Source organism: Triticum aestivum, chromosome 7A (assembly GCF_018294505.1).
Source record: "Triticum aestivum cultivar Chinese Spring chromosome 7A, IWGSC CS RefSeq v2.1, whole genome shotgun sequence".
NCBI classification, from domain to species: Eukaryota; Viridiplantae; Streptophyta; class Magnoliopsida; order Poales; family Poaceae; genus Triticum; species Triticum aestivum.
The window spans coordinates 373115168-373187256 of NC_057812.1; positions in this window are offsets into that span (position 1 = coordinate 373115168).

The window sequence follows — 72089 nt, forward strand, 5'->3', positions numbered from 1 at the left end:
GGCGTCAGCTCCACCTGCGCCTGAATCTGAAGATGGCGACATTGTCTTCAATTGTCATTCCTATTGATGCAATTCCAAATTCATCAGCACCCCCGTCATGTAATTTGGATGATCTTTAAATGGTTCCATATGGGGTGGATTATCAAATCCCTTAGGCTGATGAAGATGATGAAGAAATACCCATTCTGCTGCTACCACAGAGCAAATGGATGAAGAGATTGAGGTTGATGCTAATGTATCAATGCCTCATGAAACTGTACAGACTCCTCAGCGAGCTCGGCTGAGTGAAGAAATGGAAGAGGATGTGGCCATTGACAATGCAAAAACGCCCGTTCTTCATGATGAATTTTGGGAAGCAGCTCACCCTAATTCACCCGTCACCACTCCCCTCACTCGAGAGCCTCAGCCGCCTGCGCGCACTGAAGAAATACACACTTGCTCTGAAGAACAAAAACCATCGCTCCAAAGTATTCCTGAAGAAATTCTAGCTGCAGCAACTAATGATATTGCTCATGATGACCCTGATGTTGATGTCATCAATACCTCTCCTCCGTGTGCAGATTCAATTCCCTCGGCACACACAGATATAGTTCCAACTACCACAGCTGAGGAAGTTGCCCGAGCTCTTGTTGTGGTGGATCCAAATGATTCAACTGGGTTTCCACGACCAGTGCTTGATTTCAGAACAAAATGGCAAAATCTTCTTGAACCCATTCCCGTGATGCCCAATATTGGCAAGGGCCTCAAGCGGTCAAAGTTTGATAGTGCCAAATTCTCCGAAGAGAAGAATTTCTTCATTGGCGAGTGCTGGGGAACATAGCATGCAATTTCATAAAATTTCCTACAATCACGCAAGATCTATATAGGAGATGCATAGCAACGAGAGGGGGAGAGTGTGTCCACGTACCCTCATAGACCGAAAGCGGAAGTGTTAGGTTAACGCGGTTGATGTAGTCGAACGTCTTCACGATCCAACCGCTCCAAGTACCGAACGTACGGCACCTCCATGTTCAGCTAACGTTCAGCTCGATGATGTCCCTTGAATTCTTGATCTAGCAGAGGGTCAAGGGAGAGTTCCGACATCACAATGGCGTGGTGACGGTGATGGTGATGTGATCCGCGCAGGATTTCGCCTAAGCAATACGATGCTATGACCGGAGGAGTAAACTGTGGAGGGGGGTACCGCACACGGCTAAGAGATATCTTGGTGTGTCTTTGGGGTGTCCCCTACCCCGTTATATAGAGGAGGGGGAGGAGGAGGCTGGCCATAGGGGTGGCGCGCCATGGGGGGAGTCCTACTAGGACTCCACTCCTAGTAGGATTTGCCCCCTTCCTTCCAACGGAGAGGGGAAAAGGGAAAGGGGAAGAGGGAGAAGGAAACAGGGGGTCGCGCCCCCTCCCCTTGTCCAATTCGGATTGGGCATCCTCCCTCTTTCCACTATGGCCCATTAGGCCCATTAACTTTCCAGGGGGTTCCGGTAGCCTCCCGGTACTCCGAAAAATCCCCGATCCTTATCAGAATCATTCCGGTGTCCGTATATAACCTTCCAATATATCAATCTTTACCTCTCGACTATTTCAAGACTCCTCGTCATATCCGTGATCTCATCCGGGACTCTAAACAAACTTCGGTCACCAAAACACATAACTCATAATACAAATCGTCATCGGATGTTAAGCGTGCGGACCCTACGGGTTCGAGAACTATGTAGACATGACTGATGTCTACTACGCAACTTTATTCTTGTCGACACGTGTTGGGCCTCCAAGCGCAGAGTTTTGTAGGACAGTAGCAATTTTCCCTCAAGTGGATGACCTAAGGTTTATCAATCCGTGGGAGGTGTAGGACTAAGATGGTCTCTCTCAAAACGACCCTGCAATCAAATACAAGAAATCTCTTGTGTCCCCAACACATCAAATACAACGGTAATTTGTATAGGTGCATTAGTTCGGCGAAGAGATGGTGATACAACTGTAATATGGATGGTAGAAATGTATTTTTATAATCTGAATAATTAAAAACAACAAGGTAGCAAATAGTAAACAAGCACAAAAACGGTATTGCAATTCTTGAAAATGAGGCCTAGGGTTCATACTTTCGCTAGTGCAATATCTCAACAGTGCTAATATAATTGGATCATATAACCATCCCTCAATGTGCAATGAAGAATCACTCCAAAGTTTCTATCTAGAGGATAACATAAGACGGAATTGTTTGTAGGGTACGAAACCACCTCAAAGCTATTCTTTCCGATCAATCTATCCTAGAGGTCGTACTAAAATAACACGAAGCTATTCTTTCCGATCGATCTAACCAAGAGTTCATACTAAAATAACACAAAAGCAAATTCAGATTCCTAATATTCAATCCAACACAAAGAACTTCAAAGAGTGCCCCAAGATTTCTACTGGAGAAACAAAGACAAGAACGTGCATCAACCCCCATGCATAGATTACCACAATGTCACCTCGGTAATCCGCTAGTTGAGTGCCAAAATATATATCAAGTGAATCAATACGATACCCATTGTCACCATGCGTATTCAATCGCAAGACATATATCAAGTGTTCTCAAATCCATAAAAGTATTCAATCCGATAACAACGCAATCTCAAAAGGAAAAACTCAATTCATCACAACAAGATAGAGATGGGAAAACACCATATGATCCAACTATATTAACAAAGCCCGCGATACATCAAGATCGTGCAATCTCAAGAACACGAGAGAGAGAGAGAGAGATTAAACACATAGCTACTGGTACAAACCCTCAGCCCCGAGGGTGGACTACTTCCTCCTCATTGTAGTGGCCACCGGGATGACGAAAATGGCCATCGGAGATGATTCCCCCCTCCGGCAGGGTGCCGGAATGGGGTCTAGATTGGTTTCCGATGGCTATAGAGCCTTGCGGCGGCGGAACTTTTGATCTAGGTTTTCGGAATTTTTGGGAATTTATAGGGTAAAGAGGGGATGCGGGAGGCCACCGAGGTGGGCACAACCCATCTGGGCGCACCTGGGCCCCCAGGCGCGCCCTGATGGGCTGTGCCCCCCTCGGGGCACCCCCAGTGCTGCTCTAGCCCATCCTGGGTGTTCTGGTCCATAAAAAATCTCCAAAAAGTTTCGCGGTGTTTAGACTCCGTTTGATATTGATTTCCCGCGATGTAAAAAACAAGCAAGAAACAAAAACTGGCACTGGCACTGGGTGAATAGGTTAGTCCCAAAAAATGATATAAAGTTGCTATAAAATGATTGTAAAACACCCAACAATGATAATATAACAGCATGAATACTTCATAAATTATAGATACGTTGGAGACATATCAACATCCCCAAGCTTAATTCCTACTCGTCCTCGAGTAGGTAAATGTTAAAAGAAATAATTTATGAAGTGTGAATGCTAGCAAAGTGCACAAGTTTGATCAATGGCAATTTCACTCACTTTTCCTAGCATCATGACATCAATTCTTTTCTCATAAAATTTTCTCATGTTAAAGTAGCAACCAATTCACATGTTAAGGTTCAAACAATGAATTCTCTTGAAACTCAACAACCTATGTTCTCAGTCATGAAGCAATTGTAATTCAACTTATTCAACATAGTCTAAGTAAGAGCTCCACATACTCAACCATCATATAGTCTTCTATGATTGCTAACACTCACCGCATACACATGAGCAAAACGTTTCAACCGGACACATAGAAAGATAGGGGCTTATTGTTTTGCCTCCAAACATATTCACCTCAAGGGTGATGTCAACAATAATAACTCATGCTATCCATATTCAACTGGACATATGTGCCTAGATCTTTCCTCACCACATGATGCTTGCCAAAAGATAAAAATAAAAAGGAATAGAGAGAAAAAACTTTGACTCTTTGCATACAAGTAAATACTGAAAAGTCAAAGATAGGCCCTTCGCAGAGGAAAGCACAGGTTTCCATGCGCTTATTTGTTTGTATGCTCAACCCCTTAGTGGAAAAGAACATCACGTTATATTGCCCCTTATGATAGCAACCTTTACTATGCAGTCCGTCGCTTTCATTACTTTGCCATCACAAGTTCGTACAACGCTCAATTTTCTCTTACACTTCTAGAAGCAATTTTTATCGCCTTAATGCACCGATGACAACTTACTTGAAGGATCTTATTCAATCCTTAGGTAGGTATGGTGGACTCTTGAAAATAAGATTTGGGTTTAAGGTTTTTTGGATGCACAAGTAGTATCTCTACTTGGTGCGGAATTTTTGGCTAGCAAAGATAGGGGGCAAGCACCACATGTTGAAGGATCTATGACAATATAACTTCTATGTGAATATGAACAAACATAAACCATTACATTGTCTTCCTTGTCCAACGTCAACAATTTTGGCATATAATATTGTGATGGGGGCTCACAATCACAAAAGATTTCCAAGATAGTGTACTTACATGTGAAAGTTCTCTTCCTTATACTAATTATTCGTGAATTGCTTGTATGACCAATATTGTGATTGTCAAGCCTCAAAAGATTTCACTCTCTAAACCCAATGTGAAGCTACCACTATGCATGATATGATTTCAACTTCATGACATTCAATTTATTCAACAATTTACTCATAGGATATAAGTGAAGCACAAGAGTAAATGACAAGCTACTCCAAAAAGATATAAATGAAGATCATGAGCATAATATGTCTTTCTCTCAAATTAACTTGAGTGAATCAAGAGATAATTTCTTCAAAAATACTAGAGCACATCATGCTCAAAAAGATATAAGTGAAGCACTAGAGCAATTCCATAGAAAAGAGCTTCCTTGACGTGATGTGAATGTCGCTTGCCTAGCCTCCCTGGCAACTATTTGAGGACTCTATTTTATTTAAAAACTTTAAGATTTAAGTATTTTATTAAAATAGCAAGCAAAATGAAAATAAAATGACATTCTAAGACTAGCACAACTCATGTGAAGAAGCAAAAACTTAGGCTCAACCGATACTAACTGATAGTTGTTGAAGAGGAAAGGTGGGATGCCTATCGGGGCATCCCCAAGCTTAGATGCTTGAGACTTCTTGAAATATTATCTTGGGGAGCCTTGGGAATCCCCAAGCTTGAGCTTTTGTGTCTTCTTAATTCTTCTCATATCACGGTTTTCCTAAATCTCAAAAGCTTCATCCACACAAAACTCAATAAGGACTCATGAGATAAGTTAGTATAAACCAATGCAAAAACATTATCATTCTCTATTGTCGCAAATCACTAAAATTATTATTCAAATTGCACACTACATGCCTCTACATATTTAATACTCCTATCCTCAAATAGAATCATTAAACAAGCAAACATATGCAAACAATGCAAACATAACAGCAATCTGCCAAAACAGTATAGTCTGTAAAGAATGCAAATGTATCAATACTTCCCTAACTCCAAAAGTTATGAAACTTTACCACACTGTAGAAAATTTATCAAAGCTTATTTTGCAAAAAGTTTCAAAATTTTATCACATTCTGACTTTTCTAGGGAATTTTTGCAACAGCGGTAAACTTTCTGTTTTGAAACAGCAACATGTAGGCTTTCAAAATAAGCATGGCAAAGGCTACCATTGCCACTTTTATTGAAATAAAAGATGCAAAACACTATTTTAAATAACAGAAAGAAAATCCTAACAAAATAAATTGACGCTCCAAGCAAAACTCATATCATGTGATGACTAAAAACATAGCCTCAAGTAAGGTTACTGGTAATGTTGGAGACGAAAGAGGGGATGCCTTCTGGGGCATCCCCAAGCTTAGTTGATTGGATCTTCCTTGAATATTACCTTGGGGTGCCTTGGGCATCCCCAAGAATAGGGTCTTCTCACTCCTAATTCCCCATATCGATATCTCACCGAAAACTTGAAAACTTCGATCACACAAAACTTAATGGAACTTCGTGAGATTGGTTAGTATGATAAAGAGCAAACCATTTCACTTTGGTACTGTCAAATACAAGATTCATAATTGTTCTCACTCAATTACTACTGTAGCATATCATTTCGACAATTTATATTGAGCAATATAAGCCATGGAAATTAGAAAACAAGCAAAATATGCATTGGAAACAGAATCTGTCAAAAACAGAACAGTCTGTAGTAATCTGTACTCCAACCATACTTCTGTTACTCCAAAACTTCTGAAAAATTACAAAAACCTGGGAAACTTGTCTATTAATCTTCTGAAAAACGAATCAGCATTTTATCACGCTTCTGTTAAAATGATAATTGTTTTCCTGAGCGCTAAAGTTTCTGTTTTTCAGCAAGATCAAATCAACAATTACCGTAAGCCATCTCAAAGGTCTTACTTGCCACTTTATTGAAACAAAATCAATAAATCATGATTACTACAGTAGCATAATCATGTGAACACACAAAAATAGTAGGTAAAAGTGTTGGGTTGTCTCCCAACAAACACTTTTCTTTAATGCCTTTTAGTTAGGCATGATGATTTCAATGATGCTCGCAAAAAAGATAGGGATTGAAACATAAAAAGAGCATCATGAATCATAAGTTCCTCTCTCATAATAATTTGCAGTAGCATCATGAATAGATTCATCAATATAACCATCACATAAAGCATTCTTTCCATGATCCACAAGCATAAAGTTTTTATTACTCTTCACATAAGCAAAATTATTCTCATCAATAGTAGTGGGAGCAAACTCAACAAAATAATTATCATGAGAGTGAAAATTAAAATCATGATGAAAAGTTTCATGGTTATCATAATTCTTTATAGCATACATGTCATCACCATAATCATCATAGATAGCAACTTTGTTATCATAATCAATTGAAACCTCTTCCAACATAGTGGATTCATCATTAAATAAATTCATGACCTCTCCAAATTCACTTTCATCAATATAATCATCATAAATAGGAGGCATGCTTTCATCACAATAAATATTCTCATCAAAACTAGGGGGACTAAAAATACCATCTTCATCAAACATAGCATCCCCAAGCTTATGGCTTTGCATATCGTTAGCATCATGGATATTCAAAGAATTCATACTAACAACATTGCAATCATGCTCATCATTCAAATATTTTGTGCCAAACATTTTATTGAGTTCTTCTTCTAACAATAAGCACAATTTTCCGATCCATCATTTTCAAGAAAGATATTATAAAGATGATCAATAATATGATGCAACCTCAATTCCATTTTTATGTAGTTTTGTTTTTATAAACCAAACTAGTGATCATAGAAAAAAAATACAAGATTCAATTGCAATATCTAAAGATATACCTTCATGCACTTACCTCCCCGACAACGGCGCCAGAAAAGAGCTTGATGTCTACTACGGAACTTTATTCTTGTAGACAAGTGTTGGGCCTCCAAGTGCAAAGTTTTGTAGGACAGTAGCAATTTTCCCTGAAGTGGATGACCTAAGGTTTATCAATCCGTGGGAGGTGTAGGATGAAGATGGTCTCTCTCAAACGACCCTGCAATCAAATACAAGAAATCTCTTGTGTCCCCAACACATTAAATACAATGGTAATTTGTATACGTGCACTAGTTCGGCGAAGAGATGGTGATACAAGTGTAATATGGATGGTAGAAATGTATTTTTATAATCCGAATAATTAAAAACAGCAAGGTAGCAAATAGTAAATGGGCACAAAAACGGTATTGCAATGCTTGAAAATGAGGCCTAGGGTCCGTACTTTCGCTAGTGCAATCTCTCAACAGTGCTAATATAGTTGGATCATATAACCTTCCCTCAACGTGCAACGCAGAATCACTCCAAAGTTCCTATCTAGCGGAGAACATAAGACGAAATTGTTTGTAGGGTACGAAACCACCTCAAAGCTATTCTTTCCGATCAATCTATCCTAGAGTTCGTACTAAAATAACATGAAGCAATTCTTTTCGATCGATCTAACCAAGAGTTCATACTAAAATAACACCAAAACAAATTCAGATTCATAGTATTCAATCCAACACAAAGAACTTCAAAGAGTGCCCCAAGATTTCTACCAGAGAAACAAAGACAAGAACGTGCATCAACCCCTGTGCATAGATTACCCCAATGTCACCTCGGGAATCTGTGAGTTGAGTGCCAAAATAAATATCAAGTGAATCAATACGATACCCCATTGTCACCACGAGTATTCAATTGCAAGACATATATCAAGTGTTCTCAAATCCATAAAAGTATTCAATCCGATAACAACGAAATCTCAAAAGGAAAAACTCAATTCATCACAACAAGACAGAGAGGGGAAAAGACCATACGATCTGACTATATTAACAAAGCCCGCAATACATCATGATCGTGCAATCTCAAGAATAGTAGAGAGAGAGAGAGAGAGTAAACACATAGCTACTGGTACAAACCCTCAGCCCCGAGGGTGGACTACTCCCTCCTCATCGTGGTGGCTGCCGGGATGATGGAGATGGCCACTGGAGATGATTCCCCCCTCCGGCAGGGTGCTGGAACGGGGTCTAGATTGGTTTTCGATTTATATAGAGCCTTGTGGCGGCGGAACTTCTAATCTAGGTTAACCCTGAGGGTTTTTGGAATTTTTGGGAATTTATAGGGTAAAGAGGGGGTGCGAGAGGACACCGAGCTGGGCACAACCCACCTGTGCCCGCCACGGCCCCCAGGCGCACCCTGGTGGGTTGTGCCCCCTCGGGGCACCCCCAGGTGCTGCTCTATCCCATCCTGGGTGTTTTGGTCCATAAAAAATCTCCAAAAAGTTTCGCGGTGTTTGGACTCCGTTTGATATTGATTTCCCGCGATGTAAAAAACATGCAAGAAACAACAACTGGCACTGGGTGCTAGGTCAATAGGTTAATCCCAAAAAATGATATAAAGTTGCTATAAAATGATTGTAAAACACCCAAGAATGATAATATAACAACATGAATACTTCATAAATTATAGATATGTTGGAGACGTATCAATGACCGAGACACATCTCCGGTCAATAACAGATAGCGGAACCTAGATGCTGATATTGGTTTCTACATATTCTACGAAGATCTTTATCGGTCAAACCGCATAACAACATACGTCATTCCCTTTGTCATCGGTATGTTACTTGCCCAAGATTCGATCGTCGGTATCGTCATACCTAGTTCAATCTCGTTACTGGCAAGTCTCTTGACTCGTTCTGTAATGCATCATCCCGTAACTAACTCATTAGTCACATTGCTTGCAAGGCTTATAGTGATGTGCATTATCGAGAGGGCCGAGAGATACCTCTCCGATACACGGAGTGACAAATCCTAATCTTGATCTATGCCAACTCAAGAAACACCTTTAGAGACACCTTTAGAGCATCTTTATAGTCACCTAGTTACGTTGTGACGTTTGATAGCACACAAGGTGTTCCTCGGGTATTCGGGAGTTGCATAATCTCATAGTCAGAGGAATATGTATAAGTCATGAAGAAAGCAATAGAAATAAAACTAAACGATCATTATACTAAGCTAACAGATGGGTCTTGTCCATCACATCATTCTCTAATGATGTGATCCCGTTCATCAAATGACAACACATGTCTATGGTTAGGAAACTTAACCATCCTTGATTAACGAGCTAGTCAAATAGAGGCATACGAGGGACACTCTGTTTGTCTATGTATTCACACATGTACTAAGTTTCCGGTTAATACAATTCTAGCATGAATAATAAACATTTATCATGATATAAGGAAATATAAATAACAATTTTATTATTGCCTCTAGGGCACCTTCAGTCTCCCACTTCCACTATAGTCAATAATCTAGATTACATAGTAATGATTCTAACACTACTACCTCTTGAGCATTTGTTGGTTTTTCCCTTGAAGAGGAAAGGGTGATGCAGGAAAGTAGCTTAAGTATTTCCCTCAGTTTTTGATAACCAAGGTATCATTACAGTAGGAGGCCACACGCAAGTCCCTCGTACCTACACAAATAAATAAGAACCTTGCAACCAACGCGATAAAGGGGTTGTCAATCCCTTCATGGCCACTTGTAAAAGTAAGATCTGATAGAGATGATAAGATAATATTTTTGGTATTTTTATGATAAAGATTAAAAGTAAAGATTGCAAAATAAACGGTGCCAGAAATAACTTGTTGACGGGAGATTAATATTATGGAGAATAGACCCGGGGGCCATAGGTTTCCCTAGTGGTTTCTCTCAAGATAGCATAAGTATTACGGTGGGTGAACAAATTACTGTCGAGCAATTGATAGAAAAGCGAATAATTATGAGAATATCTAGGCATGATCATGTATGTAGGCATCACGTCCGTGACAAGTAGACCGACTCCTGCCTGCATCTACTACTATTACTCCACACATCGACCGATATATAGAGTATTAAGTTCATAAGAGCAGAGTAACGTATTAGGTAAGATGACATGATGTAGAGGGATAAACTCAAGAAATATGAAATAAACCCCATGTTTTTATCCTCGATGGAAACAATACAATATGTGTCGTTTCCCTTTCTGTCACTGGGATCGAGCAACGCAAGATTGAACCCAAAGCTAAGCACTTCTCCCATTGCAATAAAGATCAATCCAGTAGGCCAAACCAAACTGATAATTCGAAGAGACTTGCAAAGATAAAAAATCATACATAAAAGAATTCAGAGGAGATTAAAATATTGTTCATAGATAATCTTGATCATAAACCCACAATTCATCGGATCTCGACAAACACACCGCAAAAAGAGTTACATCGAATAGATCTCCAAGAAGATCGGAGAGAACTTTGTATTGAGATCCAAAGAGAGAGAAGAAGCCATCTAGCTAATAACTATGGACTCGAAGGTCTGAGGTAAACTACTCACACATCATCGGAAAGGCTATGGTGTTGATGTAGAAGCCCTCCGTGATCGATGCCCCCTCCGGCGAAGCGTTGGAAAAGGCCCCAAGATGGGATCTCACGGGTACAGAAGGTTGCGATGGTAGAAATAGGGTTTCGTGGTGCTCCTGGATGTTTTCAGGTTATATGAGTCTATATAGGCGAAGGAAGTCGGTCAGGAGAGCCACGGGGGGCCCACGAGGGTGGGGGCGCGCCCAAGGGGGGAAGGCACGCCTCCCTGCCTCGTGGCCTCATCAGTTGTTTCTTGACGTCCACTCCAAGTCCTCTAGATCACGTTTGTTCCAGAAATCATGCTCCCGAAGGTTTCATTCCGTTTGGACCCCGTTTGATATTCCTTTTCTGCAAAACACTGAAATAGGCAAAAAAACAACAATTTGCACTGGGCCTCGGGTTAATAGGTTAGTCCCAAAAATAATATAAAAGTGTATAATAAAGCCCATTAAACATCCAAAACAGAATATATAATAGCCTGGAACAATAAAAAATTATAGATACATTGGAGACGTATCAAACACCCATGGAGTCTTGGTGCTGATCATGTTTTGCTTGTGAAAGAGGCTTAGTCAACGGGTCTGCAACATTCAGATCCGTATGTATCTTGCAAATCTCTATATCTCCCTCCTTGACTTGATCGCGGATGGAATTGAAGCGTCTCTTGATGTGTTTGGTTCTCTTGTGAAATCTGGATTCCTTCGCCAAGGCAATTGCTCCAGTATTGTTAGAAAAGATTTTCATTGGGCCCGATGCACTAGGTATTACACCTAGATCGGGTATGAACTCCTTCATCCAGACTCCTTCATTTGCTGCTTCCGAAGCAGCTATGTACTCCACTTCACACGAGATCCCGCCATGACGCTCTGCTTGGAATTGCACCAACTTATAACTCCACCATTCAAAATAAATATGTATCCGGTTTGTGATTTAGAGTCACCCGGATCAGTGTCAAAGCTTGCATCGACGTAACCATTTACGTCAAGCTCTTTGTCACCTCATAAACAAGAAATATATCCCTAGTCCTTTTCAGGTATTTCAGGATGTTCTTGACCGCTGTCCAGTGATCCACTTGTGGATTACTTTGGTACCTCCCTGCTAAACTTATAGCAAGGCACACATGAGGTTTGGTACACAAACATTGCATACAAGATAGAACCTATGGCTGAGGCATAGGGAATGACTTTCATTTTCTCTCTATCTTCTGTAGTGGTCGGGCATTGAGTCTGACTCAACTTCACATATTGTAACACAGGCAAGAACCCTTTCTTTGACGGATCCATTTTGAACTTCTTCAAAACTTTATCAATGTATGTGCTTTGTGAAAGTCCAGTTAAGCGTCTTGATCTATCTCTATAGATCTTGATGCCCAATATATAAGCATCTTCACCGAGGTATTTCATTGAAAAATTCTTATTCAAGTATCCTTTTATGTTATCCTGAAATTATGTATTATTTCCAATCAACAATATGTCATCCACATATAATATTAGAAATGCTACAGAGCTCCCACTCACTTTCTTGTAAATACAGGCTTCTCCAAAAGTCTGTATATAACCATATGCTTTGATCACACTATCAAAGCGTATATTCCAACTCCAAGAGGCTTGCACCAGTCCATAAATGGATCGTTGGAGCTTGCACACTTTGTTAGCACCTTTAGGATTGACAAAACCTTCTGGTTGCATCATATACAACTCTTCTTTAAGAAATCCATTAAGGAATGCAGTTTTGACATCTATTTGCCAAATTTCATAATCATAAAATGCGGCAATTGCTAACATGATTTGGACAGACTTAAGCATCACTACTGGTGAGGTCTCATCATAGTCAACAACTTGAACTTGTCAAAAACCTTTTGCAACAAGTCGAGCTTTGTAGACAATAACATTACCGTCAGCGTCAGTCTTCTTCTTGAAGATCCATTTATTCTCTATGGCTTGCCGATCATCGGGCAAGTCAACCAAAGTCCACACTTTGTTCTCACACATGGATCCCATCTCAGATTTCATGGCCTCAAGTCATTTTCCGGAATCTGGGCTCATCATCGCTTCCTCATAGTTCATAGGTTCGTCATGGTCTAGTAACATGACCTCCTGAACAGGATTACCGTACCACTCTGGTGCGGATCATACTCTGGTTGACCTACGAGGTTCGGTAGTAACTTGATCTGAAGTTTCGTGATCATCATTTGCTTCCTCACTAATTGGTGTAGGAATCACTAGAACTGATTTCTGTGATGAACTACTTTCCAATTCAGGAGAAGGTACAATTACCTCATCAAGTTCTACTTTCCTCCCACTCACTTCTTACACGAGAAACTCCTTCTCTAGAAAGGATCCATTCTTAGCAACGAATATCTTGCCTTTGGAGGTGTGATAGAAGGTGTACCCAACAATTTCTTTTGGGGATCCTATGAAGACACATTTCTCTAATTTGGGTTCGAGCTTATCAGGTTGAAGCTTTTTCACATAAGCATCGCAGCCCCAACCTTTAAGAAACGACAGCTTAGGTTTCTTGCCAAACCACAATTCATATGGTGTCGTCTCAGTGGAGTTAGATGGTGCCCTATTTAACGTGAATGCAGCTGTCTCTAAGGTAACCCCAAAACGATAGCAGTAAATCAGTAAGAGACATCATAGATCACACCATATCTAATAAGGTATGGTTACGGCGTTCGTACACACCATTACATTGTGGTGTTCCAAGTGGCGTGAGTTGTGAAACTATTCCACATTGTTTCAAATGAAGACCAAACTCGTAACTCAAATATTCTCCTCCACGATCAGATCGTAGAAATTTTATTTTCTTGTTACGATGATTTTCTACTTCACTCTGAAATTCTTTGAACTTTTGAAATGTTTCGGACTTATGTTTCATTAAGTGGATATACCCATATCTGTTCAAATCATCTGTGAAGGTCGGAAAATAACGATACCCGATGTGAGCCTCAACACTCATCGGACCGCATACATCAGTATGTATTATTTCCAATAAGTCAGTGGCTCGCTCCATTGTTCCGGAGAACAGAGTCTTAGTCATCTTGCCCATGAGGCACGGTTCGCAAGCATCAAGTGATTCATAATCAAGTGATTCCAAAAGCCCATCAGCATGGAGTTTCTTCACGCGCTTTACACCAATATGACCTAAACGGTAGTGCCACAAATAAGTTGCACTGTCATTCTTAACTTTGCATCTTTTGGCTTCAATATTATGAATATGTATATCACTACAATTGAGATTCAACAAAAATAGACCACTCATCAAGGGTGCATGACCATAAAAGATATTACTCATATAAATAGAACAACCATTATTCTCTGATTTAAATGAATAACCGTCTCGCATCAAACAAGATCCAGATATAATGTTCATGCTCAACGCTGGCACCAAATAACAATTATTCAGGTCTAAAACTAATCCCAATGGTAGATGTAGAGGTAGCGTGCCGACGACGATCACATCAACCTTGGAACCATTTCCGACGTGCATTGTCACCTCGTCCTTAGCCAATCTTCGTTTAATCCGTAGCGCCTGTTTCGACATGCAAATATGAGCAACAGAACCAGTATCAAATACCTAGGCGCTACAACGAGCATTAGTAAGGTACACATCAATAACATGTATATCAAATATACCTTTCACTTTGCCATCCTTCTTATCCGCCAAATACTTGGGGCAGTTCCGCTTCCAGTGACCAGTCCCTTTGCAGTAGAAGCACTCAATTTTAGGCTTAGGTCCAGACTTGGGCTTCTTCCCTTGAGCAGCAACTTGTTTGCTATTCTTCTTGAAGTTACCCTTCTTCCCTTTGCCCTTTTTCTTGAAACTAGTGGTCTTGTTAACCATCAACACTCGATGCTCCTTCTTGATTTCTACCTCCGCAGCCTTTAGCATTGCAAAGAACTCGGCAATTTGTCTTTTCCATCCCTTGCATATTATAGTTCATCATGAATCCTTTATAGCTTGGTGGCACTGATTGAAGAACTCTGTCAATGACACAAGCATCAAGAAGATTAACTCCCAACTGAGTCAAGTGCTTATGGTACCCAGACATTCTGAGTATGTGTTCACTGACAGAACTATTCTCCTCCATTTTGCAGCCAACTTGTCAGAGACTTCATATCTCTCAACTTGGGCATTTTCTAGAAATATTAACGTCAACTCCTAGAACATTTCATATGCTCCATGACATTCAAAATGTCTTTGAAGCCCTGATTCTAAGCCGTAAAGCATGGCACACTGAACTATCGAGCAGTCATCAGCTTGGCTCTGCCAGACGTTCATAACGTCCGGAGTTGCTCCTGCAGCGGGTCTTGCACCTAGCGGTGCTTCCAGGATGTAATTCTTCTGTGCAGCAATGAGAATAATCCTCAAGTTACGGACCCAGTCCATGTAGTTGCTACCATCATCTTTCAACTTAGCTTTCTCTAGGAACGCATTTAAATTCAAGGGAACGGTAGCACAGGCCATTGATCTACAACAACACAGATATGCAAAAACTATTAGGACTAAGTTCATGATAAATTAAAGTTCAATTAATCATATTACTTAAGAACTCCCACTTAGTTACACATCCCTCTAGTCATCTAAATGATCCCGTGATCCATATCAACTAAACCATGTCTAATCATCACGTGAGATGGAGTAGTTTTCTATGGTGAACATCACTATGTTGATCATATCTACTATACGATTCACGCTCGACCTTTCGGTCTCAGTGTTCTGAGGCCATATCTGCATTTGCTAGGTTTGTCATGTTTAACCCGAGTATTCTGCACGTGCAAAACTGGCTGGCACGCATTGTATGTGAATGTAGAGCTTATCATACCCGATCATCACGTGGTGTGTCGGCACGACGAACTGTAGCAACGGTGCATACTCAGGGAGAACACTTATACCTTGAAATTTAGTGAGGGATCATCTTATAATGCTACCGCCGTACTAAGCAAAATCAGATGCATAAAATATAAACATCACATGCAATCGAAATATGTGACAAGATATGGCCATTATCATCTTGTGCCTTTGATCTCCATCTCCAAAGCACCGTCATGATCTCCATCATCACCGCTTGACACCTTGATCTTCATCGTAGCGTCGTTGTTGTCTCGCCAACTATTGCTTCTACGACTATTGCTACCGCTTAGTGGTAAAGTAAAGCAATTACATTGCAGTTGCATTTCAAACAATAAAGTGACAACCATAAGGCTCCTGCCGGTTGCCGATAACTTTTAAAAAACATGATCATCTCATACAACAATTTATATCTCATCACGTCTTGACCATATCACATCACAACAAGCCCTGCAAAAACAAGTTAGACGTCCTCTACTTTGTTGTTGCAAGTTTCACGTGGCTGCTACGGGCTTCTAGCAAGAACCGTTCTTACCTACGCATCAAAACCACAACAATTTTTCGTCAAGTGTGTTGTTTTAACCTTCAACAAGGACCGGTCGTAGTCGAACTCAATTTAAGTAAAGTTGGAGAAACAGACACCCGCCAGCCACCTGTGTGCGAAGCACGTTGGTAGAACCGGTCTCTTGAACGTGGTCATGTAATGTTGGTTCAGGCCGCTTCATCCAACAATACCGCCGAATCAAAATAAGACGTTGGTGGTAAGCAGTATGACTATTATCGCCCACAACTCATTGTGTTCTACTCGTGCATATCATCTACGCATAGACCTGGCTCAGATGCCACTGTTGGGGAACGTAGCATGCAATTTAAAAAAAAATCCTACAATCACGCAAGATCTATCTAGGAGATGCATAGCAACGAGAGGGGGAGAGTGTGTCCATGTACCCTCGTAGACAGAAAACAGTAGCGTTAGGTTAACGCGGTTGATGTAGTCAACTGCCTTCACGATCCAACCGATCCAAGTACCGAATGTATTGCACCTCCATCGTCGGTGTCCTGGGAACGGGGGTACCCAGACTTGCCTACCTACAACCCAGGGCATGGCTCCACCAGTGGCCTGGTACGGCCCATCTTCATCAGCCAATGCTCAAGACCCTCGCGAAGGGGCCAAGCCTCGTGAGGCGGATGACAGAAGACCTCCTCACGGGCACCCTCACTAGGCTGGCTCACGAGGAGCAGAGAGATCAAGGCAAGGGGCACCTCGTGAGGTTTTCGTGATGTGAGCCATGACGACCAAGGCCAGGCGGGCGCCAGTGGGCGCAGGGTGCCAGTTTCCTCTTTGGTGCTAAAGAGGCAGGCGTGGGCGAGTAGTCCCGAGGCGTCAGGCAAAGGTTTCCATATTGGTGCAATGAGACCAAGACCAGCAACATGGCAACACGGAGGTCATCACGGAGCCCACAATGGCGTCACCACCAGAGCCTTTGGCGGGCGAAGACCACCTTTTGTCAGGATAACTTGTACTCATTGTCCCCCTTCGAACTGGCCGTTGTGGGATCCCTTCCCACCTAATATTTAGGGAGAAGACTGATGTCTACTACACAACCTTCTTCTTGTAGACGTTGTTCGGCCTCCAAGAGCAGAGGTTTGTAGGACAGTAGCAAATTTCCCTCAAGTGGATAACCTAAGGTTTATCAATTCGTGGGAGGCGTAGGATGAAGATGGTCTCTCTCAAGCAACCCTGCAACCAAATAACAATGAGTCTCTTGTGTCCCCAACAAACCCAATACAATGGTAAATTGTATAGGTGCACTAGTTCGGCGAAGAGATGGTGATACAAGTGCAATATGGATAGTAGATATAGGTTTTTGTAATCTGAAAATATAAAAACAGCAAGGTAACTAATGATAAAAGTGAGCACAAACGGTATTGCAATGCGTTGAAACAAGGCCTAGGGTTCATACTTTCACTAGTGCAAGTCCTCTCAACAATATTAACATAATTGGATCATCTAACTATCCCTCAACATGCAACAAAGAGTCACTCCAAAGTCACTAATAGCAGAGAACAAATGAAGAGATCATGGTAGGGTACAAAACCACCTCAAAGTTATCCTTTCTAATCGATCTATTCAAGAGTCCGTAGTAAAATAACACGAAGCTATTCTTTCTGTTCAATCTATCATAGAGTTCGTACTAGAATAACACCTTAAGACACAAATCAACCAAAACCCTAATGTCACCTAGATACTCCAATGTCACCTCATGTATCCGTGGGTATGATTATACGATATGCATCACACAATCTCAGATTCATCTATTCAACCAACACAAAGAACATCAATGAGTGCCCCAAAGTTTCTACCAGAGATTCAAGGCGAAAACGTGTGCCAACCCCTATGCATAAGTTCACGAGGTCAAGGAACTCGCAAGTTGATCACCAAAACATACATCAAGTGGATCACGTGATATCCCATTGTCACCACAGATAAGCACGTGCAAGACATACATCAAGTGTTCTCAAATCCTTAAAGACTCAATCCAATAAGATAACTTCAAAGGGAAAACTCAATCCATTACAAGAGAGTAGAGGGGGAGAAACATCATAAGATCCAACTATAGGAGAAAAGCTCGCGATACATCAAGATCGTACCACCTCAAGAACACGAGAGAGAGAGAGATCAAACACAAAGCAACTGGTACATACCCTCAGCCCCGAGGGTGAACTACTCCCTCCTCGTCATGCAGAGCACCGGGATGATGAAGATGGCCACCGGAGAGGGATTCCCCCCTCCGGCAGGGTGCCAGAATGGGTTTAGATTGGTTTTCGGTGGCTACGAAGGCTTCTGGCGGCAGAACTCCCGATCTATTCTGCTCTCTGATGTTTTTAGGGTATATGGCCATATATAGGCGAAATAACTCAGTCAGGGGAGCCACGAGGGGCCCAGGTGGGCAGGCGCGCCTCCCTGCCTCGTGGCCACCTCGAAGCTTCCTTGACTTCAACTCCAAGTCTCCTGGATCACGTTCGTTCCAAAAAATCACGCTCCTGAAGGTTTCATTCCGTTTGGACTCCGTTTGATATTCCTTTTCTGCGAAACACTGAAGCAAGGGAAAAAACAGAAACTGGCACTGGGCTCTAGGTTAATAGGTTAGTCCCAAAAATAATATAAAAGTGCATAATAAAGACCATAAACATCCAAAACAGATAATGTAATAGCATGGAACAATCAAAAATTATAGATACATTGGAGACGTATCATCATCCCCAAGCTTAATTCCTACTCGTCCTCGAGTAGGTAAATGATAATAACAGAATTTTTGATGTGGAATGCTACCTAACATATTTCTCTAAGTAATTCTCTTTATTGTGGCATGAATGTTCAAATCCATAAGATTCAAGACAAAAGTTTAATATTGACATAAAAATAATAATACTTCAAGCATACTAACAAAGTAATCATGTCTTCTCAAAATAACATGGCCAAAGGAAGTTATCCCTACAAAATCATATAGTCTGGCTATGCTCTATCTTCACCACACAAAATATTTAAATCATGCACAACCCCAATGACTAGCCAAGCAATTGTTTCATACTTTTGATGTTCTCAAACTTTTTCAATCATCACGCAATACATAAGCGTGAGCCATGGACATAACACTATAGGTGGAATAGAATCGTGGTTGTGGAGAAGACAAAAAGGAGAAGATAGTCTCACATCAACTAAGCATATCAACGGGAAATGGAGATGCCCATCAATAGATATCAATGTGAGTGAGTAGGGATTGCCATGCAACAGATGCACTAGAGCTATATGTATATGAAAGCTCAATAAAAGAAACTAAGTGGGTGTGCATCCAACTCACTTGCTCACGAAGACTAGGGAATTTTGAGGAAGCCCATCATTGGAATATACAAGCCACGTTCTATAACATAAAATTCCCACTAGTATATGAAAGTGAAAACATAGGAGACTCTCTATCATGAAGATCATGGTGCTACTTTGAAGCACAAGTGTGGTAAAAGGATAGTAGCATTGCCCCTTCTCTCTTTTTCTCTCATTTTTCTCTCTCTTTTTTATTTTTTTTATTTTTCGTCCGGAGTCTCATCCCGACTTGTGGGGGAATCATAGTCTCCATCATCCTTTCCTCACTGTGACAATGCTCTAATAATGATGATCATCACACTTCTTTTTACTTACAATTCAAGAATTACAAGTCAATACTTAGAACAAAATATGACTCTATATGAATGCCTCCGGTGGTGTACCGGGATGTGCAATGAATCAAGAGTAACATGTATGAAAGAATTATGAACAGTGGCTTTGCAACAAATATGATGTCAACTACATGATCATGCAAACACTACTAGAAAAACCCCTACTAATGGCGCACCTAATTTGGACATTAATGGCGCATCAGTGGTGCGCCATTACTAGCACGCCATTAGTAATTTTTACTAATGGCGCACCACTGGTGTGCCATTAGTATAGGCCGGGGTGCGCCATTAGTATGCCTCCCAGGGGCCATGTATACCCAGGTGCTTTGGCATACTAATGGCGCACCACAACGGGATGCGCCAGTAGTAACTTCGGCATACTAATGGCGCACTATTTAGTGATGCGCCATTAGTGATGCGCCATTTTGAATCTAGATCTGGATCGTGATTTTTTGCCCATTTTTTGCTCGTTTTTTTTGCTTGTTTTTTGGCACGACATTATTTCAAATTTTGTTCCTGTTTTTGGATCTTGTACGTTCTTTTGCCGTGGTCTTTTGTCGGAGAGGAGTTCGCCGGAGAGGAGGAGGAGGAGGTCACCGGAGAGGCGCTCGCCTACATCGCCGGAGAGGAGGAGGAGGAGGTCGCCGGAGAGGAGTTCACCGGAGCATCGGAGAGGAGGAAGGAGAAACCATGAGGGGATGGGAGGAGAGGAGGGAGGAGGAGCTCACCGGAGAGGAGGGAGGAGGAGCTCACCGGAGAGGAGGGAGGAGGAGCTCACCGGAGAGGAGGGAGGAGGAGCTCACCGGAGAGGAGGGAGGAGGAGCTCACCGGAGAGGAGGGAGAAGAAACCGTGAGGGGAGGGGAGGGGAGGGGAGGAGGGAGGAGGAGGTCGCCGGAGAGGAGGAGGAGGTTACCGGAGAGGAGAAGTATCATGGAGGAGAGAAGGGAAGATGGAGTGGAGGAGAGGAGGAGATGGAGTGTAGGAGAGGTGGAATGAAGAGATAAGGAGGAGAGGACCACGACCAGCCATATATACGGCATACTAATGGCGCACCGCGGGCAGGTGCGCCATTAGTAATTTTTTTATTTTTTTTATTTATTTTGAATTTTGAAGGCGGGAAGATACTAATGGCGCACCATGGGCAGGTGCGCCATTAGTAATTTTTTTTTAATTTTTTTGACTTATTTTGAATTTTGAAGGAGGGAAGATACTAATGGCGCACCATGGGCAGGTGCGCCGTTAGTAAGTTTGAATTTTTTTGAATTTTTTTGCCTCTCCAGATCTTAAAAGCCCCGTATCTTTTTTCTGTTAGGTTTTTGAGGATTTTGAAAATGTTTAACGAGGTTCCCCTTGTTAAATTTGGATGTAACTTTTCGAGTAGATGATTTTTCATATAAAAAACTTTTTCATCCGAGTTAGCATGCAAAAGTTATGCCATTTTTACAAATTCTCGCGAGATTTTGCAAATGAAGTCAAAATTCATATTTGCAAATTTTCCCAATAACTAGGCAACATATCACATGGGAAACTTAGTTTCTTTTATTTTTTTGACATTTTCATCATTTTCTTTTATTTTTTTTAAAACTGAAAAGGCGATCCACGGGGGGGAGGGGGGTGCATTCGGTGGAAGTGGTGGCCAAGTTACTAATGGCGCACCGTGGCATGGTGCGCCATTACTAGTTCAACTAGTAATGGCGCACCACTCCCACGGTGCGCCATTAGTACTTTCGAAAAAAATTCAAAAAAAAGTTTTTTTTTTACTAATGGCGCACCGTGGGAGTGGTGCGCCATTACTAGTTGAACTAGTAATGGCGCACCACTCCCACGGTGCGCCATTAGTAGTTTTGAACAAAATTTTAAAAAAAAATTTTTACTAATGGCGCACCGTGGATGTGGTGCGCCATTAGTATTTGGACACTAATGGCGTACCAACACATGGTGCGCCATTAGTATATAGTAATGGCGCACCACATGTCTGGTGCGCCATTAGTGTCAATCCATCTATAGCCCTTTTCCTAGTAGTGAAAGCAATATGACAATGATGGAGCGTGTCATAATAAACAGAACGGTGGAAAGTTGCATGGCAATATATCTCGGAATGGCTATGGAAATGCCATAATAGGTAGGTATGGTGGCTGTTTTGAGGAAGGTATATGGTGGGTTTATGGTACCGGCGAAAGTTGCACGGTACTAGAGAGGCTGGCAATGGTGGAAGGGTGAGAGTGTGTATAATCCATGGACTCAACATTAGTCATAAAGAACTCACATGCTTACTGCAAAAATCTATTAGTTATCGAAACAAAGTACTACGGGCATGCTCCTAGGGGGTAGATTGGTAGGAAAAGACCATCGCGCATCCCCGACCGTCACTCATAAGGAAGACAATCAATAAATAAATCATGCTCCGACTTCATCACATAATGGTTGACCATATGTGCATGCTATGGGAATCACAAACTTTAACACAAGTATTTCTCAAATTCACAACTACTAACTAGCATGACTCTAATATTACCATCCTCATATCTCAAAACAATCATCAAGTATCAAACTTCTCATAGTATTCAATGCACTTTATATGAAAGTTTTTATTATATCCCTCTTGGATGCCCATCATATTAGGACTAAATTCATAACCAAAGAAAACTACCATGTTGTTTAGAGACTCTCAAAATGATATAAGTGAAGCAAGAGAGTTCATCTATTTCTTCAAAATAAAAACCCCCGTCGTGCTCTAAAAGGATATAAGTAAAGTACTAGAGCAAATGACAAACTACTCTGAAAGATATAAGTGAAGATCAACGAGTAGTCGAATAATTATGCAACTATGTGAAGACTCTCTAACATTTAAGAATTTCAGATCTTGGTATTTTATTCAAACAGCCAGCAAAGCAAAAGAAAATAAAATGACGCTCCAAGCAAAACACATATCATGTGGTGAATAAAAATATAGCTCCAAGTAAAGTTACTGATGAACAAAGACGAAAGAGGGGATGCCTTCCGGGGCATCCCCAAGCTTAGGCGTTTTGGTGTCCTTGGATTTTACCTTCGGGTGCCTTGGGCATCCCCAAGCTTAGGCTTTTTGGTGTCCTTGGATTTTACCTTGGGGTGCCTTAGGCATCTCCAAGCTTAGGCTTTTGCCACTCCTTATTCCTTAGTCCATCGAATCTTCACCCAAAACATGAAAACTTCACAACACAAAACTTAACAGGAAACTCGTATGCTCCGTTAGTATAAGAAAATAAATCATCACTTAAGTACTGTTGTGAACTCATTCCAAATTCATATTGGTGTAATATCTAATGTATTCCAACTTCTTTATGGTTCATACCCTCCAATACTACTCATAGATTCATCAAAATAAGCAAACAACACATAGAGAATAGAATCTGTCAAAAACAGAACAGTCTGTAGTAATCTGTAGGTTTCAAATACTTTTGTAACTCAAAAAATCCTGAGAAATTAGGAAGTCCTAGTAAATTTGTTTATTAATCTACTGCAGGTGGAATTGGTATTTTATCGCTCTCTGGTAAAACATGAAAATTATTCTCGTGAGCGCATACTTTCTGTTTTTTTACAGCAAGATCAAATAACAATCACCCAAGAAGATCCTAAAGGCTTTACTTGCCACAAACACTAATTAAAACATAAAAAACACAATCATAAAAGAGGATAGATGATTAATTTAATACTAAACAGGAACAAAAAGCAAGGAGCTAAAATAAAATTGGGTTGCCTTCCAACAAGCTCTATCATTTAACGCCCCTAGCTAGCATGATGCTTTCAACGATGCTCACACAAAAGATAAGAATTGTATCATAGAGAGAGCATCATGAAGAATATGACTAGCACATTTAAGTCTAACCCACTTCCTATGCATAGGGATCTTGTGAGCAAACAACTTGTGGGAACAAGAATCAACTTGCATAGGAAAGCAAAACAAGCATAACTTCAAGATTTTAAGCACATAGAGAGGAAACTTGATATTATTGCAATTCCTACGAGCATATATTCCTCCCACATAATAATTTCCAGTAGCATCATGAATGAATTCAATAATATAAACATCACATAAAGCATTCTTTTCATGATCTACAAGCATAGAATTTTAATTACGCTCCACATAAGTAAAATTCTTCTCATGAATAGTAGTGAGCAAACTCAACAAAATAACTATCATGAGATTGAAAAATAAAATCATGATGAAAATTTTCAAGGTTATCATTATTCTTTATAGCATACATGTCGTCACAATAATCTTCATAGATAGGAGGCATGCTTTCATCATAATAAATTTGCACATCAAAACTTGGGGGAGAGAAAATATCATCTTCATCAAACATAGCATCCCCAAGCTTGTGGCTTTACATATCATTAGCATCATGGGTATTCAAAGAATTCATACTAACAACATTTCAATCATTCTCATCATTCAAAGATTTAGTACCAAACATTTTAATACATTCTTCTTCTAACACTTTGGCACAATTATCGGAATCCTAATTTTCACGAAAGGCATTAAAAAGATGAAGCATATGAGGCAACCTTAATTCCATTTTTTTCTGTAGTTTTCTTTTATAGACTAAACTAGTGATAAAACAAGAAACTAAAAGATTCGATTGCAAGATCTAAAGATATACCTTCAAGCGCTAGCCTCCCCGGCAACGGTGCCAGAAAAGAGCTTGATGTCTACTACACAACCTTCTTCTTGTAGACGTTGTTGGGCCTCCAAGTGCAGAGGTTTGTAGGACAGTAGCAAATTTCCATCAAGTGGATGACCTAAGGTTTATCAATCCATGGGAGGCGTAGGATGAAGATGGTCTCTCTCAAGCAACCCTGCAACCAAATAACAAAGAGTCTCTTGTGTCCCCAACACACCCAATACAATGGTAAATTGTATAGGTGCACTAGTTTGGCGAAGAGATGGTGATACAAGTGCAATATGAATAGTAGATATAGGTTTTTGCAATCTGAAAATATAAAAACAGCAAGGTAACTAATGATAAAAGTGAGCACAAACGGTATTGCAATGCGTTGAAACAAGGCCTAGGGTTCATACTTTCACTAGTGCAAGTCCTGTCAACAATAATAACATAATTGGATCATCTAACTACCCCTCAACATGCAACAAAGGATCACTCCAAAGTCACTAATAGCGGAGAACAAACGAATAGATTATGGTACGGTACGAAACCACCTCATAGTTATCCTTTCTGCTCGATCTATTCAAGAGTCCGTAGTAAAATAACACGAAGCTATTCTTTCCGTTCAATCTATCCTAGAGTTCGTACTAAAATAACACCTTAAGACACAAATCAACCAAAACCCTAATTTCACCTAGATACTCCAATGTCACCTCAAGTATCCGTGGGTATGATTATATGATATGCATCACACAATCTCAGATTCATCTATTCAACCAACACAAAGAACCTCAAAGAGTGCCCCAAAGTTTCTACTGGAGAGTCAAGACAAAAATTTGTGCCAACCCCCATGCATAAGTTCACGAGGTCATGGAACTTGCAAGTTGATCACCAAAACATACATCAAGTGGATCACGTGATATCCCATTGTCACCACAGACAAGCACGTGCAAGACATACATCAAGTGTTCTCAAATCCTTAAAGACTCAATCCGATAAGATACCTTCAAAGGGAAAACTCAATACATTACAAGAGAGTAGAGGGGGAGAAACATCATAATATCCAACTATAGTAGCAAAGCTCGCGATACATCAAGATCGTACCACCTCAAGAACACGAGAGAGAGAGAGAGAGAGAGAGAGAGATCAAGCACATAGCTACTAGTACATACCCTCAACACCGAGGGTGAACTACTCCCTCCTCGTCACGGAGAGCATCGGGATGATGAAGATGGCCACCGGAGAGGGATTCCCCCTCCGGCAGGGTGCCGGAACGGGTCTAGATTGGTTTTTGGTGGCTACGGAGGCTTCTGGCGGCGGAACACCCGATCTATTCTGCTCTCTGATGTTTTTAGGGTATATGGACATATATAGGCGAAAGAAGTCGGTCAGGGGAGCCACAAGGGGCCCATGAGGGTGGGGCGCGCCCAGGGGGGCAGGCGCGCCTCCCTACCTCGTGGCCACCTCGAAGCTTCCTTGACTTCAACTCCAAGTCTATTGGATCACGTTCGTTCTAAAAATCACGCTCCTGAAGGTTTCATTCCGTTTGGACTCCGTTTGATATTCCTTTTCTATGAAACACTGAAATAAGGAAAAAAACAGAAACTGGCACTGGGCTCTGGGTTAATAGGTTAGTCCCAAAAATAATATAATAGTGCATAATAAAGCCCATAAACATCCAAAACAGATAATATAATGGCATGGAATAATCAAAAATTATAGATACGTTGGAGACGTATCAGCATCCCCAAGCTTAATTCTTGCTCGTCCTCGAGTAGGTAAATGATAATAACAGAATTTTTGATGTGGAATGCTACCTAACATATTTCTCTAAGTAATTCTCTTTATTGTGGCATCAATGTTCAGATCCATAAGATTCAAGACAAAAGTTTAATATTGACATAAAAATAATAATACTTCAAGCATACTAACAAAGTAATCATGTCTTCTCAAAATAACATGGCCAAAGGAAGTTATCCCTACAAAATCATATAGTCTGGCTATGCTCTATCTTCACCACACAAAATATTTAAATCATGCACAACCCTAATGACTAGCCAAGCAATTGTTTCATACTTTTGATGTTCTCAAACTTTTTCAATCTTCACGCAATACATGAGCATGAGCCACGGACATAGCACTATAGGTGGAATAGAATGGTGGTTGTGGAGAAGACAAAAAGGAGAAGATAGTCTCACATCAACTAGGCATATCAACGGGCTATGGAGATGCCCATCAATAGATATCAATGTGAGTGAGTAGGGATTGCCATGCAACAGATGCACTAGAGCTATATGTATATGAAAGGTCAACAAAAGAAACTAAGTGGGTGTGCATCCAACTCACTTGCTCACGAAAACTAGGGAATTTTGAGGAAGCCCATCATTGGAATATACAAGCCATGTTCTATAACGTAAAATTCCCACTAGTATATGAAGGTGAAAACATAGGAGACTCTCTATCATGAAGATCATGGTGCTACTTTGAAGCACAAGTGTGGTAAAAGGATAGTAGCATTGCCCCTTCTCTCTTTATCTCTCATCTTTTTCTTTTTTTATTTTTCGTCCGGAGTCTCATCCCGATTTGTGGGGGAATCATAGTCTCCATCATCCTTTCCTCACTGGGACAATGCTCTAACAATGATGATCATCACACTTCTTTTTACTTACAATTCAAGAATTACAACTCAATACTTAGAACAAAATATGACTCTATATGAATGCCTCCGACGGTGTACCGGGATGTGCAATGAATCAAGAGTGACATGTATGAAAGAATTATGAACGGTGGCTTTGCCACAAATACGATGTCAACTACATGATCATGCAAAGAAATATGACAATGATGGAGCGTGTCATAATAAACAGAACGGTGGAAAGTTGCATGGCAATATATCTCGGAATGGCTATGGAAATGCCATAATAGGTAGGTATGGTGTATGTTTTGAGGAAGGTATATGGTGGGTTTATGGTATTGGCGAAAGTTGCACGGTACTAGAGAGGCTAGCAATGGTGGAAGGGCGAGAGTGTGTATAATCCATGGACTCAACATTAGTCATAAAGAACTCACATACTTATTGCAAAAATCTATTAGTTATCGAAACAAAGTACTACGTGCATGCTCCTAGGGGGATAGGTTGGTAGGAAAAGACCATCGCTCGTCCCCGACCGCCACTCATAAGGAAGACAATCAATAAATAAATCATGCTCCGACTTCATCACATAACGGTTCACCATACGTGCATGCTACGGGAATCACAAACTTTAATACAAGTATTTATCAAATTCAGAACTACTAACTAGCATGACTCTAATATTACCATCCTCATATCTCAAAACAATCATCAAGTATCAAACTTCTCATAGTATTCAATGCACTTTATATGAAAGTTTTTTATTATATCCCTCTTGGATGCCCATGATATTAGGACTAAATTCATAACCAAAGAAAACTACCATGTTGTTTAGAGACTCTCAAAATGATATAAGTGAATCATGAGAGTTCATCTATTTCTTCAAAATAAAACCCCCGTCGTTCTCTAAAAGGATATAAGTAAAGTACTAGAGCAAATGACAAACTACTCTGAAAGATATAAGTGAAGATCAATGAGTAGTCGAATAATTATGCAACTATGTGAAGACTCTCTAACATTTAAGAATTTCAGATCTTGGTATTTTATTCAAACAGCCAGCAAAGCAAAAGAAAATAAAATGATGCTCCAAGCAAAACACATATCATGTGGTGAATAAAGATATAGCTCCAAGTAAAGTTACCGATGAACGAAGACGAAAGAGGGGATGCCTTCCGGGGCATCCCCAAGCTTAGGATTTTTCGTGTCCTTGGATTTTACCTTGGGGTGCCTTGTGCATCCCCATGCTTAGGCTTTTTCCACTCCTTATTCCTTAGTCCATCGAATCTTCACCCAAACTTGAAAACTTCACAACACAAAACTTAACAGGAAACCCGTAAGCTCCGCTAGTATAAGAAAATAAATCATCACTTAAGTGCTGTTGTGAACTCATTCTAAATTCATATTGGTGTAATGTCTACTGTATTCCAACTTCTCTATGGTTCATACCCTCCTATACTACTCATAGATTCATCAAAATAAGCAAACAACACATAGAGAACTGAATCTGTCAAAAACAGAACAGTCTATAGTAATCTGTAGGTCTCGAATACTTGTGTAACTCAAAAAATCCTGAGAAATTAGGAAGTCCTAGTAAATTTGTTTATTAATATACTGCAGGTGGAATTGGTATTTTATCGCTCTCTGGTAAAACATGAAAATTATTCTCGTGAGCGCATACTTTCTGTTTTTTTACAGCAAGATCAAATAACAATCACCCAAGAAGATCCTAAAGGCTTTACTTGGCACAAACACTAATTAAAACATAAAAACACAATCGTAACATAGGATTGATGATTAATTTATTACTAAACAGGAATAAAAATAAAGGAGCTAAAATAAAATTAGGTTGCCTCCCAACAAGCGCTATCGTTTAACGCCCCTAGCTAGGCATGATGCTTTCAACGATGCTCACATAAAAGATAAGAATTGTAACATAAAGAGAGCATCGTGAAGAATATGACTAGCACATTTAAGTCTACCCCACTTCCTATGCATAGGGATTTTGTGAGCAAACAACTTGTGGGAACAAGAATCAACTTGCATAGGAAAGCAAAACAAGTATTACTTCAAGATTTTAAGCACATAGAGAGGAAACTTGATATTATTGCAATTCGTACGAGCATATATTCCTCCCGCATAATAATTTTCAGTAGCATCATGAATGAATTCAACAATATAACCATCACATAAAGCATTCTTTTCATGATCTACAAGCATAGAATTTTAATTACGCTCCACATAAGCAAATTTCTTCTCATGAATAGTAGTGGGATCAAACTCAACAAAATAACTATCATGAGATTGAAAATTAAAATAATGATGACAAGTTTCATGGTTATCATTATTCTTTATAGCATACATGTCATCACAATAATCATCATAGATAGGAGGCATGCTTTCATCATAATAAATTTGCACATCAAAACTTGGGGGAGAGAAAATATCATCTTCATCAAACATAGCATCCCCAAGCTTGTGGCTTTGCATATCATTATCATCATGGGTATTCAAAGAATTCATACTAACAACATTGCAATCATGCTCATCATTCAAAGATTTAGTACCAAACATTTTAATACATTCTTCTTCTAACCCTTTGGCACAATTATCGGAATCCTTATTTTCACGAAAGGCATTAAAAAGATGAAGCATATGAGGCAACCTTAATTCCATTTTTTCTGTAGTTTTCTTTTATAGACTAAACTAGTGATAAAACAAGAAACTAAAAGATTCGATTGCAAGATCTAAAGATATACCTTCAAGCGCTAGCCTCCCCGGCAACGGTGCCAGAAAAGAGCTTGATGTCTACTACACAACCTTCTTCTTGTAGACGTTGTTGGGCCTCCAAGTGCAGAGGTTTGTAGGACAGTAGCAAATTTCCATCAAGTGGATGACCTAAGGTTTATCAATCCATGGGAGGCGTAGGATGAAGATGGTATCTCTCAAGCAACCCTGCAACCAAATAACAAAGAGTCTCTTGTGTCCCCAACACACCCAATACAATGGTAAATTGTATAGGTGCACTAGTTCGGCGAAGAAATGGTGATACAAGTGCAATATGGATAGTAGGTATAGGTTTTTGCAATCTGAAAATATAAAAACAGCAAGGTAACTAATGATAAAAGTGAGCACAAACGGTATTGCAATGCGTTGAAACAAGGCATAGGGTTCATACTTTCACTAGTGCAAGTCCTCTCAACAATAATAACATAATTGGATCATCTAACTATCCCTCAACATGCAACAAAGAATCACTCCAAAGTCACTAATAGCGGAGAACAAATGAAGAGATCATGGTAGGGTACGAAACCACCTCAAAGTTATCCTTTCTGATTGATCTATTCAAGAGTCCGTAGTAAAATAACACGAAGCTATTCTTTCTGTTCAATCTATCCTAGAGTTTGTACTAGAATAACACCTTAAGACACAAATCAACTAAAACCCTAATGTCACCTGGATACTCCAATGTCACCTCAAGTATCTGTGGGTATGATTATACAATATGCATCACACAATCTCAGATTCATCTATTCAACCAACACAAAGAACTTCAATGAGTGCCCCAAAGTTTCTACCGGACAGTCAAGACGAAAATGTGTGCCAACCCCTATGCATAAGTTCACGAGGTCACGGAACTCACAAGTTGATCACCAAAACATACATCAAGTGGATCACATGATATCCCATTGTCACCACAGATAAGCACGTGCAAGACATACATCAAGTGTTCGCAAATCCTTAAAGACTCAATCCGATAAGATAACTTCAAAGGCAAAACTCAATCCATTAAAAGAGAGTAGAGGGGGAGAAACATCATAAGGTCCAACTATAATAGCAAAGCTCGCGATACATCAAGATCGTACCACCTCAAGAACACGAGAGAGAGATCAAACACATAACTACTGGTACATACCCTCAGCCCCGAGGGTGAACTACTCCCTCCTCGCCATGGAGAGCACCGGGATGATGAAGATGGCCAACGGAGAGGGACTCCCCCTCCGGCAGGGTGCCAGAATGGGTCTAGATTGGTTTTCGGTGGCTACGGAGGCTTCTGGCGGCGGAACTCCCGATCTATTCTGCTCTGTGATGTTTTTAGGGTATATGGACATATATAGGAGAAATGAGTCGGTCAGGGGAGCCATGAGGGGCCCACGAGGGTGGGGGCGCGCCCAGGGGGTAGGCGCACCTCCCTGCCTTGTGGCCACCTCGGAGCTTCCTTGACTTCAACTCCAAGTCTCCAGGATCACGTTGGTTCCAAAAATCACACTCTCGAAGGTTTCATTCCGTTTGGACTCCGCTTGATATTCCTTTTCTACGAAACACTGAAACAAGGGAAAAAGCAGAAACTGGCACTGGGCTCTGGGTTAATAGGTTAGTCCCAAAAATAATATAAAGGTGCATAATAAATCCCATAAACATCCAAAACAGATAATATAATAGCATGGAAGAATCAAAAATTATAGATACGTTGGAGACGTATCAAGGACCGGGGCCTCTATAAATAGGGCTAGCCACCACCATAGTTAGGGAGGCTCATCTGGAGACGGATCATTCAAATCAACCCCAGCCCCACAAGCTCATCGAGCTCAAGAACACCTCTCCTCAGGATGTTGTTCTTCCCTTGTACTTGTTTATCCCCGGCCTACAAGGCAATCCACCACACCACACTGGAGTAGGGTATTACACCACAACGGTGGCCCGAACCAGTATAAACCCTTGTGTCCTTTGTTCCTTGGGTTCGTCGAGCTAGGCTTTGAGATTGTTGCGAGAGTGTGAGCTAGGGGGATGAGATCTTCATGCGCACCCTAGTGTTTGAACCTCATGGGTTTGCTGGAGCCCGTAATCTGACATTTGACACGCCGGGTAGGGGTGCGCCGAGGTTCCATCCTTCCGTCGGCTCTGCCTCTCCGACCGGTCCCCATGGCTAGCGCGGCTCCTCCGTCTGGATCAGCGAGCGACCCCGGCGGCGCCAGGGGGCTCAGGGCCTTCACGCCCGCCCTGCGGCGGGTGCAGTGGGTGCGCAAGTTCAAGCCGGAGATGCCGCCCCGCTATGACGGCGTGGTGGATCCATCGACCTTCCTCCTGGCATACGAGGAGGCCGTCTTGGAAGCTGGGGGCGATGACAAGGTCATGGACAACTGGTTCCCCATGGCCCTTGCTGGTGCACCGCGCGCCTGGCTGCTCAACCTGCCGGGATCTTCTGTATCCTCTTGGGAGGAGCTACACGGCCTTTTCTTCGCATGCTTCGCGGCAACTGCGCCTGTCACTGTTGCGGCCCTCCTCAGCGGCTCACGAGCGCCGCCCTCGGACCGCCACACCAAGCAGTTCTTCCGCCAGATCGGCGCCACCTCTGTGCAGCGGGGATCCCCTCCAGGATGGGCGGCGCCCAAAGCCGACCTCACCTTCGACTCAGGGGATCAACCCGCTACCATAGCCAGCTCGGGTCCACTCCCAATGCTCTACACGCCCACCATCTGCAACGTCGCCATGACCAAGACCCTCATCGATGGTGGAGTAGGCCTCAACGTGCACTCTGTGGTAGCTTTTGGCTTGCTTCATGTGCCATACAGACGGCTCCTCCCCACTAAGCCTTTCCCCGGAGTCAGCAGCGGGTCCACCAGCCCCTTGGGGTAGACATGCCTCCCGGTCACCTTCGGTACCTGGGACAACTACCGCACCAAGCTCATCGACTTCGACATCACCCACATCAGCCTCCCGTACAATGCCATCCGTGGGTACCCAACTTTGGCTCAGTTCATGGCAGCGACCCATCCGACCTACAACCTCAGGAAGATGTCGGGCAGCAGCGGCGTCCTCACCGTAGCCGGAGACACCAAGGAAGCTCTGGCGGCTCTCAAGCTTACCTTCAGGGCTACAGCGGCAGCGCGCCCGGCCGGCAAAGCCATCCCAGGGGCTAAGGAAGCCACACCGACAAAGAAGAAGAAGTTGTTCACTCAAGACCGAGCCTAAATGAAGCAAGTACCGGTCAAGGAAGGTGGATCCTTGGGGGCCACCTTTACCATAGGCGCCGACCTCGACACGGGTCAAGAGGAGGCCTTAGTGAAGTTCTTGCGTGCGAACAAGGAGGTATTCGCCTGGGAACCCAAGTAGCTGGTAGGGGTCCCAAGGGGGGTAATCGAGCATCACTTAAGGGTGTGCCCCAATGTGCGCCCTGTGAAGCAGAAGGCGCGGCGACAGTCCATGTAGAAGCAGTCCTTCATCGTCCAGGAAACTCGCAAGCTGGAGGCGGCGGGTGTCATTCATGAGGTCCGGTACCCAGAGTGGCTGGCAAACCCCGTCGTCATGCCAAAGAAAGGTGGGAAGGAACACATGTGTGTCGACTTCACCAACCTCAACAAGGCATGTCCCCAAGACCCGTTCCCGCTTCCGTGTATTGACCAGATCGTCGACTCCACCGCCGAGTGCGACCTGCTGTGCTTCCTGGACGCGTTCTCAGGCTATCACCAGATCAAGATGGCAGTGGAGAATGTGGAGAAGACCGCCTTCCTGACCCCGTGCGGGGTGTACTGCTACACCTGCATGCCGTTCGGACTACAGAATGCTGGGGCGACCTTCCAGCGGCTGATGCACATCGCCCTGGGTTAGCAGCTCTGCAGAAACGCCGAAGCCTACATCGACGACATCGTGGTAAAATCTCGTGAGGAGAGAACCCTGATTTAGGACTTGGAGGAGACCTTCGCTAGCCTGCGCCAAGTGGATTTGTGGCTCAATCCGGAGAAGTGCGTGTTCGGTGTTCCCTCCGGCAAGATACTGGGTTTCCTTGTTTCTCACAAAGGGATCAAGACTAACCCCGAGAAGGTCAAGGCAATAGAGGACATGAGCCCACCACAAACTCTCAAGGAAATGCAGAAACTTGTAGGCTACGTGACCTCGCTGGGGCACTTCATCTCCAAGCTGGGGGAGCGCGCTCTGCCATTCTTCAAGCCGATGAAGAAGAAAGGCCCGTTTGAATGGACCCCAGAGGCAGATCTGGCGTTCCAAGACCTCAAGAGATACCTAACCAGCCCACCGGTGATGGTGGCACCTTGCCCCCTCGAGCCTCTGGTGCTCTATCTGGCCGCTATGCCTCACTCTACCAGAGCGGCGTTGGTGGTGATTCGGGAGGAGCACCGGGCCAAGAACCCATAGTGCAATACCGCGTCCCCAGGTGAAATGGTGCAGTCACAAGATGGCGCCGCTAAGGCCAAGACGATGCCCACAGACGGTCAGACCCCACGAGATGGTGTTCAAGGGCTCGCGGAGGCCCAGATGGGCGACCAGGCTCCTGAGCCCCCCCCCCCCACGTTAGGAGGCACCACAACCTCCGGAGGACACATGTTCCATTGACGATCCCTCCCTCGTAGAGCACCCAGTATACTTTGTCAGCACCGTGCTACGGGACGTGAGGGCACAGTACGGAATGTCACAGAAGCTCTTGCTCGCGCTCCTGGTGGCCTCACGCAAGCTGAGCCATTATTTCCAAGGCCACCCAATTAAGGTCTTCTCGTCCTACCCTTTGCAGAGGGTGCTCCGGAGCCCTAATGCCGCGGGGAGAGTCGCTGAATGGAACATTGAACTCCAAGCATTTCAGTTGGAGTTCAGCACGACCAGGGTTATCAAGGGAGTTGCGCTTGCTGACTTTTTTTACAGAATGGACCAACGCTCTGGAGCCCGAAGCAGGCGAGAGCCGATCCCTCTTGCCGGGAAATGAAGCACCAGATGGCTGGGTCATGTACTTCGATGGCGTGTTCGCACGACAAGGCGCAGGGGCTGGCGTTGTGCTCATCTCGCCCACCCATGACAAGTTATATTACGCCGTGCAGCTCCACTTTCAGCGGGGTGAGAAGGTCTCCAACAACATCACGGCGTACGAGGGGTTGATCGCTGGCCTCAAGGCCGCCGCAGCCTTGGGGGTGAAGCGTCTCACCATCAAGGGTGACTCGCAGCTCCTCGTCAACTTCTCCAACAAGGTGTACGAACCAAGGGACGAGCATATGGAGGCATACCTCACGGAAGTACGCAAGATGGAGAAGCAATTCCTGGGCCCAGAGCTACAGCATGTGCCACGCGGCACCAACAAGGAGGCTGACGAAATCGCCAAGAAGACGTCGAGGCGGCTACCCCAAGAACCTAGTGTCTTTGAAGAGCGGCTCTTCAAGCCTTCGGCGACCCCTGCGGCCACAGAGACTACATCACCTCGAGAAGAACTCCCTCTGCCACCAGCCTCGGGAGCCCCCGCTTGGGTCCCTACCTCAGGAGCACATCTGCTCCTGGCGCTCAAGCCTCAGGAGGGGTGCTGGACCGAGGAATTCAAGGCATATCTGGTGCATGTGACGCTGCCGGAGAAGGAGGATGACGCGGAGCATGTGGCCCGGCAGGCTACGACATACTACATCCAGGACGGTGAGTTGTACAGAAAACGACCAAATGATGTTTCCTTGCGCTGCATCTCCAGGGAGCAGGGGAACGAGCTGCTAGCTGACATACACGATGGAGACTACGGGCATTAGTCATTGTCACGTGCCCTGGTTGGCAAGGCGTTCCGCAGTGGGTTCTACTGGCCCACGGCACTTAACGACGCGACCGAGCTGGTAAGGTCCAGCGAGGTCTGCCAGTTCCATGCCAGGCAAATCCACCAGCCGGCTCAGGACCTTCAGACTATCCCTCTTTCATGGCCCTTCGCGGTATGGGGGCTGGACATCCTGGGCCCATTTCCGCGGGCACCTGGGGGCTATCGCTACCTCTACGTCGCCATCGACAAGTTCACCAAATGGGCAGAGGTCGAAGCCGTCCACACCATCCCAACCGGGTCTGCAGTTAAGTTCATCAAAGGCCTCGTAAGTCGGTTCGGGGTCCCTAACCGCATCATCACCGACAACGGCTCGCAGTTCACTAGCAATCTCTTCAAGACCTATTGTGATAACCTTGGAACGCAGATTTGCTACGCTTCAGTGGCACACCCCAGGAGCAACGGCCAAGCCGAGCACGCCAACGCCGAGGTCCTGAGAGGCCTCAAGACCCAGACCTTCAAGAAGAAGCTCAAGGCCTGGGGAAGGGGCTAGCACGACGAGCTCCTGTCTGTGCTGTGGTCCATCTGCACCACCTCCACCAAGCCAACATGCGAGACCCCATTCTTCCTCATCTACGGAGGAGAAGCGGTTCTCCCTCATGAGGTCAGGCATCGCTCCACGTGGGATGGACCTCGTGCAGGGGAAGAAACGCTGCCGTGAAGCCTTGCTCCGAGTAGCAAGATACCAGCAGGCGCTGCGACAATACCACTCCAGGACGCAGCGTCCGCTTCAGGACGCTTGGGGTGGGCGATCTCGTTCTGAGGCGGGTGCTCTCCAGGGAAGGGCTGCATAAGCTCTCGTCCATGTGGGAGGGCCTGTTTAGGATTGCCCGCGTCTCCAGGCCTGGCGCCGCGCACCTAGAGATGCAGGATGGGGTCCCCATCCAGAACGCCTGGAACATCCAACACCTCCGGAAGTTCTACCCATGAAGCAAGGCCCAGTGCCTGTGAAGGTCTCCGCTCGTGACACTCTCACGTAATAATGAGTGGGGTTGTACACGCCCTGGAGTCTAAGCAGTGCCGCCCTAGGGCCTCGGGGGCTCCCTCCCATGTCCTAGTGGCAGCACTTAGCTCCGCGCTGGTGAGAAGACTAGACTAGGTGCTGGACGCGGCTATTCATTTGCTTTTTGTAGTTGGCTTGCCTCTTTTCCTTTAATGAAATTTGGAGTTCCGGCGTTTCTCGTTGGCTTGCCTCTTCTTCTTGTTTCTTCCCTTGAACCTTTGTTTTTTGCCAGGGAGCGCGACAGTTGCCTGACGCTCTCCCTCGCAGGCCCCGCGAGGGGCGTGGATAGGTGGTATGCGCGTGCGCACTCCCTTGGTCTCCGCGGGGCATTCTCGTCTGAGTTCTTGATTGGTGCGTCCCCCTTTAGTCCATGCCCAACGGGTACCGCGACGCGGTGCATTTGGCCATAACTAGCCCATACATGAGGCCTCGCGTGGGAAGGATTAAAGATTTCTTAACAAGTTTTGCAGCTTCGCGATGCAGCTTCATGATGTTACTTGAATCAACAGCGGGGAAGCCCCACCAGGTGCCCAGAGATGCGCGCCCTCATGAGGTCAAAGCTACCCCAGATGCATCAAGCTAAGTCCCCCCTTTTACACCCGTATAAGACATAGATCTCACAACACAAACCGGAAACAATAAACGCACCATAAAAGCAACATAAGCACCACGGTTCATTACACGCCCTCGCAGGGCCCCGAATTCGTTTCTGACAATGCAGGGGAAAGGGAAAGAGAGGACAAGCAAAAGCGGCTCCTACGATGTGGCAACTCACGAGGGTCGTCCCCCGGACTCAGCCAGAGCCCTCCTCCCACTTCATCGGGGCGCGACGACATGGCGGTTGGTCGTAGCCACCGCTGTTGGAGCTTTCGTCGGAGGAGGATCTGCCATAGCTGGGCGAACCGCGGCGCCACCAAGGGGAAGGTTACCCTCGTGCTCGTCGGGGCCATCGCCAAGGCCAAGCACCTCGCCACCACCATCGTCGTCGTCTTCAGGGCAGCATCCAACAGGGCGACCATCTTCCCCAAACACCCTCACGAAGAGGGTCACTGCACCGTCATACTTGAAGTGGAAGGTGCACCGCCTGCCCAGAACGCGCGCGCGGGCGAACGTCTACCAGCCGCGGGCTAGGGCTACGTTTCCCACAGCAAAGACCTCCACTGCGACCCACGAAGCCTTGCTGCAGAAGCCGTCCGCCTGCAGCCAGAGGCTGCCGGGACCTAGGGTTGGTAGTTTGCCGGTGAAGGAGCACGGAACTTGAAGCCAAGTGCCGATCGGATTTGCCGACCACACGACAAACTCCGGCAGCACCTCCACCGAGTGGAAGCGCGGCTGGGGAGGATAGGCGACCATGGCGCGCCTCCCCTCATCGACGGGGCTGCCCCGACCTAGGCGACTCCCGCCGCGCGAAGGAGTGCCGTCGCGGCCACCAAGTACAACGCCGGACCCTGAAGGGGTCGGCCCACGCCCATGAGGGACCGCAGCAGGGGTCGTGGCATGCTTGCGCGGGCGGCTGCGCCCCCTCTTAGGTGGTGGCGAGCTGGGGCCCTCCTGGCGGGCTTTCCCCTTCTCGGCGGCCGAGAACCTCTTCACCGACGCCATGGGTGTGGCAGCAAGGAAGAAGAAGGAGAAGCAGGTGGAGTGGAGGAAGAGATGGGTGACGGGGGCTCCGCCCCCTTCCCATTTATAGCCAAGAGGAGGCCAACCACCGGCCTCCACAATCTAAGGTAATAATGACATTTTTTTTCATGCAACAGGGACTCGTCAAGTTGGGCAGTAGCCGAGGCAGTGTGGGGAAGCGAAGACAACCCACGATCCGTCAATTGCCACGCGTCAATCAAGGCCGTAGGATGTTAGGGCCCGCAGCGCTCCGCACTTGCCCCTTGGCTTTGCCGTGAAGCCAAGCACAAGCGCACCTTGGGCCCGGGGGCTAGTGTTGGCATCCTTGGAACGGGGGTACCCAGACTCTCCTGCTTGCAGCCCAGGGCGTGGCTCCAATAGTGGCCTGGTACGGCCCATCTTCATCAGCCAACGCTCAAGACCCTCGCGAGGGGCCAAGCCTCATGAGGCGGACGACACAAGACCTCCTAAGGGGCAGCCTCACTAGGCTGGCCCGCGAGGAGCGGAGAGATCAAGTTGATACGTGCATTTTGCATCATGCTTTTATATCAATATTTATTGCACTATGGGCTGTTATTACACATTATGTATCAATACTTATGACTATTCTCTCTTACTTTACAAGGTTTACATAAAGAGGGAGAATGCCGACAGCTGGGATTCTGGGCTGGAAAAGGAGCAAATATTAGAGACCTATTCTGCACAGCTCCAAAAGTCCTGAAACTTCACATAAGTTATTTCCGGAATATATAAAAAATACCAAGCGAAGAAAGTTCCAGAGGGGGCCCACACCCTGGCCACAAGGGTCGGGGCGCGCCCTACCCCCTGGGCACGCCCCCTGCCTCGTGGCCCCCCTGGTGGCCCTCTGATGTCCATCTTCTGCTATATGAGGTCTTTCGTCCGAGGAAAAATAATAAGCAAGCTTTGGGGAAGAAACTCCGCTGCCACAAGGCGGAACCTTGGCGAAACCAATCTAGGGCTCCGGCAGAGCTGTTCTGCCGGGGAAACTTCCCTCCGGGAGGGGGAAATCATCACCATCGTCATCAACAACGATCATCTCATTGGGAGGGGGTCAATCTCCATCAACATCTTCACCAGCACCATCTCATCTCAAACCCTAGTTCATCTCTTGTATCCAATCTTTGTATCCAAACCTCAGATTGGTACCTGTGGGTTGCTAGTAGTGTTGATTACTCCTTGTAGTTGATGCTAGTTGGTTTATTTGGTGGAATATCATATGTTCAGATCAATTATGCATATTTAAACCCTCTAATTATGAACATGAATATGCTTTGTGAGTAGTTACGTTTGTTCCTGAGGACATGGGAGAAGTCTTGCTATAAGTAGTCATGTGAATTTGGTATTCGTTCGATATTTGATGAGATGTATGTTGTCATCCCTCTAGTGGTGTCATGTGAACGTCGACTAGATGTCACTTCACCATTGTTTGGGCCTAGGGGGAGGCATTGGGAAGTAATGAGTAGATGATGGGTTGCTAGAGTGACAGAAGCTTAAACCCTAGTTTATGTGTTGCTTCGTAAGGGGCTGATTTGGATCCATATGTTTCATGCTATGGTTAGGTTTACCTTAATACTTCTGTTGTAGTTGCGGATGCTTGCAATAGGGGTTAATCATAAGTGGGATGCTTGTCCAAGTAAGGGCAGTACCCAAGCACCGGTGCACCCACATATCAAATTATCAAAGTACCAAACGTGAATCATATGAACTGATGAAAACTAGCTTGACGATAATTCCAATGTGTCCTCGGGAGCGCTTTCCTTCATACAAGAGTTTGTCCAGGCTTGTCCTTTGCTACAAAAAGGATTGGGACATCTTGCTGCACCTTATTTACTTTAATTACTTGCTACTTGTTACAAATTACCTTATCACAAAACTATTTGTTTCCGATAATTTCAGTGCTTGCAGAGAATACCTTACTGAAAACTGCTTATCATTTCCTTCTACTCCTTGTTGGGTTCAACACTCTTACTTATCAAAAAGTCTACGATAGATTGCCTACACTTGTGGGTCATCATAAGGCAAGGGGCACCTCGTGAGGTTTCCATGGCGTGATCCATGATGACTAAGGCCAGGCGGGCGCCAGTGCGTGCAGGGTGCCAGTTTCCTCTTTGGTGCTAAAGAGGCAGGCACAGGCGAGGAGTCCCGAGGCGTCAGGCAAAGGTTTCCATATCGGTGCAATGAGGCCAAGACCAACAGGATGGCAAGACGGAGGTCATCACAGAGCCCCCGACAGCGTCACCACTAGAGCCTTTGGCAGGCAAAGACCACCACTTGTCAGGATAACTTGTACTCATTGTCCCCCTTCGAACTAGCCATTGTGGGATCCCTTCCCGCCTAATATTTTGAGAGAGGACCCGGGCCTCTATAAATAGGGCTAGCCACCACCATAGTTAGGGAGGCTCATCTGCAGATGGATCATTCAGATCATCCCCAGACACATAAGCTCATCGAGCTCAAGAACACCTATCCTCAAGAGGTTGTTCTTCCCTTGTACTTGTTCATCCCCAGCCTACAAGGCAATCCACCACACCACACTGGAGTAGGGTATTACACCGCAATTGTGGCCCGAACCAATATAAACTCTTGTGTCCTTTGTTCCTTGGGTTTGGCGAGCTAGGCTTTAAGATCGTTTCGAGAGTGTGAGCTAGGGGGGAGAGATCTTCATGCACACCCAGTGTTTGAACATCAAGGGTTTGCCGGAACCCGTATTATGATATCCATGTTCAGCACACGTTCAGCTTGATGACGTCCCTCAAATTCTTGATCCAACAGAGGGTCGAGGGAGAGTTCCGACAGCATGACAGCGTGGTGACGGTGATGGTGATGTGATCCGTGCATGGCTTCACCTAAGCACTACGACAGTATGACCGGAGGAGTAAACTATGGAGGGGGGCCATCTTGCTGCACCTTATTTACTTTTATTACTTGCTACTTGTTACAAATTACCTTATCACAAAACTATCTGTTACCGATAATTTCAGTGCTTGCAGAGAATACCTTATTGAAAACTGCTTATCATTTCCTTCTGCTCCTTGTTGGGTTCTACACTCTTACTTATTGAAAAGGCTATGATAGATCCCCTACACTTGTGGGTCATCACGACTCTTTTCTAGCGCCATTGCCGGGGAGTGAAGCGCCTTTGGTAGGTGGAATTTGGTAAGGAAAATTTTATATAGTGTGCTAAAATTTACTGTCACTTATTACTATGGAACATAATCCTTTAAGGGGCTTGTTCGGGGTATCTTCACCCCGACCAGTAGAGCAAAGAGTTGCTCCTCAACCTACTGAACCTACTGAAAATGTTTACTTTGAAATTCCTTCGGGTATGATAGTGAAACTGCTGGCTAATCCTTTTGCAGGAGATGGAATATTGCATCCCGATTTACACTTACTATATGTGGATGAAGTTTGTGGATTATTTAAGCTTGCAGGTATGCCCGAGGATGTTATCAAGAAGAAGGTCTTCCCTTTATCTTTGAAGGGAGAGGCATTGACATGGTATAGGCTATGTGATGATATGGGATCATGGGACTACAAGCGATTGAAATTGGAATTTCATCAGAAGATTTATCCTATGCATCTTGTTCATCGTGATCGTAATTATATATATAATTTTTGGCCTTGCGAAGGAGAAAGCATCGCTCAAGCTTGGGGGAGGCTTAATTCAATGTTATATTCATGCCCCAATCATGAGCTCTCAAGAGAAATGACTATTCAAATTTTTTATGTTCGGCTTTCTCTCAGTAATCGCTCCATGCTCGATACTTCTTGTATTGGATCTTTTATGATGAAGACTATTGAATTCAAATGGGATTTATTGGAAATAGTTAAACACAACTCTGAAGATTGGGACCTCGACGAAGGTATGGAGTCAGGTATAACACCTAAGTTTGATTGTGTTAAATTGTTTTGGATACCGATGTTTTCCGTGAATTTAGCACTAAATATGGACTTGACTCTAAGATAGTAGCTTCTTTCTGCGAATCCTTTGCTACACATGTTGATCTCCCAAAGGAGAAGTGGTTTAAATATAATCCTCCCATTGAAGTAAAAGTAGTTGCACTTAGTAAAGTTGAATAAAAGACTATCACTTATAATGATCCTGTTGTTCCTGCTGCTTATATTGAGAAGCCACCTTTCCCTGTTAGAATAAAGGATCATGCTAAAGTTTCAACTATGGTTAACAAAAGTAATATTAAGACACCTAAACCCCCTGAGCAAATTAAATTTGAACCTAGTATTGTTATGGTTAAAGATCTCTTGGCCGATAATTTTGATGGGCATGTTATTCTCTTCTGCAATGAAGCTGCTAGAATTGCTAGACCTGATGCTAAAAATAAACATAGACCCATTGTAGGCATGCCTATTATTTCTGTTAAAATAGGAGATCATTACTATCATGGCTTATGTGATATGGGTGCTAGTGTAAGTGCAATACCTCATTCCTTATACAAACAAATTATGCATGATATTGCACCTGCTGAGATAGAAGAGATAGATGTTACAATTAAACTTACCAATAGAGATACTATTTCACCGATTGGGATTGTTAGACATGTTGAAGTCTTGTGTGGGAAGGTCAAATATCCTGCTGATTTTCTTGTTCTTGGTTTCCCACAAGATGACTTTTGCCCCATTATATTTGGTAGACCCTTCTTGAATATTGTTAATGCTAAGATAGACTGCAATAAGGATATTGTTTTTGTTGGTATAGGGGATATGTCTCATGAGTTTAATTTTGCTAAATTTCATAGACAACCCCATGATAAAGAATTGCCTAGTAAATATGAAATTATTGGTCTTTCTTCTATTGCTGTGCCTCCTACTGATCCTTTAGAACAATGTTTACTAGACTATGAAAATGATATGTTTATGATTGAAAGAAGGTAAATAGACGAAGTATTCTTTAAGCAAGGACCTATTTTGAAACACAACTTGCCTGCTGAAATTCTAGGGGATCCTCCTCCACCCAAGGGTGATCCCGTGTTTGAGCTTAAACCATTGCCTGATACTCTTAAATATGCTTATCTAGATGAAAAGAAGATATATCCTGTTATTATTAGTGCTCACCTTTCAGAGCATGAAGAAGAGAGATTATTGAAAACTCTGAAGAAGCACCATGCTGCTATTGGATATACTCTTGATGATCTTAAGGGCATTAGTCCCACTCTATGTCAACACAAAATAAACTTGGAGAAAGACACCAAACCAGTTATTGATCACCAACGACGGCTAAATCCTAAGATGAAAGAAGTGGTAAGAAAGGAAATATTAAAGCTCCTTGAAGCAGGTATAATTTATCCCGTTGCTGATAGTCAGTGGGTAAGCCCCGTCCATTGTGTCCCTAAAAAGGGAGGTATTACTGTTGTTCCTAATGATAAAGATGACTTGATCCCACAAAGAATTATTACAAGTTATATGATGGTAATTGATTCCCGCAAATTAAATAAAGCTACAAAAAAAGATCATTACCCTTTGCCTTTCATTGATCAAATGCTAGAAAGATTATCCAAGCATACACATTTTTGCTTTCTAGATGGCTACTCTGGTTTCTCTCAAATACTTGTGTCAGCTGATGATCAAGAAAAGACTACTTTTACTTGCCCTTTTGGTACCTTTGCTTATAGATGTATGCCTTTTGGTTTATGTAATGCACCTGCTACCTTTCAAAGATGCATGATGGCTGTACTATCTGACTTTTGTGAAAAGATCTGTGAAGTTTTCATGGATGATTTCTCTGTTTATGGATCCTCTTTTGATGATTGCTTGAGCAACCTTGATCGAGTTTTGCAGAGATGTGAAGAAACTAACCTTGTCTTGAATTTGGAGAAGTGCCACTTTATGTTTAATGAAGGTATTGTCCCGGGGCATAAAATTTCCGAAAGAGGTATTGAAGTTGACAAAGCTAAAGTTGATGCTATTGAAAAGATGCTGGGTCCCAAGGACATCAAAGGTATAAGAAGTTTCCTTGGTTATGCCGGGTTTTATAGGAGGTTCATTAAGGACTTCTCAAAAATTTCCCGGCCTCTGACTAACCTATTACAAAAATATGTTCCTTTTGTCTTTGATGATGATTGTGTAGAAGCCTTTGAAATACTTAAGAAAGCCTTGATTTCTGCACCTATTGTTCAGCCACCCGATTGGAATTTACCTTTTGAAATTATTTGTGATGCTAGTGACTATGCTGTAGGTGCTTTTCTAGGACAAAGAGTTGATAAAAAATTAAATGTTATTCAATATGCTAGTAAAACTCTAGACAATGCCCAGAGAAATTATGCTACTACTGAAAAGGAATTCTTAGCAGTTGTATTTGCTTGTGATAAGTTCAGACCATATATTGTTGATTCTAAAGTAACTATTCACACTGATCATGCTGCTATTAAATATCTTATGGAAAAGAAAGATGCTAAACCTAGACTTATTAGATGGGTTCTCCTGCTACAAGAATTTGATTTGCATATTATTGATAGAAAGGGAGCTGAGAATCCCGTTGCAGACAACTTGTCTAGGTTAGAGAATGTTCTTGATGACCCACTACCTATGGATGATAGCTTTTCTGATGAACAATTAGTTGTCATAAATGCTTCTCGTACTGCTCCATGGTATGCCGATTATGCTAATTACATTGTTGCTAAATTTATACCACCTAGTTTCACATACCAGCAAAAGAAAAAGTTCTTCTATATTTAAGACATTACTTCTGGGATGACCCACATCTTTATAAAGGAGTAGATGGTGTTTTATTAGACGTTGTGTACCTGAGCATGAACAGGAACCGATCCTACGCAAGTGTCACTCCGAAGCTTATGGAGGACACCATGCTGGAGATAGAACATCACATAAGGTATTGCAATCCGGTTTTTATTGGCCTACTCTCTTCAAGGATGCCCGTAAGTTTGTCTTATCTTGTGATGAATGTCAAAGAAGTGGTAATATTAGTAGACGTCAAGAAATGCCTATGAATTATTCACTCGTTATTGAACCATTTGATGTTTGGGGCGTTGATTATATGGGATCTTTTCCTTCCTCTAATGGGTATTCACATATTTTAGTTGTCGTTGATTACGTTACTAAGTGGGTAGAAGCTATTCCAACTAGTAGTGCTGATCATAACACCTCTATTAAGATGCTTAAAGAAGTTATTTTCTCGAGGTTTGGAGTCCCTAGATACTTAATCACTGATGGTGGTTCACATTTTATTCATGGTGCCTTTCGTAAAATGCTTGCTAAGTATGATGTTAATCATAGAATTGCGTCTCCATATCATCCATAGTCTAGTGGTCAAGTAGAACTTAGCAGTAGAGAGCTTAAATTAATTTTGCAAAAGACTGTTATTAGATATAGAAAGACTTGGTCCAAGAAACTTGATGATGCATTATGGGCTTATAGAACTGCATATAAAAATCCTATGGGTATGTCTCCGTATAAAATGGTTTATGGTAAAGCATGTCACTTACCTCTTGAATTAGAACATAAGGCATATTGGGCTATTAAAGAGCTCAACTATGACTTTAAACTTACCGGTGAGAAGAGGTTATTTGACATTAGCTCACTTGATGAATGGAGAACCCATGCTTATGAAAATGCCAAGCTGTTTAAAGAAAAAGTTAAAAGATGGCATGATAAAAGGATACAAAAACGTGAGTTTAATGTAGGTGATTATGTATTTCTATACAACTCTCGTTTAAGATTTCTTGCAGGCAAACTTCTCTCTAAATGGGAAGGTCCTTACGTTATCGAGGAGGTCTACCGTTCCGGTGCCATAAAAATCAACAACTTCGAAGGCACAAATGCGAGGGGGGTGAATGGCCAAAGAATCAAACATTATATCTCAGGTAATCCTATAAATGTTGAAACTAATGTTATTGAAACCGTAACGCCGGAGGAATACATAAGGGACACCTTCCAGAACGTTTCAGACTCCAAAAAGGAATAGGTATGTGGTACGGTAAGTAGATCGACTCCAAAATAGTTCTAATGGCAATTTTTCTCCGTTTTGGAATACTTAAGAAAATAGGAAAATAAGAAGCAGACCGGAAAGGACACGAGGCTTCCACGAGGGTGGAGGGCGCGCCCTACCCCCCAGGGCGTGCCCCCTGCCTCATGGGCACCTCGTGTGCTCTCCGAACTCCGTTTTCTTGCACGATACTTCTTTTGGTCAGTAAAAATTCATTATATAATCTCCTGAAGGTTTTGACCACCGTATCACGCAAAAATCTCCTATTCTTGTTTCGAGTTGTTTCTGCTGCAGATTCGGAGCAAGATGTCTTCTCAAGAGTCAGTCGGGGAGAGTCGGGTGTCTCATCCGACACCGGGACCAAGAGAAAATAGTGATGCTGACCACTTTGGGCCATCAACGAAAGAAGAGATGGAGGCCGACTTGAAAAGGATAGATGCCATGGAAGAGGATCAAGAAGTTACTTCTCGTTTCCGATCTGGATTCACGATGGGGGAACTACATAGCTCAGCCATTCCAAACTCGGTCATCCCTTCCAATGCCAGATTTCTTTCTTATGAAAATATGAAAAAGAGAGTTACTTGTTCTCCCGCAGCTATGCAGCATCCATGGGTGAAAGGAGCTTTAGCCGTCACAGGCAAGCTCCGAAAAGAAATAATGGGCCTCAAGCAGCAAGTTAATAAGCTTGAAGAAGATAATCGTATCTTGAGGGGCATCATCGCCAAGAATATCACATGACCACCTACGAAGAGGGAGACATAAAAACATGGGTATGGGCACTCCCCTTGGCAGCTGCCAAGCTTGGGCGAGTGCCCCGGTATCGTATCACCATCACACTTTTATCTTTACTGTTTTTCTTAGTTCGATCCTTTTGATAATATCTTGATCTAGTAGAACAAAATTTTAGTATGATCTAGTTGCGAGTTTTGCTTTATGATCTTCCTATGTAATCGAGTCCGTGAGCTATATATAATAAAGATTAGTGTTGAGTCAAGGGCTTGATTATTTTCTATGATCTCAAGGGAATAAAATATAAGAGAAGAAATAAAAAGAAATAAAGAGATCATATGGATCTTATAGAGAGTAATGAGCTCACATATAAATAGTATGATGAATAAAAGTTGTTGAGAGTTGACAAACATAATTTTGGTCATTGTTGCAATTAATAGGAAGTAATAAAGAAAGAGAGGTTTTCACATATAAATATACTATCTTGGACATCTTTTATAACTGTGAGCACTCATTAAAATATGACATGCTAAAGAGTTGACATTGGACAAGGAAGACAATGTAATGGGTTATGTTTTCTTACATCTGAGATAAATTATATTGTCATGGATCATCCAACATATTGATCTTGCCTTTTCCCTCTCATGCTAGCCAATTTATTTGCACCAAGTAGAGATACCACTTGTGCTTCCAAATATCCCTAAACCTAGTTTTGCCATGAGAGTCCACCATATCTACGAATGGATTGAGTAAGATCCTTCAAGTAAGTTGTCATCGGTGCAAGCAATAAAAATTGCTCTCTAAATATGTATGACTTATTAGTGTGGAGAAAATAAGCTTTATACGATCTTGTGATATGGAAGAAATAAAAGCGATAGACTGCATAATAAAGGTCCATATCACAAGTGGTAATATAAAGTGGCGTTCTTTTGCATTAAGATTTCGTGCATCCAACCATAAAGCGCATGACAACCTCTGCTTCCCTCTGCGAAGGGCCTATCTTTTATTCTTGTCTTATACTTCATGCAAAGAGTCATGATGATCTTCACCTGTCCTTTTTTCATTTTATCCTTTGGCAAGCACAATGTGTTGGAAAGATCCTGATATATATAGCTAATTGGATGTGAGTTTTTATGAACTATTATTGTTGACATTACCCTTGAGGTAAAACGTTGGGAGGCAAAACTATAAGCCCATGTCTTTCTCTGTGTCCGGTTAAAACTTCATAACCATAAATATCGTGTGAGTGTTAGAAATTATAAAAGATTAAATGATAGTTGAGTATGTGGACTTGCCGAAAAGCTCTTATATTGACTCTTTCCTATGTTATGATAAATTGTAATTGCCTCAATGACTGAGATTAGAGTTTGTTGGTTCTCAATGAAGTTTATGATTCATACTTGAAATTGTGATTGAATTGTTACTTTAGCATAACAGATCATATGACAATATATATATATAGGACAACACTATTCTAATCCCAGGATTAGAATAGTTATTTGGATCACGGCGCCCTATATATAGGAGGACGAAGATGTTTCTAAACTCCCGAACAAAAAAAAACCCGGGCAGTCCCCCATGTCTCGCACCTCTCTGTAACCTCATGACACCCCTGCAGCCGCGCACCGCTGGTAACCTCCGTCGGCCCCGACGCGCGCCGCCGGGATCCAGCACACCCGCGCGCCGTCGGGACCCCGCACCCGCGCGCGCCGCCGGGATTATGAACCCCCGGTCACCTTGCTCGCCGCCACCTCCCCTCCTCCCCAACAGCAGGCGTGCGACCCCTTTGCTATGGCCGGCGAGCCTCCTCCCGGCACCACCCTCGGATCCAGCGGCCGCAGGGCCCCGGGACCCCCGCATGCTGTCGCCGGGCCATGGTTTCCCGTGCGCTGCCGCAAGGTCCTCGATCCAGAGCGCCATCGCTGGTCACTGGATCCCACGCGCCGTTGTTGCCTGCCCAAGCTTGCAGCCGACCCGCCTTGACCAGCCCGCTTCCTCCCGGCTCTGCCCGGCTCGTGGCAACGCGTCCAGCGCTTGCTACCAGCCCTACCATCCATGGGCGACGCACACAACCATGGACGCATGCTCCAACTCCACCCTGCCATTGCAGTCCAACGTATTTGACTGCATCTGTTCGGTAGTGACGCTCGAGGTAAGTGGGATCCCAACCTTTTGCTCAACCTGTCGCACCCATAACCCCCTGCCTTGTAACACTGCCGACGGCCTCCTCCGTCGACGCCATCGCCGACCCTGACATCGCGCTGGCCAGCCATGTGTGTGAGACACCGACCACTGACATTGTTCGAATTTTAGCTAGCTGTCTCGCTGAGACATTCAAGCATCACTGTATAAAAAGTTCAGTTATGGCGTTAGGTGCGGATTCAGATGTACTCGTTGCTGGCCGAGGTTTCTAACAGTGAAAGTCCAAGTGTGACTATGTGATTTCTTGCATAGTATGTCCCTCCAGGAGGTGTGTTTCTGCTATAAAGTGCAGGGAGCACCTGAGTTGCCTGAAACATTGGTATTTCAGTGTTTGCTATTTCAGAATTCATCGCTCCCATTAGTTAGCTGCTGATCTATGCAATCAGAAGCGTGTGTTGACAACAAGAGCCAAGGTTCAGATGACAGTCTGAAGCATGTGTTGTCAATGATATATGATTACAGTTTCAGTTATATTTGAAGACCACGCTCATGTAAATTTAAATAGAAAATTTTATATATAAAATATAAATATAAAAAATCACTATACAAAAAATGGAAATTAAAAAATGTACTGAATTGTGTGAAACTGCGAAAGTTTAAACATGGATGAAAAATATAAAGTCAAAACCAAAAAGAAACAAAAAAGACAAACCCAAAAAATGTTGCTAGGAAAATTATGAGAAATTCAAATTGTTCAAAAATGGACGCTTAAAATTGTTGAAATAAATCCCAAAATTTCTAGTACTCGCCTCCCACCTCTTTTCTCGCAAAAAAATTATATAGAAGCTCTCTCTTGAAAACAAAAAATAAGGCATTTCACAAACAAATTAGTATGAAAATCCTAGATATGTAGAAAAAAGAAAAAATGTACGTGTTCAAATTAAAAATAAACTCATGAAATACCTTATAGGGAAAAATGGATCGATTTTATTTCCCCTGTTTCTAAAATATATACAGAGAAGTTCAAAATAAAAAAGTTGAGAAGTTCAAATAAAAATAACAGAGTAGTTCGACATTCGAAACAACTCATATTTTTCTGTTACTAAATAATGAGAAGTTCAAACAAAAAATACAACACTTTAAAATTATAAAAAATGGTTTTCACCATTTTCTAAATAAAAAACTCAAGACGTTCAAACATGAATAACGGATCGGTTCAATATTTATTATAAAACTATGATTTTTTCGTTATTAAAAGAAATAAACCAAGAAGTCCAAATTACTAGAATACATCAGTTTGATATTTATAATAAACTCAAATATTTTGTTGTTACTTTAAATAATAATCGAGAAGTTCAAATTAAAACAAACAAAATAGTTCCATGTATACAACAAACTCAAAATTATTTTCAATTCTAGGAAAACTAAAAGTATGAAGTTAAATTTTCTAAGAAAATTGTTTGATGCTTATTTAAAACCATATTTTTTAAGATGTTCAAATTGAAATAACAAAGAAATCCCAAATTTATAAAAAAATCAGACTTTTTCTCAATCTTAAAGAATAAAATGACGAATTTCAAATAAAAAAAGGAACAAACTAAAAAAGTTTAAAAAGAAATATCCCATTAAAAAAACTAGAATTTCAAACTGAAATAATGAAGTGGTTCGATGTTTATTAAAAAATCTAGGATTTACCCTTTTCAAATACATAGATATATTTTATTATTAAAGAATCAACCATGAATTCAAGTTGAAAAAAGAGTCAAATTCCATGTATATTTAAAAATCAATAACAATTCTTTACTCAAAAATAAAAAAAATGTGAAGTTCAAATTAAAAAAGCATAGAAGTCTAAAGTATATTAAAACACATGATTTAAAAGTTTTGCTTAATTTCAATGAGTGTTTTTGGAGTCATGGGTAGAAAGGCAGAGAGAAATTCAAAGTGAAAACAACCACTGGTTTAACTACTACGTGGATTGTGTTTCATATAAGAAAAAACAATAAAAATGCAAAGTCTAGAAATACTTTTGCTAGAAGTTTAGGTGGTCGGCCGAGGAAGTTCAAAAATTCTTGTGAAGGAGGTTCACTGTGTATATTCTAGTGCAAAAACACACAAAAAATGATTATTTGTGTGTTTAAAATAATTCTCTCAATCCATTACATAGTTGAAACAAAAATGCTCTACATTAAAAAAGTTTCTCATATTCAACAACCTTCAAAGGGTATATAATATTCTTATTCTAAAATAAACTGTTAAAACAACTTAGTATATGTCGTTTGAAAAGAAATGTTTAACCGTATAAGAAAAATGTTGCGTCTTTTCAACAAGTTTCTAATGGTATATCATTTGTGCAACTCCGACGAAACATGTGAGGAATTACAAATAAAAACACGTAATAGAAGTTCAAAGTGAAAACAGCGAGTAGTTCAACTACTACACCAAATATGTTTCAAATGATAATAAAAAATAAAAAAAATAAAAGCATAAAAGGGTTGATGCTAGAAGTTCACGTGCTCCTCCTGATGAAGTTCAGCATCTCTAGTGCGAGATGTCCGAGCTTCAATTACATGTTAAAAAAAAATGGAAAAACGATGTTGTTTTGCCATTTTTAATATTGCTCTCAAACGAAAACAAATTTGTAACAAGTGTCTACATGAAAAAGTTGCTCCTACCCATAAGCTTTCCAACGGTATATTATATGATACATTCCGACGTATGGTTTAAAAGTTTCATGTATACCAATTAAAACGCGTTTTTATGTATTGAAAAAATTATTTTGAACCATCAAGAGTATGAAAAAATGATCAACATGGCAAAGTTGCCTGTTTTCAACAGCTTTCCTTCGGTATATCATTTGCTCAAATCCGGTAAGTGGTTGTGGAGTTATGGGTAAAAAACAACACATGAAGAACAGAGTGAAGTTCAAAAAAGAACTCCTCCAGAAGTTCAACCTCTCCGTGAAGTGCATTTTTGGAGACTCTCTTTTCCGATGAAGGCAGAACGCATGATCTCAGAAGTTTAGATTGATAATTGGCACAAGTTTATGTACTACATGGTGTGTGTTTAATATGAGAAAAATGAATTAAAAGGCAAGATCCCGTGATAAAACTGTTGAGAAGTTCAAAATAAAACCATGAAATTCCTTATAGGGACAAACACATCGGTTTTGTTTTCCACGTTTATAAAAATAAATACACAGAAGTTCAAAATAAAAAAGTTGAGAAGTTCAAATTCAATTAAATAAAGTAGTTCGACATTTAAAACATCTTAGATTTTTTTCGTTACTAAAATATGCTCAAAACAAGTCTTAGCATGTTCAAAACAAGTCTTAGCATGTTCAAAAAATGCCTTTAACTAGTCATGATTTGTTAAAAAAGTCCTTTCCAATGCTATCATTTGCTCAAATTCGACGAGTGGTTTGGGATTTAAGGACAACTTTTTTACAGAGAAGTTCAAATTGAAAACGGCCAGAAGTTCACGTGCTGCATGGTGTGTGTTTTCATATGAGAAAAAAGAATAAAAAGTCAAAGTATAAAAATTTCACTGCTAGAAGGTCTGGTGCTCAGCACGGGGAAGTTCAAAAACTTCTTGTGAGAGAGGCAATCATCACTATGTATCAGTTGTGCAGCTCTGATGAACGGGTGAGAAATTACTAACAAAAACACATGGTAGAAGTTCAAGTGAAAACAACAGGAAGTGCGATGATTATATAAAACTTAGATTTTTCTCGTTATTAAAGAATGAAAAAAAGAAGTTCAAAAATAAAACAACAAGAAGTTCAACTTTTAAAAATAGAGTGCTTCAAAATTTCATAAAAAGATTAAAGAAATAAAATCAGGAAGTCCATATTAAAATGATGAAGAAGTTCGATGATTGTAGAAAACTCAGATTTTCCTCGTTATTAAAGATTGGAAACAAGAAGTTCAAAAATAAAAAACAAGAAGTTCAACTTTTAAAAATAGAGTGCTTCAAAATTTTATAAAAAAAGATTAAGAAATTCAGATAAATATTTATGAAAAAACTCAGATATTTTCACGTATCCGAGAGAAGTTCGATTGATAACTGCCAGAAGTTCACATACTACACGGTGTGCATTTTGTATTAAAAAAAATAAAAAAGAAAAGACTAAAAGTTTTGTTGTTATAAGTGCAACTCCTCGGTCAAAGAAAGTTAAAAAAATTATTGTGAGAGGGGTTTGTACAAAAGGAGTATCATTTGTGTAACACTAACGAATGGATGAGAAAATTACAAACGAAAATACGTCACAGAAGTTCAACATGTAAACAGCATAAAGTTCAACTACTACGCTGAATGACTTTCAGATGAAAAACTTTTAAAACCATCGCGAGTATGAAAAAACGATCAACACGGGAAAGTTATGTGCTTACAGCAGCTTTCCACCGGTATATCACTTTCTCAATTCCGGTGAGTGGATGAAGAGTTACGAGCAGTGGATGGACACCTACGAGCAAAAAAATCACGTGAAAAACAGAGTGAAGTTCAGGTACACGCGCCGAGAAGTTCAGGTTCTTCACGCGGTGCATTTTCGAACAATCTGTTTTGCGATAGAGGCAGAACGAATGATCCCACAATTTTCGAAATTACTTCAAAACGGCTAAGAATCAGAGAAAACCATCTGTTTTGCGATAGAGGCAGAACGAATGATCCCGCAATCTGTTTTGCATTTTTTGTAGCTTTTCAACGGTATATTATTTGCCCAATTCCGATAAATTTTGTAGAAATTATGGCGAAAATATGTTTTTTTCCATTTTCGAAACTGACTTAAAACCGTAAAGAATTGGGAGAAACAATACATAACAAAAAGTTTCGCATTTGTTCAAGCTTTCCAACACCATATCATTTGCTGCATTCGGACGCACGATTAAAAAATTAGCTCGAAAATACGAACTCGGTAGGACTCGGACCATTTTCTAAATTACTCTTAAACCATTCAAAATTAGAAAAAAAAACTTTCAAGATGAAAAAGTAGCGCATTTTCATAATATTTCCAATGCCATATCATATGCCTCCATTGGATTAGTTGTTTAGAAATGACATCAAAAAAGCGAACTCAGCTGTTCGGTTTACAAAATTTTACGTTTTTTCAAATTACTCTTTAACCATAGGGAATTAGAGAAAACTTTCAACATGTGGAAGGAGCGGTTTTGCAGTAGCTTTCCAACGCCATATTATATGCCTCATTCTGATAAATGGTTTAGAAATGCGATCGAAAATACGATTCACGCTTTTTGTGCAAAGAGAAAACGGTTTTCAAAACTGCTCTTAAACCGCTTACATTTTGTCAAAAATTTAACTTGGGTCATGATATTGGTGTCCATAGCTTTCCAACGGTATATCGCAAGCCCCATTTCAGCAATGTTGGCGGAAGTTCAACCTAGTTCACAGGGAAGTTCAACGTACTACTAGCGGGGCAGGTCAGGTTGTGATCAGAATATTATTCTGATCCCGTGATATATATATATATAGTGTTACTATTCATCACCCAGGGTGCAGAATAAGTTATTCTTCACCCGAGGTAATCTTACGATCATTTCATAATTAAATTACGTTTCGAATTTAAATAGTTACATTCCTATTGATTCACTACGTAAAATTTGACATAAGAAAATAAAAATATAGGTCATAAGACAAGAAAATTTGCAGTTTATGTGTATTTTAGACTATGTTTTTACGTTTGTAATTTTACATAACATAAAATATTTTTTACGACGATTATATATTTTCTTACGGTCCCTTTTTGCATCGGAAATACGACAAAACTTATAGAACGTAAAATTACGGTGCATTGATGGTAAAATAGAGGGGGGGTGAAGAATAACTATTGCTCACCCAGGGTGACGAATTGTTGTTCTAAGAATGACCATGATGCCCTCATGTCCTTATTTTATTTTTATCGACACTTGTATCTCCAAAAATGTGGACATATTTTTCGATATCGGCTTTCGCTTGAGGACAAGCGAGGTCTAAGCTTGGGGGAGTTGATACGTCCATTTTGCATCATGCTTTTATATCGATATTTATTGCATTATGGGCTGTTATTACACATTATGTCACAATACTTATGCCTATTCTCTCTTATTTTACAAGGTTTACATAAAGAGGGAGAATGCCGACAGCTGGGATTCTGGGCTGGAAAAGGACCAAATATTAGAGACCTATTCTGCACAGCTTCAAAAGTCCTCAAACTTCACAGAAGTTATTTCCAGAATATATAAAAAATACTAAGCGAAGAAAGTTCCAGAGGGGGCCCACACCCTGGCCACGAGGGAGGGGGCGCGCCCTACCCCCCTGGGCGTGCCCCCTGCCTCGTGGGCCCCCTGGTGGCCTCTGATGCCCATCTTCTGCTATATGAGGTCTTTCGTCCGAGGAAAAATAATAAGCAAGCTTTGGGGAAGAAACTCCACCACCACGAGGCGGAACCTTGGCGGAACCAATCTAGGGCTCCGGCAGAGCTGTTCTGCCGGAGAAACTTCCCTCCGGGAGGGGGAAATCATCACCATCATCATCAACGACGATCCTCTCATCGGGAGGGGGTCAATCTCCATCAACATCTTCACTAGCACCATCTCATCTCAAACCCTAGTTCATCTCTTGTATCCAATCTTTGTATCCAAACCTCAGATTGGTACCTGTGGTTTGCTAGTAGTGTTGATTACTCCTTGTAGTTGATGCTAGTTGGTTTACTTGGTGGAAGATCATATGTTCAGATCCATTATGCATATTAATACCCCTCTGATTATGAACATGAATATGCTTTGTGAGTAGTTACGTTTGTTCTTGAGGACATGGGAGAAGTCTTGCTATAAGTAGTCATGTGAATTTGGTATTCATTCGATATTTTGATGAGATGTATGTTGTCATCCCTCTAGTGGTGTCATATGAACGTCGACTACATGACACTTCACTATTTTTTGGGCCTAGGGGGAGGCATTGGGAAGTAATAAGTAGATGATGGGTTGCTAGAGTGACAAAAGCTTAAACCCTAGTTTATGCGTTGCTTCCTAAGGGGCTGATTTGGATCCATATGTTTCATGCTATGGTTAGGTTTACCTTAATACTTCCGTTGTAGTTGCAGATGCTTGAAATAGGGGTTAATCATAAGTGGGATGCTTGTCCAAGTAAGGGCAGTACCCAAGCACCGGTCCACCCACATATCAAATTATCAATGTACTGAACGCAAATCATATGAACGTGATGAAAACTAGCTTGACGATAATTCCCATGTGTCCTCGGGAGTGCTTTCCTTCATATAAGAGTTTGTCCAGGCTTGTCCTTTGCTACAAAAAGGATTGGGCCATCTTGCTGCACCTTATTTACTTTTATTACTTGCTACTTGTTACAAATTACCTTATCACAAAACTATCTGTTACAGATAATTTCAGTGCTTGCAAAGAATACCTTACTGAAAACTGCTTATCATTTCCTTCTGCTCCTCATTGGGTTCGACACTCTTACTTATCGAAAAGGCTACGATAGACCCCCGACACTTGTGGGTCATCATAAGGAAAGGGGCACCTCGTGATGTTTCCGTGACGTGATCCATGACGACCAAGGCCAGGAAGGCGCCAGCGGGCCCAGGGTGCCAATTTCCTCTTTGGTTCTAAAGAGGCAGGCACATGCAAGGAGTCCCGAGGCGTCAGGCAAAGGTTTCCATATCAGTGCAACGAGGCCTAGACCAGCAGGACGGCAAGACGGAGGTCATCACAGAGCCCACGACAGTGTCATCACCAGAGCCTTTGGCAGGCGAAGAGCACCTTTTGTCAAGATAACTTGTACTCATTGTCCCCCTTCGAACTAGCCGTTGTGGGATACCTTCCCACATAATATTTGGGGAGAGGACTCGGGCCTCTATAAATAGGGCTAGCCACCACCATAGTTAGGGAGGCTCATCTGGAGATGGATCATTTAGATCATCCCCAGCCACACAAGCTCATAGAGCTCAAGAACACCTCTCCTCAGGAGGTTGTTCTTCCCTTGTACTTGTTCATCCCCAGCCTACAAGGCAATCCACCACACCACACTGGAGTAGGGTATTACACCGCAACTGTGGCCCGAACCAGTATAAACTCTTGTGTCCTTTGTTCCTTGGGTTTGGCGGGCTAGGCTTTGAGATCGTTGCGGGAGTGTGAGCTAGGGGGGAGATATCTTCGTGCGCACCCTAGTGTTTGAACCTCAAGGGTTTGCCGGAACCCGTAATCCGACATCCGTGTTCAGCACACATTCAACTCGATGACGTCCCTCAAATTCTTGATCCAACAGAGGGTCGAGGGAGAGTTCTTACAGCATGACGGCGTGGTGACGGTGATGGTGATGTGATCCGCGCACGGCTTCACCTAAGCACTATGACGGTATGAACGGAGGAGTAAACTGTGGAAGGGGCACCGCACACAGCTAAGAGATTTCTTGGTGTGTCTTTGGGGTGCCCCCTGCCCCTGTATATAAAGGAGGGGGAGGAGGAGGCTGGCCATAGGGGTGGCGCGCCATGGGGGGAGTCCTACCCGCACTCCACTCCTAGTACGATTCGGCCCTCCTTCCTTCCAACGGAGAGGGGAAAAGGGAAAGGGGGAGAGGGAGAAGGAAAGGGGGGCCACACCCCCTCCCCTTGTCCAATTCAAATTGGGCAAGGGCGAGGCCTGTGCCACCTCCTGTGGCCTTCCTCCCTCTTTCCACTATGGCCCATTAGGCCCATTAACTTTCCTGGGGGGTTCCGGTAGCCTCCCGGTACTCCGAAAAATCCTTGAACCTTATCAGAATCATTCTGGTGCCCATATGTAACCTTCCAATATATTAACCTTTACCTCTCGAGCATTTCAAGACTCATCATCATGTCCGTGATCTCATCCGGGACTTCGAACAAACTATGATCACCAAAACACATAACTCATAATACAAATCATCATCGAACATTAAGTGTGCGAACCCTATGGGTTCGAGAACTATGTAGACATGACCGAGACACATCTCCGGTCAATAACCAATAGTGGAACCTAGATGCTCATATTGGTTCCTACATATTCTATGAAGATCTTTATCGGTCAAACCACATAATAACATATGTCATTCCCTTTGTCACTGGTATGTTACTTGCCCGAGATTCAATCGTCGGTATCATTGTACCTAGTTCAATCTCGTTACGGCAAGTCTCTTTACTCGTTCGGTGATGCATCATCCCGTAACTAACTCATTAGTCACATTTCTTGCAAGGCTTATAGTGATGTGAATTACCGAGAGGGCCCAGCGATACCTCTCCGATACACGGAGTGACAAATCCTAATCCTGATTTATGCCAACTCAACAAACACCTTCCGAGACACCTGTAGAGCATCTTTATAATCACCCAGTTACGTTGTGACGTTTGATAGCACACAAGGTGTTCCTCCGGTATGCGGGAGTTGCATAATCTCATAGTTAGAGGAATATGTATAACTCATGAAGAAAGTAATAGCAATAAAACTAAACGATCATTATGCTAAGCTAATGGATGGGTCTTGTCCATCACATCATTCTCTAATGATGTGATCCCGTTCATCAAATGACAACACATGTCTATGGTCAGTGTAACACCCTCGATGCGACTATAGCTCCCACGTGTCGAGGCACGACTTAGAGACATAATCGCATTGAAGGCATATGTAGCAAGTTAGGCAATCTTCACAAACATCCCATGTAATGTAAATAATAAAGGGGAGATAACATAGTTGGCTTACACTCGCCACGTCAATCAAGTGCATAAATAACATTACATCATCCAAACACTCATGGCCCGACTATGACGCCAAAATAAAAGAGAACCCAACATGCGACACGGTCCCAATCACCCCCAACTGGGCACCACTACTGATCATCGGGAAAGGAAACATAGTAACGTTGAGAGTCTTCGTCGAACTCCCACTTGAGCTCATACGGGTCTCCTGGAGCGGAATCATCAGGCCCTGCATCTGGTGTAATAGTAATCTGTGAGCCACAAGGACTTAGCAATCTTGCACCCTCGCGATCAAGACTATTCAAGCTTATAGGTAAGGCAAGGTAAAATATGAGTGGAGCTGCAGCAAGCGACTAGCAAATATGGTGGCTAACTAATTCGCAAAAGAGAGCGAGAAGAGGAGGCAAAGCATGAGCGAGAAACTAGAGAACAACATGCGCAAACATTACTCCAACACCGTGTCCACTTCCCGGTCTCCGCCGAGAAGAGGCCATCACGGTAACACACTCAGTTGATTCATTTTAATTAAGTTAAGGTTCAAGTTATCTACAACCGGACATTAACAAATTCCCATCTGCCCATAACCGTGGGCACGGCTTTCGAAAGTTCAATACCTGCAGGGGAGTCCCAACTTAGCCCCAGACAAGCTCTCATGGTCAACAAAGGAATAGACCTCCTCCCAAGACGTTCTAATCAGACTCGATATCTCGGTAATTCAAGACACTTCGACAGGTTAAAACAAGACCAGCAACACCGCCCAAATGTGCCGACAAATCCCGATAGGAGCTGCACATATCTCTTTCTCAGGGCACGCTCAGATGAGCGCTCCATACAACTAAAACCAAACCTCGAGTTTCCCCGAGGGGGCGCTGCACAGGACTCTAGTTTGGACCAACACTCAGAGGAGCACTGGCCCAGGGGGGGGGGGTTTAAAATAAGATGACCCGCGGGCTCCGGAAACCCGAGGGAAAAAGAGGCTAGGTGGCAAATGGTAAGACCAAGGTTGGGCATTGCTGGAAAAGCTTTAATCAAGGCAAACTATCAAGGGGTTCCAATTATAACCCAACCGCGTAAGGAACGCAAAAATCCGGGAACATAACACCGATATGACGGAAAGTAGGGCGGCAAGAGTGGAACAAAACACAAGGCGAGAGGCCGAGCCTTCCACCCTTTACCAAGTATATAGATGCATTAACATAACAAGATAATATAATGATATCCCAACAAGTAAATAAGTGTTCCAACAAGGAACGACCTCCAATCTTCACCTGCAACTAGCAACGCTATAAGAGGGGCTGAGCAAAGCGGTAACATAGCCAATCAACGGTTTGCTAGGACATGGTGGGTTAGAGGTTTGACATGGCAATTTGGGAGGCTTGCAAGCAAGTGGTAGGCATCGTAGCAATGGCATAGCAAAAGAGCGAGCAAACTAGCATAGCAAACATAGTAGTGATTTTGAGGGTATGATCATCTTGCCTGCACAGTTGTCAGAGTTGACTGGATCCTCGAAAGCAAACTCAACGGGCTCCTCGTTAGCGAACTCGTCTCCCGGATCTACCCAAACAAGACAAACAAGCAACAAGGATACAATCAACCACGTGCAAGAACAAGCAATAGGATGAAATGATGATATGCTATGCGGGATGCGATGCGGGATGCAAAATGCAAGATATGACAGAAATGCATGAACCTGGCCTCAACATGGAAAACCAAGTGTGCCACTGGAAAGATGAGATGAAATCGCTTGAAAACGATATAAAGAACGTCGGAATCGGAGTTACGGTTTGGAAATGGCAAGCGATTCAAATATGACACCGGTCTGCGATTTACAGCAAGTAGGCATCTAAATGCAACGAAATGAACATGCTACAGCACCTAAACATGGCAACAAAATACATGGTAGGGAAGCATTCAAGATGCTTAACAAAAGTCTAGCACTGAGCTACGGCCAAATCGTCCATTAACAGGTTCAAACAAGCATGGCAAAAATGCAAATGGTAAAACAGATCTCAGACTTAGTGAAATTAACACTTGTCTGGAATTTCAGATCATATAGCCCTCTTCGGAGCAACAAAACAACATGCTACAGGACCTGGACATGATAAATAAAGACATGGCATGGAGCTACTCAACAAGCTTAACAAAAGTCCCTTAGTGACCTTGAGCCAAAAGGGATCTCAAAATATACTAACAAGCACATGAACATAGCAAAACCATAATCAGTTTTCAGACTTAGTGAAAACTGGGACATGCTGAAACATAACTCACGAAGGCATGTTTACAAGCTCGATGCACTCACTACGGTGCAAGTCATGGCAAGACAAGCATACATTCCTTAAGATGGCACAAAATGCAAGCTAGACATGGCAAGAACAATGGCATAGCATGCACGGATCAACTACAATAACATCGGCAAAATCGCAAACAAGTTGACGATCTGCCCAGATTCGCAACGAAGCAAAAGTAGAGCTCTATTGACTGACGCTAGGGTCCTCCATAATTGCAAACAAAGACATGGCTGGATAGAGAACTACAATATTAACAAAACTCCTTTACTGATCATCCTCAAAAGAGGCACGGATCACTAGGAAACAACATGAACATATGGCATCATGAGATAAACAATCCCAGGACTTAGTGAAATCACTAAGTCCCTGAAAACAGAATTAGCAAGTGCACCACTTTGCAAGCTTGCACAAGTCATCACATACATCCTAAAAATACATGGGTTGCACCTATGGAAAGATGACAAAACCCTTAACAAAACATATGAAGAACTCACGGGCATAGCATGCACACAATAATCATGGCAAAAATGACAAAAGTGCTAAACGGAGTAGCAGATCTGACAATTAACTCAAGTAGCCCTCTTCTAACAGCATCTCGGGCATCAAGATGAACTCAAATGAAAATGATGCAATGGAATGAAATGATGTAATCTCTGAGGTGAACATTTTGATATGCTACATGCATGAATCAGAGCTACGGGTGCAAAGTTATGGAGCCGCGAACATGACAACTTGGATCAGGAATTCTGGGACTTAGTGAAAAAAACGACCTAGGGTTAGGATTTCAGATCTGAGGTCCGGGCACGGATTACGAAGTTCGCCGGAATCCTCGAAGCTCGCCGGAGAGGACCGGCCGGAGTGGCGCCGGCGCGGCCTCCGAGCGCGGCGGGGCGGCGCGGCCGGTGGTGGCGCCGGACGGGGTCGGTGCGGCCGGTGGTGGCGGGCGGCGGCCGCGGCGCCGGCGAGGTCGGTGGCGGCGGGCGGTGGCCGGCGGAGCGGGCGGCGGCGGCCGGCTCGCGGGCGAGGAGGCGCGGAGGAGATGGGCCTCGGGGGCCCCGGCTGGGCCTCCCGGGCCGGAGCGACGGCGGTGGCTTTGTGCCATGTGGCGGCGCCCGATAGGCGCGGGCGGGCGGCGGCGGCTTTGTCCGGTGACAGCCGGAAGTGTCCGGGCGTGCGAGGGGAAAAAATTAGGGTTTCAGGGGGAGAGGAAGATCCGGATTCGGAGGGGTCTTTATATAGGCATAGAGGGAGCTAGGAGAGTCCAAATGAGGTGCGGTTTTCGGCCACGCGATCGTGATCAAACGCTCTAGGACATGGAGCAGAGTTCGGTTGGTTTTGGGCCAAATTGGAGGGGTGTTGGGCTGCAACACACACGAGGCCTTTTCGGTCCCTCGATTAACCGTTGGAGTACCAAACGAAGTCCAAATGGTACGAAACTTGACAGGCGATCTACCGGTAGTAAACCAAGGCCGCTTGGCAAGTCTCGGTCCAATCTGGAAATGTTTAATCCCCACACACGAAAGAAAGCTAGAAATGACCACCGGAGGAGAACGAAGTGCCGGAATGCAAAACGGACAACGGGGAAAATGCTCGAATGCATGAGACGAACACGTATGCAAATGCAATGCACATGATGACATGATACGAGATGCATGACAACGACAACAACACACGGAGGCAAAACCCGAACCCGAGAAAATAAAATAACTTAATGCCGGAAACGACAAGAGTTGGAGTACAAATAGGGAAAGTTACATCCGGGGTGTTACAACACTCCACCACTACGAAAGGATCTCGTCCCGAGATCTAGGACTGAAAGAACGCCGGGTACTCAGAACGGAGGTGATCCTCGCGTTCCCAGGTAGCTTCATGGTCGGAATGGTGTGACCACTTGACTTTGAGAAATTTGATTGACTTGTTGCGAGTCTTGCGTTCAGTCTCTTCAAGAATAGCAACTGGGTGCTCACGATAAGAGAGATCTTCTTGGAGCTCAATGTCCTCGAAGTTGACGGTGCGGGCAGGAGTCTTGAAGCACTTTCGGAGCTGAGAGACATGGAACACATCATGAACATTTGCAAAGTTTGAAGGAAGCTCGAGTTGATAGGCGAGGTCGCCTCTCTTGCTGACAATCTTGAAAGGTCCCACATATCTAGGGGCAAGCTTCCCTTTGATACCGAAGCGACGAGTACCTTTCATAGGAGAGACACGGAGGTAAACATGATCTCCGATCTCAAAAGCCAAATCACGGTGCTTACTATCATAGTAGCTCTTCTGGTGGGATTGGGCTGCTTTGAGGTTATCACGAATGACTTTGCACATTTCTTCTGCCTCTGTGATTAAGTCATTACCCAAAAGCTGACGTTCACCGGTTTCAGACCGGTTGAGAGGGGTACGACACTTCCTGCCATACAGAATTTCAAATGGGGCCTTGCCCGAACTTGCTTGAAAACTGTTGTTGTAGGAGAATTCAGCATAAGGAAGACAATCCTCCCACTTCATGCCGAAGGAGATCACACACGCCCTGAGCATATCTTCAAGAATTTGGTTGACACGCTCGACTTGACCGCTAGTTTGAGGATGGAAAGCTGTGCTGAAGCGGATGTTCATGCCCATGGCCTTCTGAAAAGAACCCCAAAACTTCGAGGTAAAGATGCTGCCACGGTCTGAAGAGATCACTTGTGGAATACCGTGCAGAGAGACAATATGAGAGGTATAGAATTCTGCCAACTGAGCTGCAGTGATCGACTCGTTGATAGGCAGAAAGTGAGCCACTTTGGTGAGTTTGTCGATGATAACGAATATAGCATCATTGCCACGCTTGGACTTTGGAAACCCAGTCACGAAGTCCATTTCAATGTGGTCAAACTTCCACTCTGGAATGGCAAGAGGTTGGAGGAGACCTGCTGGCCTTTGGTGTTCTGCCTTCACTCTTCTGCAGACATCACATTCATTCATGAATTGAGCGATCTCGCGCTTCATTCGAGTCCACCAATAAGCTTGCTTAAGGTCCTGATACATCTTCGTGCTCCCAGGGTGGATGCAGAGGAGAGAATTGTGAGCCTTGTTCATGATCACTTTACGGAGGTCACCTTTGGGTACAACAATACGATCCTCGAAGAAGAGAGTGTCCTTGTCATCAAGGCGGTAGCACTTGTACTTGGACTGACTCTTGGCAATCCCAATCTTCACCTTTTTCACCATAGCATCAAGAAGCTGGGCTTGGCGAATCTGGTCTTCTAAGGTAGGAGAGACTTGAAGGTTGGCGAGGAAACCTTGAGGAACAACTTGCAGATTAAGTTTGCGGAAAGCTTCACAAAGCTCGGGTTGATAAGGCTTGAGAATCAGACTGTTGAAGTAGGCCTTCCTGCTCAAAGCGTCAGCAATCACATTGGCCTTGCTGGAGTATACTCGATACTCGGATTATACTCTTGAATCATTTCGACCCATCGAGTTTGCCTGAGGTTGAGATTAGGCTGAGTGAAGATGTACTTGAGACTCTCGTGATCAGTGAAAATGTCCACTTTTCTTCCCAATAGAAGATGTCTCCAAGTCAAAAGAGCATGCACAACTGCCGCCAACTCGAGATCATGAGTGAGGTAGTTCTTCTCATTAGGCTTCAACTGGCGAGATGTATAAGCAACAACTTTCTTCTCTTGCATCAATACTGCGCCAAGACCTTGGAGAGAGCCAACTCGAGATCATGAGTGAGGTAGTTCTTCTCATTAGGCTTCAACTGGCGAGATGTAATCAATTTTTCTTTCAAAGTGTTGAAACCAATATCACACTCCGGAGACCAAACATACTTGACGTGCTTCTGAAGAAGATTAGAGAGAGGCTTCGCGATCTTAGAAAAGTTTTCAACGAATCTTCGGCAATAGCTTGCGAGACCGAGAAAACTGCGGAGTTGCTTCACGTTCTGAGGAGGTTCCCAATTCACAATTGCAGACACCTTCTCAGGATTCACGGCAATGCCCTTGGCAGAGATGATATGACCAAGATAAAGAACCTCATCGAGCCAAAATTCACACTTGGAGAACTTGGCGTAGAACTGATGTTCTCTGAGCTTATCAAGAACCAAACGCAAGTGCTTGGCATGATCTTCCTTGTTCTTCGAGAAAACCAGAATGTCGTCGAGATATACCAAAACGAAGTCATTGGTGTAGGTGTTGAAGATGAAGTTCATCATGCGAGAGAACGTCGGAGGAGCGTTGGCGAGGCCAAAAGACATGACAGTGTATTCATATGAACCAAAGCTTGTTCTGAATGCTGTCTTGGGAATATCTTCTTCACGAATGCGAATCTGGTGATAACCCATACGGAGATCAAGTTTGGAGAATACTTGGGCACCTTTGAGTTGTTCGAACAGCTCATTGATGTTGGGAAGTGGGTATTTGTTCTTGATGGTCTTCTTGTTCACTGGATGGTAATCAACACAAAGTCGGTCCGTTCCATCCTTCTTCTTCACAAAAAGAACACCACAACCCCACGGAGAAGAACTAGGCCGGATGAGACCCATTTTTTCTTGCTCATCGAGTTGCTTCTTCAGCTCCTTCAACTCTTCAGGTCCGAGCTTGTAAGGACGTTTGCACACAGGTTCCGTGCCAGGCTCAAGATCAATAACGAATTCAACTGGCCGGTGCGGAGGCATTCCTGGGAGCTCTTCTGGAAAGACGTCTTGATATTCGCAAACGACTGGAATTTGAGAGATGGCATCCAATTCACCCTTTTCATTGAGAGAAAACAAACGGATAGTATTATCCCGAGCGGCAAAGACAATTACATCCTCATACGAATGAGTCAATTGAATCTGCCTGGCTGCACAATCAAGATGTGCCTTGTGCTTAGAAAGCCAATCCATTCCGAGAATAAGATCAATATCCGAGTTACCAAGAACAATTGGGGAAGAAAGGAACTTGTAGTCACCCAATGTGATAGTAACCTCAGGGACGTAGGTGTTAGCTGTCATCTGCTTGCCCGGTGACACAATTTGCAAGGAACTTTGCAGATACTGATAATCACACTCATACTTTGATGCAAAAGGTTTGGAAATGAAGCAATGCGATGCACCCATGTCAAAAAGAACTTTTGCAGGAATATCATTAACAGGAAGGTTACCCATGATGACATCTGGTGAGTCCTCTGCCTGAGCTGCATTCACCATATTGACCTTGGCGAACTTGGGGTTATGCTTGACCACAGCTATACTTGTCGATCTGACAGGAGGAGGAGGAGGAAGACGCCTCTGGTTGAGACACTTGTTGGCATAGTGACCCTTCTGTTGGCACTTGTTGCACGTGACCTCTGAAAGCGGACAGTGATACGGAGCACTCAATCTTGGAGCTTGAGACGAAGTCTTGTTCTGAAAGCCAGGGTTGGGTGGGTGGGAAGAACCACTGCCACCTTTGCTATTCTGCTGATACGGCTGACGGAACGGAGGAGGAGGAAGCCAAAACTTCTGCTGCTTGGCCACTTGAGTAGAGGAAGAAGGAGTAGCATCTCTGACTCGCTTCTTGGAAGCATCACACCTCAACTGAGCAGCCTCTTGTTTCAGTGCCATGTTGTAGAACTCATCGTACCTCAAGGGTTCAAAGAGAACAAGAGCGAGCTGAATTTCTTCTCTGAGACCACCCCTGAACTGATATATCATGCTCTTCTCATCAGGGACGTCCTGCTTAGCAAAGCGGGTGAGCTTCTGGAACAACTTGTTGTAGTCATAGACAGACAAAGAGCCTTGCTTCAGATTGCGGAATTCCTCACGCTTGCTTTCAACCATGCTCTGCGGAATATGATGAGCTCGGAAATCTCGACGGAAATCATCCCAAGTGATAACACGTCCACCTCTAGAGTCCTTGTACTGCTAGAACCATTCTGCAGCTTGATCTTTGAGTTGGAAGGAAGCGAACTTGACAAAGTCCTCAGGCCTGACGTTACTGCACTCGAAATGCTTGCACAGATCCACAAGCCAATCGTCAGCATCGGTTGCCTCAACACAATTGCTGAAAGTCTTTGGCCCGTTAGCAAGGAACTGGTTGAGTGTAGCAAAGTGACTCTGATTGCTGCCTTGATTCCCTTGACTGCCTTGATTGCGCTCTTGAAGAATTTGCATGATCAACTGTGTGTTTGCATTGGTTGCGGCCATCACCGCTTGCCATGCCTCTGGAGGAGGTGGAGGTGGTGGCGGATCAGGATTCGGAGTCGTGCGCGTTGGAGGAGCCATCCTGAAGAGGTTGACCACCATTAGCACATTGACAGATAAATATTGAAGCTGAATCCAACGGAATGAAAATTGCAACATATAGTCTTCACATCCGAACAAAATGAACGAATGCATTCCTCTTGAAATGGTCACATATCCATAAATTGAGAAGCCACGTATAATTAAGGTAGAGAAATAAATCAACAAGGTACGGATCAAGAACGAATAATCGGTAAGAAATCCCAATCTCAAACCAATATCCGTAGAAGAAGAACTAGAGCTACTACAATTCCCACCAATGAAACTCCCGAACCTTTCCGGTTATGCAATCAGGTGTTGGGGATACAGGGGAAGCATAATATCTCACCCAAACTAGCAAATCCTACATCCAGCTGTATCCATCCTTCAACACATAACCAAGAAACCTTCGGAAACCATCTACCTCAAACTTCGAAAAGCATCTGTTATACAAGTTATGGCGATACTCCCGAACTCTCGCCCCAGTACTAGGTGGCGTCGAGGTTATCTCACCAATGAACTGCATAAAAGAGATTTTCGATGTCAGCGTACTAAACTCAGGTATTCTAGAACTGCAACGATAAAATTATGATGACAACACCTCAGAGCTCAACTCCCCGGGACACTTCCACTAAACCCCTGACAGGAGGCACCAAGTCAATGTTCTCATCATAAAACCATCGGAACGATTCCAAGATACCCGCGTGATCCTAAATTTTTTTTTAGTGAAATTTGAGAAGAGAAGAGTCGAAACTCTACGTCAGGATGCCTTAACAGAGCGATGAGGAGACTGGGAAGTAAAAATAATTCCTAAACTCTCCGATATATAATTCCTAAAAGACTCAAAACATTTTTCTAGACACAACTCGGCCGCTAAAAACGATCAAGCAATGGGGCTCCTAAGGTCGGGGAAGGCTCTGATTACCAACTTGTAACACTCTTGATGCGACTATAGCTCCCACGTGTTGAGGCACGACTTAGAGACATAATCGCATTGAAGGCATATGTCGCAAGTTAGGCGATCTTCACAAACATCCCATGTAATGTAAATAATAAAGGGGAGATAACATAGTTGGCTTACACTCGCCACGTCAATCAAGTGCATAAATAACATTACATCATCCAAACACTCATGGCCCGACTACGACACCAAAATAAAAGAGAACCAAACATGCGACACGGTCCCAATCACCCCCAACTGGGCACCACTACTGATCATCGGGAAAGGAAGCATAGTAACGTTGAGAGTCTTCGTCGAACTCCCACTTGAGCTCATACGCGTCTCCTGGAGCAGAATCATCAGGCCCTGCATCTGGTGTAATAGTAATCTGTGAGCCACAAGGACTCAGCAATCTCGCACCCTCGCGATCAAGACTATTCAAGCTTATAGGTAAGGCAAGGTAAAATATGAGTGGAGCTGCAGCAAGCGACTAGCAAATATGGTGGCTAACTTATTCGCAAAAGAGAGCGAGAAGAGGAGGCAAAGCACGAGCGAGAAACTAGAGAACAACCTGCGCAAACACTACTCCAACACCATGTCCACTTCCCGGTCTCCATCGAGAAGAGGTCATCACGGTAACACACTCAGTTGATTCATTTTAATTAAGTTAAGGTTCAAGTTATCTACAACCGGACATTAACAAATTCCCATCTGCCCATAACCGCGGGCACGGCTTTCGAAAGTTCAATCCCTGCAGGGGAGTCCCAACTTAGCCCATGACAAGCTCTCACGGTCAACGAAGGAATAGACCTCCACCCAAGACGTTCCGATCAGACTCGGTATCTCGGTAATTCAAGACACTTCGACAGGTTAAAACAAGACCAGCAACACCGCCCGAATGTGCCGACAAATCCCGATAGGAGCTACACATATCTCTTTCTTAGGGCACACTCAGATGAGCGCTCCATACAACTAAAACCAAACCTCGAGTTTCCCCGAGGGGGCGCTGCACAGGACTCTAGTTTGGACCAACACTCGGAGGAGCACTGGCCTGGGGGGGGGGGTTTAAAATAAGATGACCCGCGGGCTCCGGAAACCCGAGGGAAAAAGAGGCTAGGTGGCAAATGGTAAGACCAAGGTTGGGCATTGCTGGAAAAGCTTTAATCAAGGCGAACTATCAAGGGGTTCCCATTATAACCCAACCGCGTAAGGAACACAAAAATTCGGGAACATAACACCGATATGACGGAAACTAGGGCGGCAAGAGTGGAACAAAACACTAGGCGAGAGGCCGAGCCTTCCACCCTTTACCAAGTATATAGATGCATTAACATAACAAGATAATATAATGATATCCCAACAAGTAAATAAATGTTCCAACAAGGAACGGCCTCCAATCTTCACCTTCAACTAGCAACGCTATAAGAGGGGCTGAGCAAAGCGGTAACATAGCCAATCAACGGTTTGCTAGGACATGGTGGGTTAGAGGTTTGACATGGCAATTTGGGAGGCTTGCAAGCAAGTGGTAGGCATCGTAGCAATGGCATAGCAAAAGAGCGAGCAAACTAGCATAGGAAAGATAGTAGTGATTTCAAGGGTATGATCATCTTGCCTGCACAGTTGTCAGAGTTGACTGGATCCTCGAAAGCAAACTCAACGGGCTCCTCGTTAGCGAACTCGTCTCCCGGCTCTACCCAAATAAGACAAACAAGCAACAAGGATACAATCAACCACGTGCAAGAACAAGCAATAGGATGAAATGATGATATGTTATGCGGGATGCGATGCGGGATGCAAAATGCAAGATATGACAGGAAATGCATGAAACTGGCCTCAACTTGGAAAACCAAGTGTTCCACTGGAAAGATGAGATGAAATCGCTTGAAAACGATATAAAGAACGCCGGAATCGGAGTTACGGTTTGGAAATGGCAAGCGATTCAAATATGACACCGGTCTGCGATTTACAGCAAGTAGGCATCTAAATGCAACGAAATGAACATGCTACAGCACCCAAATATGGCAACAAAATACATGGCAGGGAAGCATTCAAGATGCTTAACAAAAGTCTAGAACTGAGCTACGGCCAAATCATCCATTAACAGGTTCAAACAAGCATGGCAAAAATGGAAATGGTAAAACAGATCTCAGACTTAGTGAAATTAACACTTGTCTGGAATTTCAGATCATATAGCCCTCTTCGGAGCAACAAAACAACATGCTACAGGACCTGGACATGACAAAGAAAGACATGGCATGGAGCTACTCAACAAGCTTAACAAAAGTCCCTTAGTGACCTTGAGCCAAAAGGGATCCCAAAATATACTAACAAGCACACGAACATAGCAAAAACATAATCAGTTTTCAGACTTAGTGAAAACTAGGACATGCTGAAACATAACTCACGAAGGCATGTTTACGAGCTCGATGCACTCACTACGGTGCAAGTCATGGAAAGACAAGCATACATCCCTTAAGAAGGCACAAAATGCAAGCTATACATGGCAAGAACAATGGCATAGCATGCACGGATCAACTACAATAACATCGGCAAAATCGCAAACAAGTTGACGATCTGCCCAGATTCGCAACGAAGCAAAAGTAGAGCTCGATTGACTCAAGCTAGGTTGCTCCATAATTGCAAAGAAAGACATGGATGGATAGAGAACTACAATATCAACAAAACTCCTTTACTGATCATCCTCAAAAGAGGCACGGATCACTAGGAAACAACATGAACATATGGCATCATGAGATAAACAATCCCAGGACTTAGTGAAATCACTAAGTCCCTGAAAACAGAATTAGCAAGTGCACCACTTTGCAAGCTTGCACAAGTCACCACATACATCCTAAAAATACATGGGTTGCACCTCTGGAAAGATGACAAAACCCTTAACAAAACATATGAAGAACTCACAGGCATAGCATGCACACAATAATCATGGCAAATATGACAAAAGTGCTAAACGGAGTAGCAGATCTGACAATTAACTCAAGCAGCCCTCTTTCTAACAGCATCTCGGGCATCAAGATGAACTCAAATGAAAATGATGCAATGGAATGGAATGATGTACTCTCTGAGGTGAACATTTTGATATGCTATATGCATGCATCGGAGATACGGATGCAAAGTTACGGAGCCGCGAACATGGCAACTTGGATCAGGAATTCTGGGACTTAGTGAAAAAAGAACGACCTAGGGTTAGGATTTCAGATCTGAGATCCGGGCACGGATTACAAAGTTCGTCGGAATCCTCGGAGCTTGCCGGAGAGGACCGCGGTGCCGGCGAGGTCGGTGGCGGCGGACGACTCGCGGGCGAGGAGGCGCGGAGGAGATGGGCCTCAGGGGCCCCGGCTGGGCCTCCCGGGCCGGAGCGACGGCGACGACTTTGTGCCATGTGGCGGCGCCCGATAGGCGCGGGCGGGCGGCAGCGGCTTTGTCCGGTGACAGCCGGATGTGTCCGGGCGCGCGAGGGGAAAAATTAGGGTTTCGGGGGGAGAGGAAGATCCGGATTCGGAGGGGTCTTTATATAGGCATAGAGGGAGCTTGCAGAGTCCAAATGAGGTGCGGTTTTCGGCCACCGCGATCGTGATCGAACGCTCTAGGACATGGAGCAGAGTTTGGTGGCTTTTGGGCCAAATTGGAGGGGTGTTGGGCTGCAACACACACGAGGCCTTTTCGGTCCCTCGGTTAACCG